The 72,089-nt window shown below is 35.3% G+C and overlaps 4 protein-coding genes across 4 annotated transcripts in view; 2 read left to right on the top strand and 2 right to left on the bottom strand.

The window, feature by feature from the left end:
- LOC144956150 (uncharacterized) overlaps positions 1-26 on the bottom strand; it is a 9,528-nt gene extending 9,502 nt beyond the window's left edge. The window contains exon 1 of the mRNA XM_078886534.1: positions 1-26. This exon is cut by the window's left edge and continues 141 nt beyond it. The gene's annotated coding sequence lies outside the window, so the exon portion shown is untranslated.
- An 11,834-nt stretch (positions 27-11,860) lies between these two features.
- LOC144956149 (thioredoxin reductase-like selenoprotein T1b) lies at positions 11,861-25,711 on the bottom strand. The gene is made up of 5 exons (XM_078886532.1): positions 25,503-25,711; positions 21,775-22,012; positions 19,529-19,616; positions 18,266-18,424; positions 11,861-17,193 (listed from the first exon to the last, which is right to left on the bottom strand). Exons 1-4 carry the CDS (start codon positions 25,664-25,666, stop codon positions 18,309-18,311), a joined length of 606 nt encoding a protein of 201 aa, XP_078742658.1. The 5' UTR covers positions 25,667-25,711; the 3' UTR covers positions 11,861-17,193; positions 18,266-18,308.
- A 2,610-nt stretch (positions 25,712-28,321) lies between these two features.
- Positions 28,322-42,513, top strand: LOC144956145 (COP9 signalosome complex subunit 6-like). Its single transcript, XM_078886528.1, has 10 exons — positions 28,322-28,643; positions 30,682-30,813; positions 31,899-31,987; positions 33,354-33,416; positions 34,714-34,761; positions 35,282-35,396; positions 35,689-35,778; positions 37,854-37,954; positions 39,122-39,190; positions 39,604-42,513. The coding sequence occupies exons 1-10, from the start codon at positions 28,487-28,489 to the stop codon at positions 39,670-39,672; spliced, it is 933 nt and encodes a 310-aa protein (XP_078742654.1). The 5' UTR covers positions 28,322-28,486; the 3' UTR covers positions 39,673-42,513.
- A 9,942-nt stretch (positions 42,514-52,455) lies between these two features.
- LOC144956147 (coiled-coil domain-containing protein 39-like) overlaps positions 52,456-72,089 on the top strand; it is a 22,770-nt gene continuing 3,136 nt past the window's right edge. Inside the window, exons 1-21 of the mRNA XM_078886530.1 lie at positions 52,456-52,738; positions 53,696-53,815; positions 55,115-55,261; positions 55,799-55,957; positions 56,704-56,796; positions 57,245-57,373; positions 57,668-57,859; positions 58,459-58,562; positions 60,172-60,409; positions 61,155-61,244; positions 62,420-62,584; positions 63,007-63,144; positions 63,748-63,864; positions 65,485-65,624; positions 65,952-66,054; positions 66,373-66,505; positions 67,315-67,421; positions 68,652-68,723; positions 69,793-69,861; positions 70,312-70,374; positions 71,809-71,925. Coding sequence (XP_078742656.1) covers positions 52,637-52,738; positions 53,696-53,815; positions 55,115-55,261; positions 55,799-55,957; positions 56,704-56,796; positions 57,245-57,373; positions 57,668-57,859; positions 58,459-58,562; positions 60,172-60,409; positions 61,155-61,244; positions 62,420-62,584; positions 63,007-63,144; positions 63,748-63,864; positions 65,485-65,624; positions 65,952-66,054; positions 66,373-66,505; positions 67,315-67,421; positions 68,652-68,723; positions 69,793-69,861; positions 70,312-70,374; positions 71,809-71,925 — 2,598 coding nt within the window. The 5' untranslated portion in view covers positions 52,456-52,636. The remainder of the gene's footprint in view (positions 52,739-53,695; positions 53,816-55,114; positions 55,262-55,798; positions 55,958-56,703; positions 56,797-57,244; positions 57,374-57,667; positions 57,860-58,458; positions 58,563-60,171; positions 60,410-61,154; positions 61,245-62,419; positions 62,585-63,006; positions 63,145-63,747; positions 63,865-65,484; positions 65,625-65,951; positions 66,055-66,372; positions 66,506-67,314; positions 67,422-68,651; positions 68,724-69,792; positions 69,862-70,311; positions 70,375-71,808; positions 71,926-72,089) is intronic.

The raw sequence follows: 72,089 nt of genomic DNA, 5'->3' as shown, positions 1-72,089 counted from the left end.
TCTATCAACATAGAATTGAAATGCCCGAATGAGAATGAGATTGACATCATGGTCCATCCAAACCCAAAGCAATGCTACAAGCATTAATTTTAACTCACTAAACCCTAGAGATTTTTGATACTTTTCAAAATTGAAAAAAAAAAAAAAAATATATATATATATATATATATGATAGTATGCAGATCACGTCACTCGGGCCTTTGTTATTGTTTTTGCCATCCGCATTTGTGAGTTGTTCTCACTAAACTGTATTAACCAGCCTATAAAAGTTCATGGTTACACAGAGTTTGTGTGTTGGTCCGTTATACTTCCGGATGGCAATGTTGTGAACTCCTTGGCCAAGCGCATTCTATCTATATATTAAAAGTGAACATTCACATATATATTTTTTTATTCAACTACCATTAGTATTAAAAAAAAATAATAACATTAGTTTTGATACTACGCCTATAATTTAATTTGTCTTAGAAAAATGTAATAAATAGGCATGGGGTAAAAGCAACCCCGGGTAAACTACGGATATTGTCAGTGTTAGGGTTGAATGAGTTACCATAGCCATCTCTCCGTATAACTCGAAATAAAGTGAGAATAGCCTATAGCCTTAAATAATGTGATCGGCCATCTCAAAGCGGTACAATGTTACGGGTATTAAAATTGTCCCAACTCTTTATCAGGAGCCTCTGTGGTGTAATGATAGCACGTCTAACCGGTAATCAGAAGGTCTGAGGTTCGATCCCCAATCGAGTTTTTTTTTTTTTTTTTTTTTTTTTTTTTGGGGGGGGGGGGGGGGGGTATTTTTCTTGCTTTGTCTGACACCTTTCATACACACTTGTTCAGATACAGTAATGTCGGAGTTTACTAGGCGCTGACTGGAAATTGTATTTTTAGCCACAGCACAGATATGAAAGTTGGGGTTGATTAATATTCTATATTTAAAAGAAAATTACGCCCTTCCGCCACTACATCATAAGATAATATCTTCGGCTTGGCATTCCACGAAGGAATATAGGTAAGCCATCAAACAAGATGTCTGATGTTAATGACAGGAATCACCCATGTTGTCCAAGCGAGCAAATAAAATGGGGGTTAATAATTTTGCCCAAGGAAAATAAAAACGAAAGTGCCTGTAGCTAGCGGGGCTCGAACCCGGGTCACAGCGCATTGCCTTAACCACTCAGCCACTTCGCCCCCCTTATATTGGAGAATTAATACATTTTAAAAAAATATTTCAAAAGACCCAAAAGTTCGTATTTTGTAACATTATAATCGTAAATTCACTTTAACCGGTCTTAGTTCATCCCAACTTAATACTGCTTTGAGACGATGGGTCACAAACGACGTGCACTTATTTGAAGGTCTGATTACCCAATACCTTATAGGCCCATTGTTGTAATGGAAATCTCAAAAAAAAAATTAATAAATAAGACGCAAAATAATGTCCATTACAACAATGTTAAACTAGGCCCATAGGTGGGTTCGGATGTCAGACCTGCATATACGTATACGTCGGTCACAAAGGTTACCCACTGCCTAAAAACGGTATCCCGTCGTGAAGGTTTGGATGATAAATATTGATTTTATAGTTTAAAAGTATGACGATAAGCAATGAATTGCAAGCTTCAATTTATTAGGCGAAGACAGCAGATACTGTAGGCGTTTCGGGTTTCCCCTTTATCAACAAAACAGGATGAATGAAACACTGCAGACGAATGAGATATTGTGATAGTGGCGTTTTGCTTTTGTTTATTCACCTTAATAACTCCACTATCACATGATCACAATATCTTATTAGTCTCTTGTTTTTCATTCATCCTGTTTTGTTGATAAAGGGGAAACCCGAAAAGTCCACAATATCTGTCTTCGTCTACTAGTTGGAAGCTTACAAGTCGATACTTATCGGTATTTTTTCCTTCGAGCTCCAAGTAGCAACATTTTCATTATTCTGTATAGTCAAAAATAAATAAATAAATAAATAAATAAAAATAAAATTCCCTTTTTTCATCCCATCAGGGAAATTTGTCTCAAGGGTCTATTCCAAGGGAAGACTGGAATAACCCAGGCGTCAGCCGCAGTGCAGCGCCGCAAATTGAGCTAGTGCGAGGTGACCCATAGATAGATAGCACAGGACCTAGTCGTCTGTGAGGTGACCTGCTCAAGACCACACAGCGCAGCGGCGGGTGATCGAACTCGGTACGAAGCAAAGACTGTACCGCTGAGCCACGCACTAGTCAGTTTTATATTATGATATAGATCTTAAGGTAGTCCTTCAGAGCCATTCGGTCCATGGAGCCGGAGTTTATCCCGGTTTCTATAGCGTTAAGCGGACAATAGCATTTGCTTGCTATCCTTTGGATAGAATGCTAATCTACTGCAAAGTACTTTCCGCCAAATCTAACAGGCGCAGCTATCCATTCACTTCTGGTTGGACAAGGGGGGTGGGGGGAGGGTTCAATAACGGCCAGGGAGTCATTTTACACCTGAGTACGGTGAGAGAATGTGAGTAAGGAGCCTTTTCCAAGGACTCAACTATGCGCCGAGCGAGGCTCGAACCCATGACCTTCCGATCCGAAAGCGAGTGCCATATCACAAGACCACATAACCGCACACATAATATGTACCGTTTTGAGATGATAGGTCACAAAACATATCTTTATTGTTGTTATTATTATTCCACTCGTTACAGAACACTGAGCAAGACAAACCCCTATCCCGTTCTATTTATCTAACCAGTTTACAACTTTGCTCTGGAAAAAAAAAATGTATTTTAAAATTTGGCCAGAATAATTGTCCTTCAAATATCGATCGAATTAAATGACTCTCATCTTGGTAAAAACGCTCAAACCTGGGGCTTCGCAAAGTCTTTCATAGTCCCATGTTTTAGAGCCAATTAAATCGATCGATATTTGAAGGACGAGTTTTCTGGCCAAATTTTTAAATAATATACGTGTCTTTCCGGAGTATGGCAGTTATTAAGCCGGTTAATGGGCTTTTCACCCGGACAATGAATGGCGATTAAGACTTGCCTGTCTGATTCCTTTACAAACTTGGCATTCCGATGTCCCCCATGTCCGCGTGGTAAATTTTATATAATATAACACAAGATGTGTTGAATTTAAAACCAGGATATTAGTGTTTGGTTAACTCACTCAACCCTAACACCGACTATATCCGTAGTATACCCGGGGTTACTTTTACCCCATGCCTATTTATTACATTTTTCTGAGACAAATTATAGGCGTAGTATCAAAGCTATTTTTTTTAGTTTTTACACGTTAATGATAGTTGAATAAAACTATCTATGCACATGCTCATTTTTAATACTTTTTTTTTTTCCAGTTTTGAAAAGTAGCAAAACTCTCTAGGATTGAGTGAGTTTAGTGTTAAGTCTCTCTGACTCTCTGTTCATTGTACCTATTCGGCTTCATGCTTGATGTGTTTCGGAAACATAGACTTCCAGTTTCCAGTCCTACCGTCATGAAGAAAGACAAAACTCAGGAGAAATAATATTGACATTAGTTAGTGACCAGAGCTGCTACCCTACCTTGACATGGAAAATATTTGTAATTTTCATGGGTTTTAACATATAAGACACTAGAACTACTAATAAAACAAAAAATTACCAATTTGAATTTGACATTGATATGTGTTAAAATATTGCCTTTTTTTCTCCCTTATATATATATATATATATATATATATATATATATATATATATATATATATATATATATATATATATATATATAGCCTCGCTGCAGCAACAAAACTTTGTATCAAGAAGTTTTATGTGTGCGGCTATGTGGTCTAGTGGTTTGACACTCGATTTCGGATCGGAAAGTCCTGGGTTCGATTCGAGCCTCGCTCGGCGCATAGTTGAGTCCTTGGAAAAGACTCTTTACTCACATTCTCTCACCGTATTCAGGTGTAAAATGAGTAACTGGCCGTTAACAGCGTTGTCTTTATCCGAAAAACATTATAATAATATAATATCTATCGCCTAACAGGCGTCATATCCAGTCCTCAGTGTTAAGTGTTGCTGTTGGCCAGGGAGCCATTGTACAGCGCTTTGAGCACGTTTAGTGGATATTGCGCTATAAAAAAGCGCAATTTTAAAAAAAATTGAATCAAAGATATGTATATAATTGTCGGTTTGGAGCCAAACATCCGTAGTTCTCCGAGCTTTTCGTAGTAGAAGGCAGGTCTATATTAGTGACCCGCCCGTCTCAAACCGCTATTATGATGACGGAGTCTGTTTTTGTTTTGTTTTTAAGGGTTTTACGGCGCTTGCAACACATTAAGGTCATATCAGCGCCAGTAAAAAGGAAGAAAATGGGATAGTAAAAGGTTCTAGAATTACAATTAAAGCACAAAAGAAAAGGTTAGACAAAGGGGAATTGGTTCAAATAGGGAACAGATGTAGATTCCAAGAGCACACAGCCAAAGTACTTAGTTTGAGATTACCCAAAAGTCTCATCCAGACACAAGCACAGGTCCCAAATAAGAGGAATACACTCAAATGTTTACCAATCATATAATATAATATGTAAACTAAACATAATACAATACATAACGGAGAGATGATTTACAAGGTATCATCTCCCAAAACTATAACTATACATTCGACTGTCTCCCTCCCAGCCAAGGAACTCCGGCAGGGATCAGGACAAAACTAAGTAATCTCATTCCAAGACAATGACAGAAAGCAATTGGAAAACGGGTATGGGGAGATAGAAGACACAGCATGTACCTCCCTGCCCACTATGGGAGGTAGGATCCCCACCCAGGTTGACGGAGTGAATCAATCTATTCTTTAAAAACAATTATTTTTTTTTAATAGAGCTTTTAGGGTCAGCTTGGCTCATCGGTACGGTTTTTGCATCGTACCCGTAAGGTATCGAGTTCGATCACCCGCCGGTGCGCTGTGTGGCCTTGGGCAAGTCACCTCGCCCTAGCTCAATTTGCGGCGCTGCACTGCGGCTGACGCCTGGGTTATTCCAGTCTTCCCCTGGAATAGACCCCAAGAGAAAAATTTCCCTATGGGATGAATGAAGGGAATATTACATTTTTTATATATTTTTTAAATATTATATAGTGCAATATCCACTAAACGTGCAAAAAGCACTTTACAAGCAAAACATAACATATAGAACAAGACATGACGCCTGTTAGGCGATATTGCATTTTTTTTCCGACAGAGACAACGCTGTTAACGTACTCAATATATACTTGAATCCGGTGAGAGAATGTAAGGAAAGGCCCTTTCCAAAGACTCAACTATGCGCCAAGCGAGGCTCGAACCTAGGACCTTCCGATTCGAAAGCGAGTGTCATACCACAAGACCACATAGCCGCACAAATAGAGTTGGGGTCGACGTATAATTATTTATAGGTCTGATAACTTAGATTGTTATGGTCTCATTGTTGTAATGGAAATAGGCTCTTAAACCAACGCAGAAATATTGTCCTTAGGATACTGCTTTCTATATTTGTATGTCAAAGAAATCTGTTATTGATAGAGCAAAGAAATCATGACGTCACGCTTGCCTCTCTTCCGGTTCAAAACTCATTGGAAGCGTGTAACCAGTCCACTGGGCAACTAATAAAAAATAATGAAAAGGTTACATGTTGAATCACCGGGTGGAATAACTATTTTAGTAGAAGGATGAAGAGGCAGATTCTTATGATTACAGGACGTGAAAGAACGAGGGTGTATGATCGTTATTGACGACCAGCATTTATTTAGACTTGAAAATAATATGCCATCACTCTGAAACCAGAAGATCAGTTATTGCTCATGGTATATAATATATATATATATATATATATATATATATATATATATATATATATATATATATATATATATATATATATATATATATATATATATATATATATGAGTGTTGGTGGGTACTTGTAGGTACGAAAGTGCTCGATAATGGTGGTTAGAGCTAATATAGAATGCAAATTTTCACTCACATTTTTGTGGCCGAGACGACTCGTCTCGGCCACAAAAATGTGAGTGAAAATTTGCATTCTATATATATATATATATATATATATATATATATATATATATATATATATATAAGGACTGAAGACGTGGGTGGAAGCCACAGAAACATGTGTTTCGGCCATATAAGTGAGTGAATCAATTTATATTATATATATATATATATATATATATATATATATATATCCAATCCTCCAGTGGACTGGTTTCACACTTCCAATGAGATTGAAACCAGTATTTTGACGTCACACTTTTGTTCCCTACTTGATCTATGTACCAAGCGATTAATTCAAAAATAAATCACCAGACCTGAGCTGAGGCATAAAGATTGCTAAAGTGGCAAAACAAAAAAAAATAATTGAGCTTTTATATAGCGCAATATCCACTAAATTTGCTCAAAGCGCTATACAAGAGGCCCCTGACCAACAGCAACACGTAACGTATAGAACGGGACATGACGTCTGTTAGGCGATATTGCGTTTTATTTTTTCTCACGACAGAGACAAAGCTGTTAACGGACAGGTACTCATTTTAAACCTGAGTGTAAGTTACGAGCCTTTTTCCAAGGACGCAACTATGCGTCAAGCTAGGCTCGTTTTTTTTTTGTTTTTTTTTTTTTTTTTGTTTTTGTTTTTAAGGGTTTTACGGCGCTTGCAACACATTAAGGTCATATCATCGCCAGTAAAAAGGAAGAAAATGGGATAGTAAAAAGTTCTAGAATTACAATAAAGCATCCAAGAAAAGGGAAGACAAAGGGGAATTGGTTCAAATAAGAGACAGGTGTAGATTCCAAAAGCACTCTATCAAAGCACTTAAGTTTGAGATCACTAAAAGTCTCATCTAGACACAAGCACAGGTCCCCGCTGAGAGGAACACACTCAAATGTTTTACAAATCATATATAATATAAAGAAAGCATAATACAGTGCATAACAGAGAGATGATTTACAATGAAAAAAATATCATCTCCCAAAACTAACTATACATTTGACTGTTTCCCTCTCAGCCAGGGCATCCAGCCAGGACCAGGTCAAAACCAAGTAATCTCATTCTAAGACAAAGACAGAAAGCATGTTGGAAAACAGATATAAGGGGATAGAAGACACAGGATGTACCCCCCTGCCCACTATGGGAGATCAGGAACCCCACCCAGCAAGCTAGGCTCGAAACCAGGACCTTCTCATCCGAAAGCGGTGCCATAGTCATACCACTAGACCACATAGCCGTACAGTGGAGTTAAACTATAACCATGCATATTTGGAGTGGAAGCGTTTAATTATTCACACACTTTGTTGTTGGTCATCGTATGCCCGCCAATACCCTACCGGAGATTAAAGCAATTTGCCCCCATGGTGTTATGTAAACACGATTAGACCACAGACTGAACGGAAACTAAAACCAAGGAACAAATTAAGAACCTGGTACAAAATGTAAATGAAAGCATTAAGAGGATACTCGATATAATATATGACTTTAAAAGAAAAACAGGAGTTGTTTTGGTTTTGTTTTGTTTTTTTGGGGTTTTTTTTTTTTGGGGTGGGGGGGTTGTTTTTTTTGTTTTGTTTTTTTCTTTTTTTTTGGCGGGGGGGGGGGGGGGGGGGGGGGTAAAGTGTAATTAGTTTGAGATCACCTTAAAGTCTCACCCATACACGAGCACAAGATCCGACAAACAGGAATACACTCAAATGTTTACAAATCAGTTGTTAAAATGTTTTTGTTTGTTTTTAAGGGTTTTACGCGCTTGCAACACATTCAGGTCATATCAGTGCCAGTAAAGAAAATATTAAAAAGTGGTATAGTAAAAACTTCTAGAATTACAATTCAAGCAACCAAGAAAAGGTAAGACAAAAGGGAATTGGTTCAAATAGGAAACAGATGTAGATTCCAAGAGCACACTGTCAGTGTACTTAGTTTGAGATCACCTAAAACTTTTAGTAAAAGCAGCGGCGTGGCATGCTTACAGTATAAAGTGGTGCCAGACGAAAATGACTTACACATGCTTCATTTGTAAATATAAAAGAAAGAAAAAAAAAACTTACATACTTGTAAAGTTAATTTGCATGGTGATGTTTCTATCTCTGCAAATCTTTTCAGTAGTTTGTTTATAGAAATCACGAACGAATATATTGATTGGAGTTTGGACACTGAGGGAAATGGCTAAAGGACACATGCAGACATTGAATGTCAATCGAACAAAGGGTCATTTCAAAACTTACAAAGCGTAAGAATGTAAACAGCCCATGGCCTATTAAAAGAGTACTGTAGTTACGTCATGAAACAACCCCATTCCACTTCGGAAATCAAACATGACACCATACAAGATCTCTCTCTCTCTCTCTCTCTCCTCTCTCTCTCTCTCTCTCTCTCTCTCTCTCTCTCTCTCTCTCTCTCTATCTATCTATCTATCTCTCTCTCTCTATCTATCTATCTATCTATCTATCTATCTATCTATCTATCTATCTATCTATCTATCTATCTATCTATCTACCTATCTCTGTGTGTGTGTGTGATGAACGCGCGCGCACACACACACACACACACACACACACACACAAAGTCAAACACGCATATTCACGCGAAGATCATGCATTTAGCATATAGCATCACTATCAAGAAATGTTTGATTTAACTCGTTCACATTCCTTCATATCAATTTTTGCAGCAATAATAATAATAATAATGATAATGATGATGATGATGATGATGATGATAATGATAATGATAATAATAATAATAATAATAATAATAATAATAATAATAATAATAATAATAATAATAATAATAATAATAATAATAATAATAATAATAATGATAATAATAATAATAATAATAATAATAATAATAATAATAATAATAATAATAATAATAATAATAATAATAATAATAATAATAATAATAATAATAATAAATTAATATATACAATAATCACGACAGAGAGAGAGAAACAAATGAACTTGTTAATAATCGTGATTTCGATAATAATAAAGATGGTCGAAGTTACCATACTATGACTATGACGTAAATGACCCAAATTAGCTATTATTCCCCAGTCCAACAGAGTTGGAGCAAAAATTTCTCGGCACCTGAGGCGGGTTTTTTCTCGTATGTGAAGATGGTAAAAATTCGAGCCATTTTCTCAGGTATTCAATGTGGCAACACTAGTGGCACACAATAGTAATAGCCTTCAATGGTGCCAGCGAAAATCCGCACCTTGCAATCGTTTGAGTGGGGAGTGGGGTAATCCAGTCACTCGCTCAGCCATGGTACACAGTCGCGGACTGTGTGAATCGGGAGAAATGCGTGGGTAGAAGGCGTTGTGACAGAAAGGGAGTCTGTTTCGCACTGTTGATAAAAGGCGATATATACCATTTCTCAGTTTTATATATTTTTTAAAATGCTGTTATCCATATTTAAAACATGGATGTGGTGCCAGGCACCATTTGAACCAATAGAGCCACGCCCCTGCCTAAAAGTCTCATCCAGATAAAAGCACGGGTCCCTACTAAGAGGAACACACTCAAATGTTTACAAATCATATAATATGTAAATCAAAGGAATACAGTACATAACAGAGAGAGAATTTACAAGGGAAAAATTATCATCTCCCAAAAATATAACTATACATTCGACTGTTTCCCTCCCAGCCAAGAACTCCGGCCAGGGTCAGGACAAAACCATATAATCTCATTCCAAGACAAAAACAGAAACAATTGGAAAATAGATACAGAGGGATAGAAGACACAGTAAGTGCCTCCCTGCCCACTATGGGAGGTCGGGAACCCCATACAGGAAAACAAGTTGGAAAATAGATATTATAGGAGGATAAAAGGCACAGCTACAGTGACCTCCCTAACAACCATGGGAGGTCAATAGACCCAGTCTAAAAGATAACAGAGAACATGAATTGACAATAGACTTTTGTTTGTTTGTTTTGTTTTTAAGCGTTTTACGGCGCTTGCAGACCCTACCAATGAAATTCCTGGCTCACAGCTTGGTAGGAAATACTGGGTGGCTGCAAATAGGCTACGCTCCAGACATGCGAAAACAGCCGCAAAAATGAACAAATGGGGCCTAAACAACTCAACAGAATGCCCCAAATGCCAAACTGACCCCAAGATGTAGATCACCTTGTGTTCCACTGTCCTGTTACCAAGCTGAATGGAGGTTATGAAACCATTCACAAATGTGAAGATGAATTCAAGGCTTGGCTCGACGCGACAGATCTGAAAGTGTGACCCCACCATACGATACTACTACTACGGCGCTTGCAACACACTTAGGTTACATCACCGACAGTAAAAAGGAAGAAAATGTGATAGTAAAAAGTTCTAGAATTACAATTAAAGCACCCAAGAGAAAGCAAGAAAGGGGAACTGGAAACAAATAGGGATCAGATGTAGATTCCAAGAACATACCATCAATGTACTTAGTTTGAGATCACCTATAAGTCAACCAGACGCAGGCACAAAATCCAACAAAGAGGAATACACTCAAATGCTTACATTATACATTCAAAATAACAAATATAATAATACATAACAGAGAGATGATTTACAAAGATAAAAATATCATCTCCCAAAACAATAACTATGTACTTGACTGTTTCCCTCCCAGCTAGGACAAAACCAAGTACATAATCTCATTTCAAGACAAAGACAGAAAACATGTTGGAAAACAGATATAAGGGGATAGAAGACACAGTATGTACCCCCCTGCCCACTATCGGAGGTCAGGAACCCCACCCAGAGCTAACAGAGAGAACCGGAGTTGACAATAGACTTTTAAAGCTAAATGTTAAGATTTTTTTAAAAAAAAAAGATTTATGCAATTTTTTGACAAAGTCAAAAACTTCATTTTGTAACAGCGTGTCAGTATAAGTAGAAAATAGATGTATGAATAAATAAATGGTTTTGTTTATAAGTTATAAGGGTTTTATGGCGCTTGCGACACATTTAGGTCATATCAGTGCCAGTAAAAAGGAAGATGGGGGACATTAAAAAGTACTAGAATTACAATTAAAGCACCCAAGAAAATTTACAACAAAGGGGAATTGGTTCAAATAGAAACAGACGTAGATTTCAAGAGCATACCATCAGTGTACTTATTTTGAGATCACTTAAATGTCTCATCCTGATAAGACCGGTCCCCACTAAGAGGAAAACACTCGAATGTTTAAAAATCATGTAAATGTTAAACTAAAAAATACAGAGGAAAACTAGAGAGATAATTTACAAAAGAAAATATATCATTTCCCAAAATCTAAACATTTGACTGTTCTGTTTCCCTCCCAGCCAGGGCATCCGTCTAGGACCAGGACAAAACCAAGAAATCTGTTTGTTTTATGTTTTTAAGGTTTTACGGCGCTTGCAACACATTAAGGTCATATCAGCGCCAGTAAAAAGGAAGAAAATGGGGTAGCATTAAAGCACCCAAGAAAAGGTAATACAAAGGGGAATTGGTTCAAATAGGAAACAGATGTAGATTCCAAGAGCACACTATCAGTCAGTGTACTTAGTTTGAGATCACCTCAGTCTCATCCAGACACAAGCACCCACAAAATCCAACAAAGGGGAAAAACACTCAAATGCTTACATTATAAATTCAAAATAAAAAATATAATAATACATAACAGTAACGGAGAGATGATTTACAGGGAAAAAAAATATCATCTCCCAAAACAATAACTATGCATTTGACTGTTTCCCTCCAGCTAGGACTTCGGCCAGGGCCAGGACAAAACGAAGTAATCTCATTCCAAGACAAAGACATATAGCATGTTGGAAAACAGATATACGGGGATAGAAGACATAGTATGTACCCCCCATAAATAAACAAAATGCAACTGAAACTATAAATTATAAAGACATTTATTCAAAGTTCTGGTTTATGAACATCTACCAACTGGAAATAAAAGAACAATAAAACAATAAATCTCAATATCGCTGTCTATACCAGATACAATTATAATTCTCGAACATCATCAACAAAATCGATTGACCAAATAACCAAAAAGTATAACAATCAAGGTGAAAGATTAAGAAGAAAACATGTTTAACACGTTTTGAACATTTTGAAAACACGAGATTTGAATGTTTATTCGTGTAATATAGTCATTTATTGGGGGGGGGGTAGAGAAAAGTTGAGGTGAAATTTAACTATTACCCGCTCCTTCCCCTCCTGAGAAGTACGCCCCCCCCCCAAAAAAAAAAAAAAAAAAGAAAGAAAGAAAATAAATTTAAGTAAAATATGTTTTTGTTTTTGTTTGTTTTTAAGGGTTTTACGGCGCTTGCAACACAATTAGGTTATATCAGCGCCAGTCAAAATATGTGACTCCTGAATGTGCAGTGATAAATAGAATTAAAATTATCTGGCATAGACAGATTCTTGACAAATCGCCAGTCAGTCATCTTTATCTACTTCATACCTTGGGTGAGTTGAATTGTTTTGTTTTTGTTTTTAAGGGTTTTACGGCGCTTGCAACTCATTTAGGTTATACACGCGCCAGTCAAATGGAAGAAAATGGGATAGTAAAAAGTTATAGAATTACAATTAAAGCACCCAAGAAAAAGTAAGACATATGGGAACTAGGAACAAATAGGGATCAGATGTAGATTCCAAGAGCATACCACTAATGTACTTAGTTTTGAGATCACCTATAAGTTTCATCCGGACACAAGCACAAAATCCAACAAAGAGGAATACACTCAAATGGTTACATTATACATTCAAAATAACAAATATAATAATACATAACAGAGAGATGATTTACAAGGAAAAAAAATATTCCCCAAAACAATAACTATGCATTTGACTGTTTCCCTCTCAGCCAGGACTCCGGCCAGGGCCGGGACAAAACCAAGTAATCTCGTTCCAAGACAAAGACAGAAAGCACGTTGGATAACCGATATAAGGGGATAGAAGACACAGTATGTACCCCCCTGCCCACTATGGGAGGTCAGGAGCCCCACCCAGGACAAAACAAAGTAATCACATTCCAAGACAATGACAGAAAGCAATTGGAAAACATGAATAGGGGTATAAAAGACACAGCAAGTACCTCCCTGCCCAATATGGGAGGTCAGGAAGATCCCAGGTGCAGTCGATATTTTTTTCTGAACCCCCTGCCCACCCAGCAGTGAATGGGTAGATGAGTCTGTTAGATTTGGCGGAAAGTACTTTGCGACAGGCTATGGCCTATCCAAATGGTGGCATGAAGCTATTGCTATTGTCTGTTTCACGCTTCAGAAACGGGGATAAACTCCGGCTCCATGGGTTGAATGGCTGGCTCTGAAGGACTACTAGTCTTGAGGGTGTAGGGTGTGAATCCAAAGGTCCTGCCGAGACACGCGAGGGGTCACATCACTGGCAAATGGAGGTGCACTCAATGAAAATGGAATTTGGTTCGTAAGAGTAACAGTGACAACTTATTGAGACATGATTGTCAAAAAAAAAAAAAAAAAGGAAATGAATAAAATCCACCCACTAATCGTCTTCGAGATAGGACTACAGTCCAGGAAAGATAATTTCAATTAGTCTTTTCGTCAGACCAGAGCAAATATAGAAGTAATGAAGATGATGTCGCTCAGCTGTTTGTTACTATTTTTAGACAGGCTGTTAGTGATTAGTTCTCACTAAACTATAATTATCAGACTATAAACGTTGAATGTTTATAGTATTATATGTTGGTAAATTAAATGTGGCTAGCGAATGTTCTGAGTATTTTATCTAAATGCATAGCATTAGCAACAATAGCCAAATAGATAAATGGAGAATATAAGAGCAATCAAGTGTGGGCAGTTTATGTCTACCCCTACATACAGGTTGTTGCTGTTTTCTTTTTGTTTTTTAAGGGTTTTACGGCGCTTGCAATACATTTAGGTCTTATCAGTGCCAGTAAAAAGGAAGAAAACGGGATAGAAAAAAGTTATAGAATTACAATGAAAGCACCCAAGAAAAGGGAAGACAAAGGAGAATTGGTTCAAATAGGAAACAGATGTAGATTCCAAGAACACACTGTCAAAGTATAGTTTGAGATTACTTAAAAGTCTCATCCAGACACAAGCACAGGTCCCCACTAAGACTAAGAGGAATACAGTTAAATGTTTACAAATCATATATGTAAAATAAAAATAATACGGTGCATAACAGAGATATGATTTACAAGAAAAACAATCATCTCCCAAAACTCTTAACGATACATTTGACTGTTTCCCTCCCAACCAGGGTAACCGGCCAGGCAAAACCAAGTAATCTCATCTCAAGACAAAGACAAAAAGCATGTTGGAAAACTGATATAGGGGGTAGAAGTAGAAGACAAAGTATTTTTTTTTTTTGTTTGTTTGTTGCTTTAGGTCTCTTCCAACACAATTGAGGTTATATGAGAGACCGCTGAAATAAAAAAACAAGCAATCTAACAAAAATAGTACAAATGTCAATCAAAATCATAACCTAAAGATATCATAAGCTAAATTATAAATAACCAAGAACAAACAGGCAGGAAATTTACAGAAAAAAAATATCCCCTGTCAAAAATACAATCACAAACCAAAGAAGCAGGATAGGCTAGTAAAGAGAAGAAGAAACGACATCACTATCGGATCGTACACCCATGCGAACATCATAGGTATATGATTCAAGGGTGATGCTCCCATCCAACCACCCGCAAGACAAAGTAAGTGCCTCCCTGCCCACTATGGGAGGTTAGGAACCCCAACCAGTTACGGAAGTTGATGACACACCTAAGACCAAGACAAGCACACATTAAGAGTCATCAAGATAAATGATGAGTAAGAAATTCTGTATTTCTGATTAGGGATGAAACATTCGGGTTCAAAGTCATTCCATACTCCAATTTACAATGTGTAAACTAAATATCTTTAAGTGAGCGACCAACCTGCCAAAAGATAACGACGGGTGCAAAACTAAAATATTAATTGAAAATATAAGTATTGTAAACTTCTAACTCCTTCAAACTTTTATATATGACACGATCATCAGACAGAGGACACATTGAATCAGTTAGAACTTGGAGGCATAGATTGATGAAAAATTATTTATTATTTAATCAAGTCATACGATCACAGAAATTGAAATTCCTGAATACAAAATTATTAATTGCAATTTTAAATAAGGAAGGAAAAAGAGAAAAAAAAAACAATCAAAAGAATAAAACTGACTTCATTTGAACAAAAGTTAATTCAAATTTAAAGATATAAACAACAATATGTATGTGGCGAGCTGGGAAAACCCTTCATGCTGTGCTTGATCAACTCTTCGATTAGATTGTCTAAAAGTTAATTTTGGTCATTCCATGCAAGCTCTTACATCCATGAATTCTATTTATTAGATGTGGACTTTGTATTGTAAGTGTGGTTTCAAATAAATTAGTTTTGAACACTCTGTAAAAAAAAAAATATATGAGATTTTAATGTCAATACATTTGCTTAGTTTAGTAAATCTTTAAAATAACTATTTTCAACATCATAAATAAAAAACTGCTTTGTTATTTTTTTTTAATATTAAAAAATTAAAACCAGTTATGTCCTATTCTTTAAAACTTTCTTCCTCCTTGTAGTTTGTAGTTTGTAGCTAACCTGTGATTTCTAATAGATTAAATGAAATATTTTCTTTTCTTTGATAACAGTTAAAACATTAAGAAACAATTATATAATAACACCAAACACCAATCTCAAATTTAGTTCCTGTCACACACACAAGTGCAGGTTTTGCAAGCTTGCCACAAATTTGCGTGCTGAAAGAATCTGGACACAGGGTTGCCAAGTCAAGAGGCAAAAATTTACTGAACTCTATGCAAATGTAATAGACCAACCCCTTTCTGAGTGCTGAATTCCAGTAAAAAGACATCATGTACTTTTTTCCGTTGAACAGATAATTGGAAAATATACGAGTGTTTATAACATACTGAATTCCGTAAATATACCAAAAATTGGCAACCCTGTGGATATAAGTGGATAAAAAAAGAACATGACAGATTTAAAACGGAATAAAAAAATCAACAAACAAAAAAAAAATTGAAATAAGAATACAATAAATAAACATAACCATTCAAACAAGTAATAAACATCTAATTAAAAATTAAATACTGTGATTCAATAGAACACGGAGGAATGAACCCGAGACATCAATCTGACATTCTCACTGATTAACAATATATTGCTTTACCATGTGGATCACCACAGATCACGAGGTACAAAATAGAACACAATAATTCTCTTCTAAAGTCTTCTAGAGAAAAACCTGTGTAAGAAATATGTCTATTAGTTTTGATCAACAGGCCATATCACATGCCCTTTTAAATGTGGTATTTAAAAGTGTCTGCCTCTTTGAGGGAGAACCTTTAAGAAATAGAAACAAACTTCCTTACACATTCCGACTTAGATATTCCTTTCATAATCAAACAACAAACATTTATTATTTTCAAGCATGTGATGATAAAAGCAATTTGTGATTTTCCATAGAAATAAGAAGTAATAGCATCCATTGTAAGTCAATAAGGCATAATCCATTCATTCAATCCCTGAGTCCCAATAGCTCAGTTGGTAGAGCACTCGCTTCACATGTAAACGGACCGAGATCAATGCTGGATGAAGTCGAGATTTTTTTCTGACCCCTCTATTCACCCAGCAGTGATTGGGTAGCTGGGTCTGTTTGATTTGGTGGAAAACACTTTGCAATAGGCTAGCACCTGATCCAAAGGGTAATGAGCAATTGCCATTGTCCGTTTCAAGCTGTAGAAATTGGGATAAACTCCAGCTCCATGGGCTTAATGGCTCTAAAGGACTACTGCAATCATCATCCCTCAAACAAACAAGATTTTACAGTGACAGTTTTTACTTTCTCTTTACATCTAATAGATCTCAATCCATACAAGCATCATATAGACACACACACACACACACATACAGACACAAAAACCGCTCATAATATTAACATGGAAAATTTACACATCCCCGTCATCGCAGCATCAGAAGAGAGAACTGGCAAAGGCTTTGGATGCTGGCAGACGATTTATGCGATGAACTCGGTCCAAAGGTCCTCTCACCTGAAGAAAGATCATCAGGCGATCACTGGCAGTCGTTGCTGCTTTACGTGGTCGCCGTCATAGAATGGATCAGGACCTCTGGAGCCTTCTCAAGCCAATCGTCTGCTTTCAGACCAAAATCTGAGGAAGAAATGGATCAAGTACTTAACTTAACATTGAACATTTTGGGCTGTAAATCTTGTTTTTTGTTTTTAAGGGTTTTACGGTGCTTGCAACACATTTAGGTTATATCAGCGCCAGTAAAAAAGAAGAAAATGGGATAGTAAAAAGTTCTAGAATTACAATTAAAGCACCCAAGAAAAAGTAAGACATAGGTGAACTGAGAACAAATAGGGATCAGATTTAGATTCCAACAGCATACCACCAATGTACTTAGTTTGAAATCACCTACAAGTCTCATCCGGACAAGCACAAAATCCAACAAAGAGGAATACACTCAAATGCTAACATTATACATTCAAAATAACAAATATAATACGTAATACAAAACAGAGAGATGATTTACAAGGAAAAAAATATCATCTCCCAAAACGATAACTATGCATTTGACTGTTTCCCTCCCAGCTAGGACTCCGGCCACAGCCAGGACAAAACCAAGTAATCTCATTCCAAGACAAAGACAGAAAGCATGTTGGAAAACAGATATAAGGGGATAGAAGGCACAGTATGTACCCCCCTGCCCACTTTGGGAGGTCAGGGGCTGTAAATCTAAACTAAGGCCAACTCCAAAAACAATATGATAAGGGAAACACTTTAAAAAGAATCAAGAGAAACAGATGAAGACGTCTTCTTGCACCTCATTCATTATAATAAACCATGGTTTTGCAAAGTGTTGCTTTTTAAGTTCCATGACGGTCAGATGACCTTAAAGCTTTCGAATAGATATCTGAAAGAGTCAACCTAATAAATTAAATGAAAAGTATAATTCCCTCACCTTCATAAAATTTGCAAAAGAAATACATACTTACAAAAGTGTTGTAAACCCATTCTTTAAAAAACGTTTTCTCCTCCAATTGTAATTACATTTTTTTAAAAACAAAAAAACAAACAAACAAATAAATAAATATAAAAGAGAAATCAATCTTAACAAGTATGAGATTAAAAAAAAAAAAAAAGAACAGGTATAAAAATTTTTTTTTTTAAATGAAATAATACCAAAATTGTAAAAAATAATTAATAAAAAAATACATACCTCCACCAGTTCTCCCCACCATTGCATTGATATACTCTTGGCACTACAAGTTTGGCTCAGGCTGTCTTTGTGAATACCTCATGTTGTTTTCTATCATCTGAATCATCTCATTCGGTGATGGAATCCTGCCAGTCTCAAGTTTAGACCAGATTGGAACATCTGCAGAGAAAGGAATCAAAATGGTTCATGGTACAGTGGAATCTGCATTAAATCAACACTCTTAAAGTAAATTGTCTACTTAAAGTCTTGGTGGTACCAAATTTTATGTTCCTTATCTACGGGTAAAGGTATTCCATTGATAATGGATAAAGTCAACCTTGCATAAAGTCGACAAATCTCTCTGGTCTGGTGATGTTGAAATTAGAATCCCATGGTATTTCTATCATATTTTTTTTTTTTACACTAAAGATATAAAAAAACGCAGTTTCAGGACATCGGGAACGGTGGATCCATTTAGGGAATTTCCCGAAATAATCGGGAAGGTTGGCCACTCTGTATTACTATTACACACATAAATTATTTAAATTAGTCTTCTTTGAGAATATAATTTTCTAACAGATGAGTGAGATGATTATTCAATTAATTTTATCTATGAAGAGCATTTCAATTTCCACCATTGATTCCCACTGCAAAGTTAATGATAAACTACATACTTTGTAGCTCTTTAAGGATATCTACTATATCATATATATATATATATATATATATATATATATATATATATATATATATATATATATATATATATATATATATATATATATATATATATATATATATATATATATATATATATATATATATATACATAGCGGCCAACTTTTCAAAGAGCTAAAACGGGACACTCTAGCACACAAAACCGTCATAACCTAAAACAGCAGTATGTTTGGACTAATATTATAATATTACCTAGACTTAAGAGCTTTTTCTGCTCCTTGTTTTCATTTTATAGTTTAAAAAAAGCATAATCCTGGAACATGCAAGGGTCATTTCCATACACATAAACAGTCAAATTATTTTGTTTCTCTGCTTGCCAAATCGGGACAGTTCTGATTTTATCAGGACAGTGGGCAGCTATATATAATAATAATAACAATAATAATAATAATAATAATAATAATAATAATAATAATAATAATAATACACATTTATATAGCGCTCATTCTCTTGTAAAACACTAGCTCTGGGCACTTTACAATATAAATATCAATTTTAAGTGAAAAAAAAAATATTATATATATATAATTATGGAGCAAGACTTACCATTAAAAGATATTTCAAAGGCACCAGTTGAAATCAGCTGACCTTCTATGGCATTAGAGATGAAAAAACACATAAGACAAGCATAGAACTGGAGGGAAGAAAGGGGAGGTAAAAAAAAATATGGACTGTAGATATTAATTTAGATTAACAGTCTTGTTAGATATTAACTATATATAAGTACATAGCTTATGAAAATGTAGAGGGGTATGTGTTTATTTTGATGATGAAATAATAATAATAATATAATAATAGTAGTAGTAGAAGTAGTAAAGATGATGATGATGATGATAATGAAATAATATCAGCCTAAAAGGCTTTTTTTTTCATGCAAATCCTAGAAAACTGAAAACTTTCATTCAGATATTGCTTCAAAAGTGCCCCACAACAATTGTCTTTTGAAGAATTATATTTTATGAATCCTACAATAGGAATATTTTTAATATCTTATAGAATAACACTCATCCCCTTCAAGGTCAGTTTAGTTATAGTTTTTAAGGGTTTTACAGGGCTTGCAACACATTAAGGTCATATCAGCGCCAGTAAAAAGGAAGGAAATGGGACAGTAAAAAGTTCTAGAATTACAATTAAAGTACCCAAGAAAAGGTAAGACAAATAGGAAACGGATGTAGATTCCAAGAGCACACTATCAAAGTACTTAGTTTGAGATCACTGATAAAGTCTCATCCAGACACAGGCACAGGTCCCCACTAAGAAGAATACACTCAAATGCTTACAAATCATATATCATATGTAAGCAAAACACAATACAGTGCGTAACAGAGAGATGATTTACAAGGAAAAACTGACCATACATTTGACTGTTTCCCTCTCAGTCAAAGTATCTGGCCAGGACCAGGTCAAAACCAGTAATCTCATTCCAAAACAAAGACAGAAAGCAAGTTGGAAAACAAATACAGGAGGATAGAAGACACAGTAAGGGCCTCCCTGTCCAGTATGGGATGTCAAGAACCTCACCCAGTCTTCAAGGTCAAGGTCAGACTTTTTAATTTTGAAAGCGCTAAAAGAACTCAAAGAATTTATTTATTCAATTGTCTTTTCATTTATTTGTAACATCATGTAATTTTTACATTCATTTTACACCGGTAGAATTACTCCCATAACCATACATGTCCTCACAAATGAGGAACCAATGTATAAATATAAAAGGTCTGGATATGAGAGGAGCCCAGACATAATATAACAGTAACAGGGTTTTTTGTTTTTTTAATCCGTTTTTTTTTCTTCCCTCTTTGCCTTTAGTAATATTTACAGGCTATAGCAATGACTGTAAAGAGACTAAAAACAGTTATAACTGTAACATATATTGTAGTCATTTGGCTGTGTGTGAATGTAGTTGTTCAAATGTGTGTGACGAATATGCTGGGAGTTCTTGGAGTTTGTAGAGTTACACATATTGCATTGTGCATATGTTGTATGTGAGTATGAATGTTAACTGTGCAAACTTTTAGGCACTCTTTGTTTCTTAGGAACATCGTTAGAAAATTATGTTTTGTTTTTAGTAAGTTACAGAAAACCTTCATCCGAGCTGGTAGCTCTAAATAGTTATTATTCACAATTGGTTTCAGTAGTCTGATGTCACGCCGCCTGGCAACGGCGGCCATCTTGGTTCTAAACAAAGAAAATCATTACTTTTTATTCTTCATGCTGGCTAGAACTTTTCATATGCCTTGTGATCAGAATGTGTAAAAGTCAAAACACGATCAAATTTATGGATTTTTTCCCCTCTGGATACGCTTTTATGCTCACCGGAGAAATATTTCATACGGCGTCTGCCATTGTTCCGATAGTTTAGAGCCAGTGTTACAAAGTTAAAATGCGTCATAAGGAAGGAAGTGACGTTACGACTGTTGAAGAGTATTACCATATCATTGATAATAAACAAGTTGAAATAATGGAGTCTGAGCCGAGTTGTTACAATAACAGGGGTGCTGAAACCCACTCAATATTTCCAAATATAATGCATTAGCCCACATTATGCTCAAGTAAGCCTACAGTAAGCTAAAGGCGACCGAGAGCTAGGCTAGGACTCTCTTTTTCTCTCTCTCTCTGTAGGCTACTTATAACTATACAACATCATCTTCAATGAAGCATGGGCCTTGCATGCAGACAGTGTGTAGCACAAAACACACACATACACATAAGGGTCATATTGAAAGTTAAGTGAGAGAGAGAAAAAGAAAGAAAAAACAGGAGTGGGTATTACTGGATTAACCTTCCTGACTAACCTTATTTTGCATTGCCCAACTGAAAACACTGGGGGTTTCCATGTTAAGACTAGGAAAGGGGTTGTAGCCCGTCATGACCAAACCAATCAAAATAAACTTGACAACTCCTATAATTTGAGCAAGAGTTTTCCGCATCATCGGAGGTGGATAATTATCACCGTCTATCGTCAATGCAGGGAATCTCTCTTTTAGTGCATGAGCATACTGCTCAAACACTTTCTGATACCCTCAGGAGTAACTGAAAAAGATTAAAAAAAGAGTGGATCAAATTAGTTTTCTACCTCAAATTCATATTAACATTCAGACCTGCCGACCCACCACATTCCAAAAGTGGAATCACAACGTCAGAAAATGGGAAACTCAGAAAAAAAAAGAAAAAAAATTTTTTTAAAGAATATTTAATCTTAATTTCTAATATTAATTTTCCTCTCAAAATTACCACCAAACACATAAGGAGGGGAATTCTGACACACTTGGAAACATGATCATGGGTGTTAGTGTTAGGAAATAGAATAGGAAAGTGAAGTGGTCGGAAGAGCAATTCATTTTCCTACTAACCTCCCTTTTTGGCAATCAACCATAATCTCTCTCTCATCCAATTCCCCTATTTTCCTTCCTTCTATCTATCTCATCTCCCTTTCAATCTCTCTTCTCCATTTTTTCTTTCCTCTTTCTCCTCTCAAGCTTTCCCCTCCATTCCCACTCATCTGCTCCTCTTTCCTCTCCATTCCCCTTCCTTACCCCCCCCCCCCTCACCCCCCCCCCCCCCCCCCCCCCCCCGTCAATCTATCTCACTTGTTTTTCCACCTCTGTCTCTCTCCACTGTTCTTCCCTCCTCCCCTTCAGTCAGTCTTTTTCTCTTGTTCTTCCTCCACCTCTTCCTCATTCTTTCTTTCCCCCACCCCTCTCTCTCTCTCTTTCTCCACTGGCTTAACTTGAAAACTATCACACATAAAGGAAGAGTTTGACATATTGTTTAGTGTATCCATAATTGATGACCTTTTTTAGCTGAGCAAAACTTGTGATATAGCAAATTATGTTTCTTTTGTCTGGCCGATTTTAATTATGTAACATTTGCGTCATATTATGTAATGTCTTATTTTGACATTTTTATCTTCCTTATTATTAACATAAATGCATCTTCCTGGATAAGACGAACATTTTGGTATACAATATGTTAATGAGAAATCCATATGGGCCATTCCATGTCAAGTGAACCAAATTTACTGAAATTGAGAACCACACCCCTTTTGATTTTCCTCAAACTGGGCTCAATTGAAGTTATTTTTATGAGACATGAAGAAAACCAAATTTTCAGATCAGAATATGGAAATTTGAATTTTTTACAATTTTTTGGAAATTTAAAAACGTGTCAAAATCAAATTTGCTCGTGGGTCCATGGTAATCCTGTGCAACTTTTAGCATAGATTACAATTATTTGAAGGAAAATGAAAATATTTATCAACTTTTGGAGTTATCTGCCCTTGAATGTGGCTCCCCGTGCTGTTTGACAAAAAAAAGATTTTTTTCATTACTTTAATGGCTCATTTTTGGTCATTGATGATTTGTATCTAACATAATATAGCAAAAATATGAGTCTGGTGGTATTACAATTTTTTGAAGAATAACACATAGCGTAATGCACTAAAATCGCAATTTTTTGTCAACTTCAAGGCTCAAACGGATAAGATGTCGGTTGGGATTTTTTTTTTTAATTTGATATATTGTGCAGATACACTATTTCTATAAGCACTTAGCTTTCCTTGTATTTCAAGGTGCTTCATGGTAAAAATCACATGCAAAGAACCTAAGTATCTCAATTCTTGTTACAAAGGGGCATAACTTAATAAATTATTTAGTGGAAACGATTTATTCTGCATAATAAGCAATCTGGAGAGAGAAAAATCAGTGTCACTGTACGGCGTACGCATCGTGAATGAAGCACGTCTGTAACATTCCTTTGACCTACGCCATCAGGCAACTCATTGTTTCGTTCATCTTTCCCCATTCCCCTTACTCCCCCCCACCCCTCCAATCTCATGGTGATGGTGGCAATGGAGGAAGTGGTGGTGGCGACGGCGGCGGATAAAAAAGGCCCTTTTCCTTTTATTCAATCAACTCGTCTGTTGTGGACCCAAGTACTCTCTAAACGTTCAAGAAATAATACTCACATTTTTCTGCTCCAACTAAAATATCCACCCCCCACCAGACTAATTATTTGTAGCAGACGACAAATTTCTCAAAACGTGACACTGTAAAATCAACAAAGGAAGTCCATGACCATGAATGCTAATTTAAGGCATTTTCTTTAAACCGTGTCCCTGTAAACAACGAACCTAAATTTCGTTTTGAAATTTTGAGTCGATTCAACGGGTCAGATTGAGCCGGTATTTTTTTAACGAACCTGAAAAATCAAAATGTTTCTTAGAAAGTTGAAAGATGCTAGTTTTTGAAACAGAGGTAGGTTTTTAAAAATATTTCTCTTTATTAACGTGAAGGCATGCTCAATTCGAATTGCATCTTTCAAAGATTTGGCACGCAGAAGTAGAGGCGCGCCTCTCAATTCAAGATTCTAATAATAATTAGTCAATTACTTTTTTTAACAGAAAGAGTCTCTTTATTAAAGTGAAGGGGGGAGACCTTCCATGTAAGTACTTTGGTAAAAAATTCAAATTGGATTGAGCTCAATGAAACCTATATCATTTAAAGTGCTTTTCAACACGACTCTAATGATACCAAAATTGTGAAAATCAGATAAGCAGAAAAAAAGTTATGTTAGTTTAAAGGCTGAAAATGGTCTTCTATTTGCCTTTGTTATTTACTGACGGACTTAGTGACCTGAAAATTGTTGCATTTCCGGTAGTAACCACCATTTGGATTTCAAAACTGGTCTAAAATGGCCGCTAAGATTTGAGTAAGGATTTTACTGGAACGAATTTCATGGATGCGGTATACAACTTTGCCCTGAATTTAATTTTATAAAAGAGTTTAGATGTTAAATAAACGTGCCAGCATGAAATTTTGATTTACCAAGTTCTAATCTTTATTATCCAAAGCTAAATTATACCCTATTTTATCCATAATCAAAAGTTATACTAAATTGTCATTGATTTTAAAATAAACTACACCAAACGATAGAGTAATTTCTTCTGAAGAAAATAAGACATCAATCATTAAAATCCATCCTAAACAAAAAATCTATGGAACTTTTTCTGAGACCCATCACTCAAAAGTCCAAAAAATCGGGTCACAGCACTAGACTAGGCCATTAATCGGCTCCCTGCTGGAGGGCCAAATGGACGTTTACCAAAGTACCTAATGTAAGCTACTAGGCCTGCATCCCAAGTATTCTTGTTCTAGTGTGGGGTTTGGGAGGGGGGGGACTTTTTTTTTAAAGTCTCCCCCCTCCCAAACCCCTACTAGAAGTTCTAGTGTAGGTGGTTTGGGAGGGAGGAGACTTTAAAAAAAAAAAAAAAAGTTTCCCCCTTCCCAAACCCCCTCCTAGAGCAGGATGAAGTAGCTTTTATGGAAGGTCTCCCGCCTTCACTTTAATAAAGAGACTCCCGTGAAGGCAAAGATAAAATTTCAAATGGGCCGCACTCGGGACGTCTATTAGTCTAATAATAATAATCAAATCATAATCACACGCCCAATCGCATCATCACGGTCTGAGTCAGTCAGTCGCCGCATCCCCACTGACCAACCAGGTTCAGAACTCTCCAACTCACCAGAACAAAAATTTTATTGTTGGTCCTGCAAAATTTGCCAGCTTCGGAGCTTTTATATCTTTTTGTGAAGAAGACTGCTCGTAAGAATGTGTGAAGTCTCTGTAAGTTAGGAATAATAGACCTACGCATAAGGCGTAGAACGGTACTCGGCCAAAGTCGGCCATCTTTAACAAATAGGATGGCTTGGCTGATTTAGGTAGGGGAAGTCAAGTTCGCAACTGAACTTTAATCATTGAAGAGCTCAATACTCGATAGAATATAGAAGGAACGAAATTGACGTCGCTCAGCTCATTGTTATTGTTTGTAACCAGCCATTTTTATGAGCGTTCTCATTAAACTATATAAATCAGACATAAACGATTAAGGTTACACATAGTTTTGAGTGTTGGTACATTTATATCCGGCTGGCGAAAGTTGTGAGTGAGAGGATTTAGACTTGACAACTTGTTTGCGTCTTCTCACAAATGGAACCTCTCGCTTCTTTTTTTTTTTTCTTATAGAGTCGGAAACCGAAAAAACATACATATTATTGTTACCTGTACCCCCCCCCCCCCCCCTTCCTCCTTCACACCCTGTGCAAACACACGAGCATGCACACACGGTGAATGATATAGGAACCAACCGGAATATATCGATATTATCAGGTTATAGTGGAGGACATCGATTTTTAAATGCGGCTGGGGGATCTAGTGCCACTAGTAGTGGTATGACAGTCATCGGGTCCATCTCGAAGGAGTTGCACATTCTGCTAAGGAAGCTGGCGGGAACAACTTGGGGTGCAAATCAAGCGCTACGGAGGACGTCCTCCTTGGCACTATACTATTCCACCGCGGAGTATTGCGTTCCAGTCTGAAGGCAGAAGAACGAACGTTGAGAATGTCGATGTAAAACTTCGCAAGTCGCATAATATAGTGTCGGGAGCGCTGGCAACAACGCCTAGATAATGGGGCCCGATAATGGCAGCAATCCACCCCCCTCACCCCCCCCCCCCGAGATCAAAAAGAGAGGGAATGGAGATACCCCTCTAAAGCGCATAATGGACGGTGCCCCTGTTTCGAGCTGAAATAAGTCCCGGCAACCCTTGTACGTAGCTTCCCTGACAGAGCTGAATAATATTATACGAGATGGAAGTCAGTTTGGACGAATTCAATCCCTTGAGGGAGCGGGGACATCGACTTCTCGAAACTGGGGGAGAAATTGCCAGGCTTTTCCACCAGCAAGAGGAGACATAGGGTGGCAGCGAGCCGACTTCGGTCAAGACGCTGCCTCATGGCACACTCCCTTTATTCGTGCGGCTTTGTGGTCTAATGGTATGACACTCGCTTTCGGGTCGGATGGTCCTGGGTTCGAGCCTCGCGCTCGGCGCATAGTTGAGTCCTTGAAAAATGCTCTTTACTCACATTCTCTCACCGTATTCAGGTGTAAAATGAGTACCTGGCCGTTAACAGCGTTGTCTTTGTCCGAAAAATTGTAATATCGCTTATCAGGCGTCATGTCCCGTCCTACATGTTAAATGTTGCTGTTGACCAGGGACACATTGTAAAGCGCTTTGAGCACGTTTAGTGGATATTGCGTTATATAAAATCTCAATTTTTTTTTTCTTTATCAGTGGGTACTTGCCACCTACCCAACATGTACCCGCTATGGTCATTAGCCCGAAACTACAGAGCATCTAGTTGAACGTTGCGTTGTGACGAAGCTTCCGGCCGGGTTCTTTACCGTACACGACTGCAGCGATGAGTTTGAAGCCTGGCTATATCATCATATCATGGATGTGTGACACCGTTAGAAGCTGCTGCCTTCGGAACAGTGGGTCCAGTGTTCAGTTTACCCTCCGATCGGTGCGAAGTTGAGTCATTGAGGCTGAGAAAACTCATTCTTAAATATAATAATTAATGTGCAATTAATTGTTTCCGTTGGAGGTGTACAAAAACGCATCATTTTTATGCACTTCCATTGGAGGTGTACAAAAACGCACCTTTTTATGCACCACCGTTGGTGGTGTAAAAAAACGCACCGTTTTTATGTACCTCGTTGGCGGTGATGGTAAATTAATGAAAATGTTGCTGCATACGTCCATGAGGTTTAAATAGTTATAGATTGTAGTTTAGCACGCTGCTTAGTGATTACCGAAGTACGTTTATACAATGATAATAAATTAAAGAATAATAACAATAATTTTAAAAAAATCAAAGGTAAAAAGAAACATGGCACACAGATACTGATCTCAAATAAATAAATAATTTTACAAAATTAAAATCGATTTTTTTTCTTTAACATGATAAAAAGTTTTTGAAAATCAACAACAACAAAAAAAAAAGAAGAGGAAACAAATAAAATAAAGTAAACTTTTTAAAAAAATATCCACAACGGAATCGAACCAAATCTAAAACAGCATGTATCGTTCTGCATATTAAGTGCTGCGGTTGGCTTTGAGCCAGTGACTTCTTACTATCAGTAGACAATGCTTTGAGCCCAATATGGACATTGCACCACCACCACCACTACCACCACCACCATCATCATCATTATCATCATCACCACCACCACCACCACCACCACCACCACCACCATCATCATCAGTTGCTTTAACTTCATTGTCGCCATCTAACTCTGGATAGATCATCATGACATAGTAGTGTGACATCATTAGAAGCCGCTGCCATCTAACTGTAGATTCGCCATTCATATCGATAACGAGTGTTATTTGTTTCTTATCAAAAACAGCCAAAATTTATTCAATTTCTTCTCGGGGGTAAACATGATCTTACCGTGCTTTGGAGTTTGCATTACAGAGAGATTCGGTTGACCGTTACTTTGTCCTCCGTTTTCCGACGAAGGGAAAGGGGCAAGGGGAGACTACTGCTAATAATTAGTTATGAAAGAAAAATTGGTTGTTAGCTGAAAAGTTATTAGGCTTGTCAAGAAACGTCCAAATAAAATAAAGAGAAGAGTAATCTTGTTTTATTTTGCGTTGTACAGAAATGGCGACACAAATGGAAGTGGATACACCAGTTTCGAATGTTATGGCATCAACTGGAACCACGGGAAGCGTTACAGTGGCTCTTCATCCGTTGGTAATCATGAATGTTTCAGAACATTGGACCAGGATCAAGGCACAGGAAGGCAAACCAACACAAGGTAATAACAATAAAAGGACGAAGGAACGGGAATAAGACTTGTTAGAACAGGGAAGGGGGATACTTTTTTTCCAACATCAGATATGAGTGCGCTTTTCAATACTCTAAAATATATCTAATTCTATACACAATGAAGCTAAGTTTCCACTCAAAAAAATGTATCAATGCATGATAATGAAAATAAAAATAATGAAAGTGTAGAGTGCAAGATTCAACGGCTCAACTTGTGTAGAGAAGTCCTTGTAGCTATAGAGACGAGTGGGTTAAACCACCCTTCCGTTTCTTCTACGTTGCTACGCGGGTTGGAATCGGACACTAATAATTTAAATTTTATTACTCGTTTCTATTATTTTATTTCCTATTTATTAATTGTTTGTCTGGGAGGCATTCCACACATTCTTCGAGCTAAGGGAAACCACCCAAGTATTCCTTTAACTAACAAAAAAAAAAAATAAAACCTAGTACATTAAATATAACACCGAAAGAGGAAAAATAAAAACCCTAGGACCTTTACTACGACCTATAACTAACCCAAGTAGAAGGAAAACCCTTGGACCCTGAGCCAAGCTAACCCTTAGAGAGAAAAAAGACCCTAGGATTGCTCTGCACTACTTTTCAATTTAATGTTTCAAATACCATGACGGCGGAGATCCAAAACAATGAAATGTATATTAGGAAATTTAAAACTTTTCCCAACCAATCAAGGTTTGTTCTACAGCTTTTAAAATGCTACTTAAATGGACAAATTGAATAAATGTGCATCTGAAAAAGATCCACAGTTAAAATAACAATGTGAAGCAACCTCGAGGAATATGTGGAAAGTCTCCTATTTGTTCTGTTTTTGAGCTGATTTCAAAATAATTAAGTATCAGATGAATACATAGACATTTAAAAAAAATGGTTCCCAAGGTTTCCAAGTCTAGATATATTTGTTGGAATATCAAACCATTAAAAAAGAAAAAAATTGAGCTTATATAACGCAATATCCACTAAACTAAACATGCTCAAAGCGCTTTACAAGGGGTCTATGGCCAACAGCAACATTTAACATATTTAGGACAGGACATGACCCCTGTTACTGTTAAGCAATATTACAATTTTTTTTAACAGAGACAACGTTGTTACATCTGAATCTGAGTATGGTGAGAGAATGTGAGTAAAGAGCTTTCTCCAAGGATTCAACTATGTGCTGATCCAAAAGTGGGTGTCACACCACAAGATCCCATAGCCGCACATTATGTAACTATAATCAGAAGTCACACAACTTAAGGGCCTCTCTCATGGATTAATAATTCATTGGTCCATGTCCATCATGTAGTTTGAACTTAGCTACTGTGACTGAAAAGTTTGATTGCCATGCAAGTTTCTTGACTTGGTTAATAATCTGAATATGAGTGGGCTAAAAAACAAAGATTAGTGCCAGTGGAGGATGTTATGCTGCTGTTGATGAAGTTTCATACCCTTCCTTCAGGACTACCTTTTCAATGGATTTCATATAAATTTTATGTGGTGGAGTCGAAACCAATCATTCCATCAATAGGAAACTTGGGCCTAAAAAGAAGAGCTTCATACTCTTTGCTGTTTGGAATATTTTTCCAAAATAGATTTATTTGTCTATGAGTAAGAACAACTAGACATACAACGAAATTCATGCATTCAAAGAAAAAGCCACCCAATAACACTACTAAAACACCAATCTACAAACTCAAACATCTTCAAATATCCATTTGCACCCCGCACTATCAAAGACTGGAATGGTCTTCCCGAATCATGTGTGACACAGCAGATTTAGAAACCTTCAAACGAAGATTATCAAAATTCTTCAGCCTAAACACCAGCAATGGCTGTAACATTCAACAACTCTCTCCGCCCTTGAATACAATTACTCAGAACTGAGTCGACTTCCGAGTAACATTCAGATTCAGAAAGCTAAAAATGTTTAATTTTGCCTTCCAAGAAATGCTATATTATTATTTTAATTTAAATATTATTAGCTTTACTATTTTGACACCAAACAATTTATTTTTATTTCATTTCAGTTTTAGGTGCCCTTATTGGTCAACAGAGTGGTCGTAAAATTGAAGTGATGAACTCAATTGAACTTTTGTTTGATGTGGTTAATAGCGACATTGTCATTGACATGGACTATTACGCTTTGAAAGAACTGCAATGTAAGTGTTTCTTACCTTTCAGCCTGTCTTTTCCTCATTTGGAATATCATTTATGTTTTTAGTACTCTAAAGTATGATTTTAAAGTAGAATAGAATATTGTAAGATGCGATCGATTCTGTGTAATTAATATATGGCGACCACCTTCATCCAGACTCACACCGGGGACCTACAAGTCCAAATGCAAGTGTCATACCACAAGACCACAAAGCTGCACGATAATAAATCTATATATAAAGCCAATGAATGTTAAGCATGATATTTTTTTTAAAAGTTGCATATGATCAAAATATGATTTTAAAAAGTTCATGATAACATTTCTTTTGAATGGTTTAAGCTGGTTGGTAAGACTGGTCACAAGCACAGGCTTTAATTGGCTACATCAGACCTGCCAAGCCTATTAATTTTATCAGAAAATTTGTGATATTTAATTGTTCTCATTTCCCAAAATGTTTACTATTTTCCCAATTGTTGATAGTAGTTTATAATTCCAGAAAAACAATCATCATCATCATTATTATCACCACCACCATCATCATCATGATCATAGTCATCATAATTATCATCATCATCACCAGCATCTGCATCACCAGCATAATCATTATTATCTTTTAAATCTCAGATTTGCCCAATAATTTTTGCGAATTTGTTTCTGAAAGTTGGCAAGTCTACCACATATAAAATAAAAACTTGAGCTTTTATAAAGCACAATATCCACTAAAAATGCTCAAAGCGCTTTACAGAGGGTCCCTGACCAACAGTAACATGTAGAACGAGTCATGACGTGCGTTAGGCGAAAGTACAATTTTTTCCAACAGAGACAATGTTGTTAACAGTCAGGCACTCATTTTACACCTGAGTAAGGTTAGAGAATGTGAGTTAAGAGCCTTTTCCAAGGACTCAACTATGCGCCGAGCGAGGTTTGAACCTAGGACATTCGGATCCGAAAGCGAGTCTCACACATGTCCACATAGCTGCACATATGTAACAAAAACACTTAGACAATTTCATGCATTTTATTATAGAGCCTTTCAAGAGCATTTAATTATAATCCACCACCCCCCACCCCCTTTGAAAAAAACTCCAGACAAACAAGTTTTCAGTGAAATGGAATTCCTGGGCTGGTACTCGACAGGAGATGGACCTACTGAATCTGATATCAAAATTCATAAACAGGTAGTTCCTACTTAATGATAATATTAGTGATGTATATTTAGTGTAGCGCTTTCTATGTAATTGCATCTCAAAGCGCTTTACAATAAAAATACAGTTCATTGAATAGTAATGAAATTATAAAACACAACATAATTAGCTTGACACAAATTACATCATTATGAAATAAGACCTATGAGTAAAAGTATTTTATGAATAGTATTGTTTTAAGATGCGCTTTGAGTGTTTTCATTGTTTGCTTTTCTCTGATCTGCTCGGGCAAAAAAAAAATTGAAAGAGCGATCACCTAAAGTTTTGGAATTATTCTTTGGTAGATTAACAATGTGGTGTCGCTAGACCTTCTTAAGAGGCAAAGATTTGACTTCTTTTTAATCAGGTCCGAAGGATAGTGGGGGTCAAGGCCATTTAAGCATTTAAAAACAGTGGTCGAAATTTTTTATTCAATCCGTGCTTTGACGGGAAGCCAGTGCAAAGTTGCCAAAAGGGGAGTAGCATGGTCAGTTTTACTTCTCATCAATACAATTCTAGCAGCTGAATTTTGCACATTTTTGTTAATTTGAATTATATTAGGTTTCTAGAAGCAGTGAGTTGTAAAAAAGTAATGAACTTAAGTCTATATAACTCAATAGCTTAAAAGGAAAAAGAAAAAAAAGAAAGATGGCCATCATTCCTCCTGACCAGATGTGCTGATATTTAGCAACTTTTTTTTTTTTTCTCCCTTTCTATCTGGATTTAACGTTACGTATTATTGTTTCACCCATTTTTTGTTATTGGCTGAGGTAGAGTTTTGAGCCCAAACCATTCAGTGTTAAGAGTATTGTTCTTTTTTGAAGCTGATGTAATCATTTTTGTTCATTACTTATATTTGTTTATTTGTTTTCTCTGTCATAATAAATAATAAAAATATTCATGTCAGCTTGAATAGATTTGAAAAAATATTTCAACCAGCTACACTAACTCTCGTTCATAACTGATACCAATTTTTGAAACACCTAGTTATCTAGAAAAAAACTGGTCAGTTTTATTGAATCACACCTCTCTTTAAAACTGTTAAAATTTACCTGCCAAATTATAGTTTTGTTACTTGGTTCAAGTAACATAAAAAGTAGTCTTGTTTTTTAATATTGTCAAATGGATTATTTTGTCAAGATAATGACAATACTCTTGTCTTGTTTGTAATACTCTTTTCATTGATCATCTTGTGTGAGAAAGAGAATATCTTTTGAAATAAGTGCATATTGTAAGATATATTATGTTTCAAGGATGTCGGCACAAATAAGATATCATTTATAGAATCCCTTTTGAATGCAAAAAAATAATTAATCATTGTTTACGCAGAGGAGTTGAAAATATTTTGTTGTGATTTCAGTTTTTTACCATCAATGAAAGTCCTGTCTTCCTCCAACTAAATCCCCAAGCAAGAACTTCAGATGTAAGTACTTTTCGTTTGTGCGGCTATGTGGTCTTGTGGTATGACACTCGTTTTTGGATCAGAAGGTCCTGGGTTCGAGCCTCGCTATGCACTAGTTGATTTCTTGGAAAAGGCTCTTTACTCACATTCTCTCACTGTACTCAGGTGTAAAATGAGTACCTGGCCGTCAACAGTGTTGTCTCTGTCGAAAAAAATTGTAATATCGCCTAACAGGCATCATGTATCGTACCTGTTACATGTTGCTGTTGGTCAGGGACCCCTTGTAAAGCGCTTTAAGCATGTTTAGTGGATATTGCGCTTTATAAAATCTCAAGGTTTTTTTTCGTTTGATTAAAGTAATATAAGTTGGGTTAACCCTCCTACTTGTGCCATCAGTGAATGTCAACCTCTTGAAGACCTGAGATGCCCATTCCTCCCACCAAATCCAACATCAATAACACACTTGATAGTCACCTGGAACAACTACAAAAGATGTCTAACTTCTACGCCAACCGTCATTGCACGAGACCGAAGAGCTAGAGCTCAGGTGGTCGCTGGTTCGGATAAGTAAGTAAGTAAGTAAGTAAGTGCCATCAGTTAGTGTGTTGAATGTCATAAAATTGTTTTTGCAATGTGTACCTTTTGATTATTGACTGGTAACATACCATACCAAAGAAATGGCAGCCTGGTAGAATTGTTTGGCACAGACCAAGAATTTTCTCTCAAATTAAAGTAAGGAATCACTCAACTTACAGCATTCAGCACACTAACCAATGGGCTCATCTGTGGGTTTTTCCGTTCTCTTAGACTAAGCTAATCATTCATCAATTAATTGGTAGTTATTCAAAAGCGGGTTGATTTGTCAATAGTTAGCCCTTAAATCCCTTGAAGTTGTTGAGAAATGGGGTAGGTCGCTTTATGAAAACCGTGCATTATTAAAATTATTTATATATATATTGTGCAGCTATATCGAAAGGTCCAGGGTTCAAGCCCTACTTTGAGTCCTTGGAAAAGCTTACTCATATTCAGTCATATTACCCAGATGTAAAATGAGTACCTGATAGTGAACAGCATTCCTGTCGGAAAAAAAATGTATGTAATATCGCCTAACAGGCAACATGTCTCATCCTGAATGTTAAGTGTTGCTGTTGGCGAGGGACCTCTTGTAAAGTGCTTTTAGCATATTTAGTGGAAATATTGCGCTTCATAAATACTCGAGGTTTTTGTTGTTGTTTTGTATGTGTTTGTAAAAAAAAAAAGTATTTGCAATGTGGATATTTTTAATTCTCATAAAATGCTATATTTTTATATTTTTCAGCTTCCATTGTCCCTCTTTGAATCTGTTATTGATGTTGTTAAAGGAGAGGTAAGCCTTGTACCTGTTCTATCCTTTTGTGTATTTGCAATATGCTTTTCTAATAAAATGAATGAATAGATTTCATAATAGCTTTTTTAAAAAAAGGATGTGATTATTTTGTGAATCAGAAATTGACTGTTACATAAAATAAAATTGCTCTTTGGATGACAAGTTAGACCAAATCCCGGTTTTTCTCTTCCAAACTTGCACTTCTCAACCCAAATTTGAGAATTTTGGAAAAAAAACAAACAAAATTTTAACCAATAGATCCGTTTCAAAAGTTAAACACACTTAAACAGGTTTTAGCATTGTTAGTAATTTGTATAAAATAAAAATAAAGGCTTTGAACTTATATTCACACATGAAATTTTTAAAAATTGTTTTTTGTTGTTTTTTTGTTTTGAAATTAGATATTTTGCAGTGGAAATATTCATTTGTTTTTTGTTACTTTTGGCAAATCCTAAGGATGTTATTATCTCAATCATTTTATTATTTCTTTTACCTCTCATTTCTCCGTATATTCTTTCAGGCTACTGTGCTGTTTGTAGAAATTCCATACACTCTGGCTACAGAAGAGGCGGAAAGGATAGGAGTGGATCACGTAGCAAGGGTGTCCACAACTGATGCAGGGGACAGCTCTACAGGTAAGCACTAGGAATAGTCATTGATTCAAATGTTGCTGCTTGAAGCTGGAAGAAATTACTTACTTACTTATCCTCTTTTTTTATGCCCTTTGAGCATGTTTAGCGGATATTGAAACTATATGAATTCTCTACTCACATCATTTCTTGTTATTTGCACAATTTATTAGCATATAAGGTTGTTTTAGATAAACAAATGTGTTTGAATTATTGAGACGTTTTTATCCATGAAATCATGTTTACATGAATGAGTTATATAGTAATACTAATTCCTATTTTCCATTGGTATCATCAGCGGAACACCTTCTTGCACAACACAGCTCTATCAAAATGCTTCACAGCAGAATCAAAGTAATTCTCGCCTACATCCAAGCATCACAGAAAGGTAAGGAGCAAGCCTTCAGTCATGTTCTCTTTTTTTATGAGTGTATGTGTTATTTGTTTGATTTAAGATTGTTTCGTGGGATGACAGTTCCGCAAGTATTTGAATGAAATTAATATCACTATTGTTTTTAGACCATCAGTTGGGCGATTAGATCTCATTAAAGTCCCTGTTATAGACCACAAACGTTAAAGGTTCATGGTCTCTCACCGTTGTCTATGTCGGAAAATAAATTGTAATATCGCCTAACAGGTGTCGGGTCTCACCCTACAAGTTAAGTGTTGCGATGGGCATGATCTATATTACCTTTCCATGTGCTCGAGGTCATTGGTCACATTGCAAAGTGATACATTCACGTCTCTCGTATCGAGAATGGAAAACACTCACTAAAGATGAAAAATGATAAGCAAAAAATGAATAAAACAGCTTTAAAAAAAAGAATGAAATACCAAGCATGAAACGTTTTGGGCTCAAAACCCTTTTTCAGCCAACAGCAAAAAAACATCAATAAAAACATAAATATACAATACTAAAAAACCAGATCGACGACTAACTATTTTTGATGTCCTCTCTGTGGAAGAAAAATCTTGAAATGTAAACCAAAAGACGTGTTCGCAAGGTAACTAGTCCACGGCTTCTAGCAGCTTAGTATCACTTTGACTAAAGATGAAATCTTCTGATGGCAAGGTTTTATGACACATGTGAGATTGCATTATCCGACAAGATGTGCCAACTACTTTTTTAAAATTGTTTTTTTTATCAGCTGAAGAAGGCTTTTGAGCCTGAAACATTCTGTGTTTGGTATTTTGTTCTTTTCAAACTGTTATATCTTTTTTTGTTCAATACTTTTCAAAGTGTCACCTGCTTTAAGCATCACATGCATACCCAATGTGATGAATATAAGCGCCAAATTGCCCCAACTATATTTGCTAACTTCTGTGACATAAAAGATCTGGCAAGCACTCAAGAGAGTCTAAGACGGATTAAGTCCCTAATCCAGGAGAGCTGCCAACCTACCGCAAAAAATGCGGAATTGTACGCATTTTCAGCGATTGTACGCTTGTACGCATTTCCCCCAAGATTGTACCCATTTTCAGTGTTTCATATTATTACTAGCCTATTGAGAAACCTTGGTGACCAAGTGGATATTCATATATTTTTTGACCAATTATGATCTTCATGCTGGGAGGTAGAATTCTGAAAGGTTTGGATTATAGTCTTGGGAACATCATTGTTGCTGAAATTGATCTTGTGCGGTGTGCCTTTATGTAAGAATACCTTCCTCTTACTTTCACAATGGTTATTTTCCGTCGATTTCAGGATTGTACCCATTTTTATGAAATCTCCCCCATTTTGAGGTCCCATTGTACACATTCTCATCAGATGGGGTTGACAGCTCTGATCTAGGGAGTTTAAATATTTGGGATACAAAAATATTTAACACACATTGCTGACATTATTCTGAGTATCCCAGATTTATCTGTAAAGGCTCTTTGAGCATATTTAATGGATAATGCACTATTTAAAAACGCAATTTTTGGGAGGCCTTCCGAAAGCTCCTACATCCCCAGTATTCTTGTTCTAGTAGGGGGTTTGGGAGAGGGGAAACTTTTTTTATAATGTTCTAGTAGGGGGTTTGGGAGGGGGGAGACTTAAAAAAAAAAAAAACGTCCCCCCCCCCTTCCCAAACCCCCTACTAGAACATTATAAAAAACAAGAATACTGGGGATGTAGGAGCTTTCGGAAGGCCTCCCCAATTTTTATTATACAGACCTGCCTGCCACTACGAAAATTTCATAGAACTACGGATTTTGGCTCCAAACCAACAATTATATAAAAGATCTTTGATTTAATCAAACTTATTGAATACAAAGTTTTGTTGTTGCCGTAGCTAGTCTGTAAGGGAGTTAAAAGCAATATTTTAAAATGTTAATGAGGAATTGGTAATTTTTACTGGTAGTTCTAGTGTCTAATATGTTAAAACCCCTGAAAACAATACATTTTTTCAAGTCCAATATTATATAGTTTTTCTCTCATGCTTGATAAGTCCTTTCCGTTACTGCCTCTTCTTTATCCAGGTGAAGTACCCAAGAATCACGACATTCTTCGCGAAGCCAACAGTCTGTGTCATTCCCTTCCGGTACTCAACTCCAAAAAATTTAGCGAAGATTATTACACGGTTGGTATTCATTCAATCAAGTTGCTAAAAATGTGACCCACTTTCTCAAAACGGTATTATGTCAAGAGTGATATTGATGCTGAAAATTGAGTTGAAATGGACAAGAGCAATAACTTGCTATTATCCTTTGGATAGGACACTAGTCGGTTGCAAAGTACCTTCCACCAAGTCTAAAAGACTCAGCTCGCCAGTCATTGCTGAGTGGACAGGGGGGGGGTCATAAAAAATCTTGACTGTAGCCGGGATCGATCTCGATCCCCTTTACATGTGAAACGATTGCTCTACCAACTGAGTCATCGGCGAGTTTCTTGATAAGCAAGAAGTAATATTTATTCTCCTCCAAATCGAACAGAAAGCAACTCCAAGGTTTTATATGTTTCTATTCATTCAATGTCCAGTACCTAGTTCATCCCGACATAGTACCGTTTTGAGACAGTGGGTCACAATCAATTATCAATAAATGAAGTGAGTAGGAAAGTGCCAGAAGACAAAAGAGAATAAAAATTTCACTGCAATAGGGGTCTCGAACCCACGACCTTACTGGTATGACAACTCTGCCTGGCGGGGGAGAGCGTAGCGCTACTGTCAGAGTTATCCACCACTTCTTTATTATAGAAGGGGATAAGCCAATTTTTTTTTCATTTTGTATTGCGAAGTTCTACGTTGATGTCTATCCTAAATCAGTATACTGCATAGCACCAATTTTAATATGTGCAATATTTTGCCTTTAGGGGAAAAAATATATTTTGCACCTATTGGTGAAAAATGCTTAGTGTAAATGTGCGGCTATGTGGTATAGTGGTAGGACACTCGCTTTCGGATCGGAAGGTCCTGGGTTCGAGCCTCGCTTGGCGCATAGTTGAGTTCTTGAAAAATAAAGGCTCTTTACTCACATTCTCTCACCATACTCAGGTGTAAAATGAGTAACTGGCCGTTAACAGCTTTGTCTCTGTCAGAAAAGAAAAATGTAATATCGCATACTAACAGGCGTTATGTGTTGTTCTACTTGTTATGTGTTGCTGTTGGTCAGGGACCCTTTGTAAAGCGCTTTGAGCATATTTAGTGGATATTGCACTATATAAGAGCTCGATTTAAAATATTTTTTTTTTAATGGGTTAAAATGGGTTATGATAAATACATCTTTTTAAAAATGTTTTGTCATTTCAGCAAAGCAATGATGTGTGTTTAATGGCCTATTTGGGATCTATGACTAAAGGCAGCAACACCATGAATCAGGTGGGTGAAAGATTTTTAACATGCGCTTTTAACTTATTGAACAAAATTGATAGTAACAGCATCCAAAAAAAAAAAAGAAACAGAAAATAAGGTTGCCAGTTTTCCGTATATTTACGGAATTCAGTATATTATAATCCCTCAGTATATTTTCCAATTACTTAAAAGATACAAAACAAAGTAAACAATGTTTCAGCCTTTGGCCTTCTTCAGGTAAACAAGACATCAGGTAAACATCGTTTACTTTGTTTTGTATCTTTTATAAGAGTCATTTATACTCCATTTATTTTACTATACATTTTATCAACTTGTTTAGGCACCTCTAAATTTTGGTATTACTACACTTAACCCTTTGATATTTAATTTTTGATTTTAATAGTAATTTTAAAAGTTATTGTTTCGTTTCTCCATTTCAGTTTCTCAACAAATTCAATGTGCTCTACGAGAAGGGTATGGGACGAAGAATGAGGGGTTTATTTTTCTAAAGTATGTATATGGATGGTCAGCTTTGATGATGGATCAATCCAAGATTATTAGTTTGCGTGTCATTTGATTTCCTGTAATCACATTGACATTTATTTGAGTGTGTGAAAATGTGTTACATTGTGACAGTATCTGACCGAACTCCACAGATATATATATTTTTTTTTTTTTTGGATAGATGTAATTTCTTTGAGATCACCGCTGACAATGTTAAAAATAATCATAACTGAAACTTTTAGATATAAATCTTACCTATTTTTTAAAAACTAGTGTATAGCTGAATCTTTCACAAAATATCTGTATAAAATAATCTGATCAGTCAAGAATTCAAGTTTATTCTGAATTATTGTAAATAAATGCAAGAGTATTTTATAAATGATAGATCATTTGAATCACATGCAAACATGCTCTACTGATCATTTAGACATCAGAATATTTTTTTTTCTTGTCATCCCGTTCTCTCAACAGTGTTCACTCTAAGAAACTAGGGAGCAGGCACTGGTGTAAGATAAAGATCTGAACGTATGAAAGGTGCCAAACAAAGCAAGAAAGAAAAATACAAGAAGGAAAATAAACATCCCCAAAAAATCAGTCTACCTCGACTGGGGATCAAACCTCAGACCTTCTGATTCCCCATCAGATGTGCTACCATTACCATTCCCGTAGTGTAATGGAATCACGTCTGACCGGGAATCAGAAGGTCTGAGGTTCGATTCCCAGTCGAGGTAGACTGTATTTTTTGGGATGTTTTTTTTTCTTATTGTATTTTTCTTTCTTGCTGTGTCTGGCACGTTTCATAATATACACTTGTTCAGATCTTTATCCTAGCATTCACTAGGCTGTTCCTATCCTATAGCAGGTTTATTGATTGACAGTTATCGGATTTATAAAATGAGCAAGCAATCACTACTGTTGATTTTACGGATAAGTGCGGAGATAAACTGTAGCTTTATGGATCCTATGACTCTTATCTAAAGCGATGGTCCCCAACCCCTCGTACCAGTCATGGCTTGTGGATTAGTTTGAAATAGGCAATGCAAGACATGTGGTTCGGTTAACACTGGGCACTTCAGCTGCTTACGGCTGCAAGCCATTTCTGTTCTGTCCTTAAGCATATCTACTCGTCCACATTTCTTATTTTTCTTTGGCCCTTTTGCCTGAAGAGTGTTACGACCACTGATAGACTTACTTAAAATAATCAACAAACTGCCACATTCCTATTCCAAGATAAGGCGTTTGTTAGTTTAAGCTAAAAATAAAACAAACAAAAAACAACTGCAAATGCTGTAACAAATTCTAAAACTAATTCTTGAAGGATTTATTACAACTATCATAGCACATGATACATATCCTTCTGTGAACTCACTCAATCCTAGACTTTTGTTACTTATCAAAATTGGAAAGACATGAGTGTGCATAAATAGTTTTATTCAAGTACCATTAGCATGTAAAAACTAAAAAACATTAGCTTTGATACTACGCCTATAATTTGTCTCAGAAAAAACGTAATAAATAGGCATTGGGTAAAAGTAACCAGGTAAATTACGGATATAGTCGGTGTTAGGGTTGAGTGAGTTAAAATAATCAACAAACTTCCACCTTCCTATTCCAAGATAAGGCGTTAGTTAGTGTAAGCTAAAAGAAAACCCCAAAAAACTGCAAATGCGGTAACAAGTTTTAAAACTAATTCTTGAAGGATTTATTACAACTATCATAGCACATGATACACATATCCATCTGTTTTGGGTAGTTTTCTCAATATAATATGCTGGGTGGGGTTCCTGACCTCCCATAGTGGGCAGGGAGGTACTTATTGTGTCTTCTATCCCCTTATATCTGTTTTCCAACTTGCTTTCTGTCTTTGTCTTGGAATGAGATTGCTTGGTTTTGTCCTGGCCCTGGTCGGGGTCCTGGCTGGGAGGGAAACAGTCGAATGCATAGTTATTGTTTTGGGAGATGATATTTTTTCCCTTGTAAATCATCTCTCTGTTATGTATTATTATATTTGTTCTAATTTATAATGTAAGCATTTGAGTGTATTCCTCTTAGTGGGGGCCGTGCTTGTGTCCGGATGAGACTTATTGGTGATCTCAAACTAAGAACATTGATAGTATGATGGAATCTACATCTGATCACTATTTGTTCCCAGTACCCCTTTGTCTTACTTTTTCTTGGATGCTTTAATTGTAATTCTAGAACTTTTTACTGTTCCATTTTCTTCCTTTTTACTGGCGCTGATATAACCTAAATGTGTTGCAAACGCCGTAAAACCCTGAAAAACAAACAAACATCAATATAATATAGAAGTGTCATGTTAACCTTTTGTGGTCTTTAAATGGATATAATATAAGTGTTTAGCAGTCCTCGTAGTCCTTTATGTGCATTGCGTTGTGGTACACTTACTATACAATTTTTTGGTCAAGACACTTTTTTTCTCATATATATCAAGAGGTTGAGATGACATCCCATATGTTTCAAGCCTGCCAAGATGGTAGCTGCCTTCATCTTTTCATAAATGGAAGAACAAATCTTCTAACCAACCCCCCCCCCCCCCCCCCCCGTAAATCTGAATCATGTTTCGTCAGCTAACGACAGTGTATCTCAAGTTTTCAGTTTATCAATACTTTTGGCTAAATGTCACAGAGAATTCAATGAGATGTATCTGGGGTATGTCCTTTGTTTTGTATTTTTTAAAATTATTGTATATTGTGTCTCAATGTTCTCTTTTGTTTGTATTGAAATTATCATGGATTTAATATTAATAAATGTCATTGATCTCTTTATATGTCAAAAGGGAAATGAAGCCATTTTGTGTAAATAAAATGTATTTGTAAAATTTAAAACTTGTCTTTTTTTGTTTGGTATTTTTTTATTTTTTGTTGTTGTTGAAAATAAGAAACTTATTTCGTTTTTGTTAAAAATTAGGATTTTGGTTAAAATACTTCATTTGCCTCAGTTCTGGTCAGGCATTTATTTGTCTTTCTGAAAGGGAACCAGTCAGATGTGCAGTGGAATCCCTGATAAAGCCAACACTGCCGGACCACAAAAGATTGGTTGACTTTAAGCAGGGCTGAGTTTATCCATTATCAATGGAACACATTCTGATAAAGAACAGACAATTTGTGACCTAGGTTCGAGCTACTGCGCATAGTTGAGTTCTTGGAAAATGCTTTTTTACTCACATTCTCTCATCGTGCTCAAGATGTAAAACGAGTACATCTGTCTGTAGTGTTTCATTCATCCTGTTTTGTTAATAAAGGGGAAACCCGAAACGTCCAATTTATCTGTTTTCGTATATTAAATTGAAGCTTACATTCAATTTCACATTGTTATTATTACTTCGAGCTTCAAGCAGCAACATTTACATATATTATTATGAAACGGACAATACCAATTGTTTGATACCCTTTGGAAAGGACGCTTGTCTGTCTCGAAGTATTCTCGAACCAGATTTAACAGATCCAGCTGCCTAATCACTGCTAGCTGGGTGGGGATCCTGACCTCCCATAGCGGGAAGGGAGGTACATACTGTGTCTTCTATCCCCATATATCTATTTTCCAACACGCTTTCTGTCTTTGTCTTGGAATGAGATTACTTGGTTTTTTTTCCTGGCCCTGGTCAGAGTCCTGGCTGGGAGGGAAATAGTCAAATGCATAGTTATTGTTTTGGGAGATGATCTTTTTTTCCTTGTAAATCATCTCTCTGTTATGCATTGTATTATGTTTAGTTTGCATATTATATTATATAATTTGTAAACATTTGAGTGTATTCCTCTTAGTTGGGCCTGTGCTTGTGTCTGGATGAGACATTTAGTTGATACCAAACTATGTACTTTGACGGTGTGCTCTTGGAATCTACATCTGTTCCCTTTTTAAACCTATTCCCCTTTGTCTCACCTTTTCTTTTGTGCTTTAATTGTAATTCTATAAATTTTTACTATCCCATTTTCTTCCTTTTTACTGGCGCTTATATGACCTTAATGTGTTGCAAGCGCCGTAAAACACTTAAAAACAAACAAACAAACAATCACTGCTAGCTTGACAGGGAGAGGGGTCAGAAAAAAATCTGGACTTCACCCGAGATCGACCTCAGTTCCTTTGTGTATTATAATAATAAAAATAATAAAAATAATAATAATGATAATAATAATAATAATGATAATATAACAATAATAATGATACTACTAATCAGTGGCGTGGGGCCATTGGATCGAATGGTGCCAGGCACCGCACCAATCTTTTTAAAAACCATTAACAGCATAATTTAATTAAAAATAAAACAGAGATTTTAACTCCACTGTCTTTCGCCAACTCGCCAACAACATACTGCCTTTTTAGTCTCCACTCTATTCAAGATTCCGAGTCACGCACTGCGCCGACTCGTGTGTTGGTGACATCACTGCGCGAAGTAGTGAGAGAGTCAACACCGTGGTGCAAAGCAATCCAAGCTCCAATTAATGCTATATAATCAGTGACTTCTTATATAGGAGGACGAGTCGCCGACGAAATTTTACGTTCTACGGGGCCGGACTACGGGGCCGGACAACCATCGGGACAAATATATACAGTGCAATATGTTATCTTTGGTTGTATTTATCTATCAATTTGTATGTCTATATGTCTCTATATATCTATCTATCTATGTATTTATCTATCTATGTATCTATCCATCTATCCATCTATCTATCCATCCATCCATCCATCCATCCATCCCATCCCATCCCATCCCATCCCATCCCATCCATCCATCCATCCATCCATCCATCCATCTATCTATTTATGTCTCTATATTTTTTTCATTATTATTTTCTCTTTATCTTCAACTCCCACTTCTCCACCTCCCTCTCCGCCTCTTCCTCCTTATTCTTCTTTTCATCCATCTTTAGATGTTACCGATTCCCGGAATTGATAAATGAGAGAGAGAGAGAGAGAGAGAGAGAGAGAGAGAAAGAGAGAGAGAGAGAGAGAGAGAGAGAGAGAGAGAGAGAGAGAGAAGGAAACACACACATACACATACACAGAGGGAGAGAGAGAGATAAGGAGAGAGATAATGAAACACACAGAGAGAGATAGAGAGAGAGAGAGAGAGAAAGATAGAAAGAGAGCGCGAGAGATAGGGGTGGTTTTAGTCCCAGGGCCTGATCGTTGTTGGGACTAGGTATATCGGTACTACATCTCTCTCTCTCTCTCCTCTCTCTCTCTCTCTCTCTCTCGCTCTCTCTCTCTCTCTCTCTCTCTTCTCTCTCCTCCCTCTCTCTCTCTCTCTCTCTCTCTCTCTCTCTATCAACGCTTTTCTATCTCCTATCTATCTATCTATCTATCTATCTATCTATCTATCTATCTATCTATCTATCTATCTATCTAATCTATGTCTATGAATCTATATTTCTCTTTATGTTTCACCTTTTCATCAATTCACCCATCTTTTCCTTCATAATACATCCATCCATCTACCTACCGACAAAATCATCGATCTACCTTCATATCTATGTTTAAATTTATTATGTATCTATCTATCCATCCACACAATTCATTTGTTTTCTTATTCCTCTCTTTATTGTTCTCATCCACAACAATATCTTCATTACTCTCTCTCTCTCTCTCTTTCTCTCTCTCTCTCTCTCTCTCTCTCTCTCTCTTCTCTTTGATAGTATTTCGTACGGTATTCCTCTTCTCATATCTCTCTCTCCTCTCCCTCCTCTCTTCTCCTCGTCTCTCTTCCTCTTTGATAGTATTACGTATTCTCCGATCATATCAAATCAAATATCCTCCTCTCTCTCTCTCTCTCTCTCTCTCTCTCTCCTCTCCTCTCTCTCTCCTCTCTCTGTGTTTCTCTCTCTTTAATAGTATTTCGAACGTGTATTCTCCGTCATATCAAATCAAATAATCCCTCTCTCTCTCTCTCTCTCTCTCTCTCTCTTCTCTCTCTCCTTCTCTCTCTCTCTCTCACTCACTCTCGACTTCCTCTCCATGCTTTTCCCCGTCTATTTTTCTCACAATAAAATGGGAGAGACAGACACACACACACACACACACACACACACACAACACAAGAGAGAGAGAGAGAGAGAGAGAGAGAGAGAGAGAGAGAGAGGAGAGAGAGAGAGAGAGGGAACCAACATAGACTGCGGACAGAGAGATAGGTAGAGAACAAAAACTAAGTCTGACAAATGCCATTATTGACGTTCAGTTTCCAAACACCAGCTATTTAGTATATTGACCATTAATTACTCATGATAAGTCAATAAAAACCCAGTCATCCGCATATTCAAGTCAAGAGGAGATGAGAGGTTTGGGAGAAGAGGAGGGCAAGATAGACAAAGCCAATAAATAGTGCACGCTACATTTGATCCGTCATTGCCTAATTTATGATTGTCATTGCGTCAATTAGTGAATGTGAGTGTGTGTGTGTGTGTGTGTGTGAGAGAGAGAGAGAGAGTGAGAGAGAGAGGTTGGGGGGGGGGGGGGGGGGGGGGAGATTAATTTTTTAATTACCTAAACAAATCACAATGAATGTAGACTCCACCTCACTAGTTCAATTCGTATTGAGAATGTATGATGTTGCGTTGGGAAGAGAGGTGGAAAGGCGGGGGGTTGGGGGTGTTATGTGTGTGTGTGTGTGTGTGTGTAGGGGGGGTGTTGTATGGGGGAGGGGGTGTTTTCTGTTCAAAAGTGTGTGTTACAAGGTTCATGTACACAAAAGTTTCGGATTTTATTTGGTCAAGACTCACCATTTCTGTAGTTAGTGTAATCCGTGTTCCATCAAAAATAATGAATTAATTTTACTTGAATCGTTCTATTTTCTATGACTCTCACTATGACATTGATTAGTTCTGACTCAGGGAGGTTATAGTAATATTATTATTATGTTTTGGTTATGCGACATGTATTTCTATATATATTTTTATTTGATCCTGTAATTTTAACTCACTAGAACATGTAACATGTTAGGAATCAAAGTCGAAACATATTGATGTGATAATGACTACCATAAGCACAGTTGCACATCGTGTAATCCACTGAAATCTATCAATTATAACAATTCCATTTAAAAACGAATGATACACAAGCGCTTGCTTTGGAAGTTTACAAACTAAAGAGGCAAACATGCAGATTGTTTTATACTTAAACTTCTGTTCTCACAAACAGGGATGCCAGATGGCCAGAGTTCTTCAAAGCCAATTTAGACTGCAAAAGTGACCAAATAGAACCCCACGTGGCCAAACACTTCAATTACTTTGACCTCCTTAAAAGACATCGATTTTGATTTTTTTTATGGACTAACCTAGGAAAAGACTTGTTTTTATTTTTTAAAAAGAAAGTTTTAATTTATAATATATACGCGATTCTCTGTGTGTCAATTTTGCTTATACATGTGGCCATCTGGCAGCACTACCCACACACCAACTATGACTTAACTTCTTGACACTTCTTCCTAGCAAATTAGCAGTATTCTACTAGTTGCCTTTCCTTTTCAAGCTGCAACTTGTGGATATGGGTGAAATTTGACCGTTTTTGTGTGGGAAAAATTATCTTCGTAGTAAATAGCAGTATCTTAACCGTATCCATTATTTAAAGACAGCATAGTCGGGAGAACGGTCGTCTTACTGGTGAGCTGGTCAGTTAAGGAATTTCTTTGATGACGTAAAAGTGACATCACTTCCCCACCCGATGGGGAAACGGTTGGGGGAAAGACGAGAAAGGAATGCCTTTGATTGTCACCGACATCTGCATATCATTACAGCCTGACGACAGGGGTACTGTTATATAGAGAAAAAAACCGAAAGGCCCCGTAGAATGTATCGAGCTTTGGCTGTGAGCAGACCAGTACTATCGGTAGACAATGTATATAATCCATTAGTATCGCGACAGCTGATTGAGCGAGAAACTAGGTCGAATTATACTATTTTCAAATAGCGGAAAACCCCTCGACTTGTGCCAGGATCTGAGAGCTCCACCGTTGGACTGGGGGGATGCGCCAAATTAGGTTCAAAGTTCAAAAACGTTTATTTTAGGCAATTGCCAATGTAGGGTAACTTCGGCCATCCAGAATATTACATTAACTGTCAAAAACACTGATCATTGTCATGTTTATTTGTAAGCAGCAAAGAAAAACATCATAAAACTTTAAAATATGACATATCAAACCCCCCACCTCTTTTTCACGATTATTGAATAAAGTAATTCTTTGCAACGAAGCATTGTGGACGAATTTACCAACATTTTTCTTGCTTGTAGTGCCGAGTTGATGGTTACGTGTGTATGAGTGTTTATTTGTGTGTGTTTGTGCGTGTGTATTTGTGTCAGTCAGAGAAAGAAAGCGAAGACTGTCAACAGTTATACTTTGGTGTGTTTTTAGATTTTTAAGTACTTAAGTGGAGTGATTTTTTCTTTGTGATGCTTTAAGATCTGAATCTACCTTTTATTTGTGCAATCATTAATCGTATTCCACTGATTTCCATTATTTGAGCTATACTTTGAAGTTTTGTTTTGTTAAACAATGAATTGCAATGAATCAAGTTGACTCTTTACTTCACCGACCGTTTGGGAGATTGACACTAGATGACAAATTAGAAATAAAAAGACTAGTTCCTCACCAACCAACTGATTTTGAATTAACACAGGTGTGGAAATCTCGAAAACGCTCTTTTTCAGTGACATGGTATGACAGGCATGAATGGCTCACAGTTAGTTTAGTCTTTTGTTTTTATTGTCTACTTTTTACAGATACAACAAACACTGACAAATCATGGACATCTATAGGCTATAGTGACCTTAACCACTTCCATCGTATTTCTTAACCTCCTGAACGTTGTTTTAGCACCCTTAAAAGAGTGAAATTTTGTTGTTGCGAAATTCAATGAAACAGGAGCGGTTAAATTCATTAATGATTCTGTCAATTCACAAAGCTGAAATAGATGCCATTCCAGATTTCAATAAACACATTATAAAAAGATTTGCAGAGATGAAACATCGCAGTGCAGATTTTTTTTACAAGTACTAAAAGTAAGTAATTTCTGTCATAGGTTTTTTTTATTCTCTTTTGATTTACATTTATCACATATTGATTGCATTATCTACCAAATCCAATCCTTTAAATGGTGGACAAAGAATAATTACAAAGACCTTTTCATACGGGACTTGTATCTCAGTGTTGTGGCTTGTTGTTTTCATGAATTATTTGTTTTTGTGAGTTTTGTCCACTCGTAGAAACCATCGACCCTCCCCCACCTTTCCATAAAAGAGAGTTTTTAATATGTCGTGCTCTCTCCTCTTAACCGTGTTCACTGTATTAGAATTTTTTTTCTAATTATGGCACCACCATATGCCGTCAATACGCCACGCCGCTGCTACTAATAATAAAAATAAAATAATAATAATAATGATGATGATGATGGTAATAATAATAATAATAATAATAATAATAATAATAATAATAATAATAATAATAATAATAATAATAATAATAATAACAATAACAATAATAATACTTAATTGAATCCCAAAAAGGAATTTTTTTGTACAGACACAGTAACACAGTAAGATAAATAGATAATGGAAATATGATGTATATATAAATAAGGAGCGGTTTCACACCCAGTGCCGCGCTTTATATATGAATAATTTCAACACTGTAAAATAGTTAAAATTGTCACTTTAAATTGAAAATTGAAAAGATTGCAAAACAAATAACTTAACAAATTAATATTTACATTATTTGGAAGTAAGGAAGTGAAAATAATGATATAACATTGAATGATTATTGTATGGAGCACGTTCTCTACCATTTGACTTTGAGCTATGGGAACTCTCTCGACCTTGTTGCTTATGACAGATAGATCTAAATCTTATTTTCCAGCTTTGTGGTCTTCTGTTTTGACTCTCGCCTTTGAACTATGTAAATGTTGCGCGGCTATGTGGTCTTGTGGTATGACACTCGCTTTCGGATCAGAAGGTCCTGAGTTCGAGCCTCGATCGGCGCATAGTTGAGTCCTTGGAAAAGGCTCTTTACTCACATTCTCTCACCGTACTCAGGTGTAAAATGAGTACCTGGCTGTTAACAGCGTTGTCTCTGTCCGAAAAAATATAATATTGCCTAACAGTCAGGCGTCATGTTCCGTCCTACATGTTTAGTGTTGCTGTTGGCCAGGGACCCTTTATAAAGCGCTTTGAGCACGTTTAGTAGTGATTGCGCTATATAAAAGCTCACTATATTTTTTTAAAATGTTGCTGCTCTTAACGCCGCCACTACCACATTATCTCCTTCGTCTGTAGTGTTTCATCCATCCTGTTTTGTTGATAAAGGGGAAACCCGAAACGTACATTTTGTTTTCCTATATTAAATTGAAGCTTACATTCAATTTCACATTGTTATTTATGTCTTTGAACTAGACAATCCAGGATTCGAATTCAAGCACAAAGTTGAGTCCTTGGAAAAAGCTATTTACTCAAATTCTTTCATCATTCTCTGGTGTAAAATGAGTCACAGGTCGTTAATAACGTTGTGTCTGTCTGAAAGAAAATTGAAATAATAACGCCAAACAGGCGTCATGTCTCCTATGTTAAGTCATGGGGGCAGTGTTGCTCAGCGGTACGGTCTTTGCTTCGTACCCAAAAGGTACTGAGTTCGACTACCCGCCTGGGTTGTGTGGCCTTGAGCAAGTCACCTCGCCCTAGCTCACTTGGAATAGACCCTAGAGACAAATTTCCTCTTGGGAAGGAATAAAGGAAATCTCATTATATATATATATATATATATATATATATATATATATATATATATATATATATATATATATATATATATATGTGTGTGTGTGTGTGTGTGTGTGTGTGTGTGTGTATATATATATATTGTTGGCTAGGGACTAACGACCCATGTAAAGAGCTTTAGTCATGAATATGAATGACTTCGGATGTTGAGTGCGTGTTTTTAAAAAAGTGTTATTGATGACACTAAAATGAGCTAAAAGTAAAAGTGTTTTATTTATCGAGCTCGAAAATACATACCAGAGACTCAAGAGTGCAGCAGGCACCAAACTTTTAATCTAGTGATCCTATGTATTTGGGTAAAATACTCACAACATCCACCAGCCTGATATAACGTATCCAATGGGCATGATCTATATTAACTTTCCATGTGCTCGAGGTCATTGATCACATTGCTAAATTATGCGCTCAAAGTGACCCACATAGTGAAAAGTTTTCACAGATGTTGAAATATCTAACATCGCGATTGGTCATTTTGTTAAGTTTGACACAGGGGTATGTTTACAACTTTCATAAACAAAGCAACGTGTTTACATGTGTTAATATATATCCAATTGTTGAATAGCAACAAATCATGTGATTGATGACCTGGTTGGACGAAAACATGAATATAGATCGCTCCAATTCACAAAACTATATGTAACCTTATAGTTTAAAAAAAAATCATCTAAAACAATGATAAAGAGCTGAGTGACGTCAATTTCGTTCCCTCTATAGACTGTCGGTCAAAAACTAACAGGCGGATTTTTTAGGAAAATGTGTTTTATTTATTTTCTTCATTTTTTCAGTGGGGGCTTGTGGTATGACACTCGCATTCGGATGGGAAGGTCCTGGGTTCGAGTTTCGCTTGGCGCGTTGTTTAGTCCTTGGAAAAGGCTCTTTACTCACATTCTGTCACCGTACACAGGTATAAAATAAGTACCTGGTCGTTAACAGCGTAGTCTGTCTGAAAAAATTGTAATATCGCGTACCGTAATAGGCGTCGTGTCTCGTTCTACATGTGATGTGTTGCGCTATGTAGGGGACAGCGTGGCTCAGCGGTACGGTCTTTGCTTCGTACCCAAAAGGTACCGAATTCGATCACCCGCCGCTGCACTGTGCGACCTTGAGCAAGTCACCTCGCCCTAGCTCAATTTTGCCTGGGTTATTCCAGTCTTCCCTTGGAACAAACCCTAGAGACAAATTTCCTCTTGGGGTGAATAAAGGAATTTTATTTTATTTATTTAAAAGCTCGAGTTTATTGGGGTTTTTTTTTTTTTCTTATTTTTTTTTTCACTTGAATGAAATTTAACCCTGATGTCGACAATAAATCAAACTGTAACCCGTTGCCTCCAAAAAGGTATTGTGAGGGAATCGACACGCGGGACCGGCTTATTTGCAAGCCAAATCGTTACGGGTTCATTCATTGTGTAGTAACGGAAATTATGCAACGCATGTAGGTAAAATACTCACAACACCCACCAACCGTATGTATTGTACCAACATACAAAACTGTGTGAAACCTATATTATAGTCTGATTGATAGACATTTTTGAGAAGTAATCACTAAAATGGCTGTCTAAAAACAATAACAAAGAGTTGAGTAATGTCAATTTCGTTCCATCTATAGTCTCAAACCGACGCAAAATATTCTCATCAACAACTGTGTTAAATAAAGCCAAGGCCCTCTATATAGTAGCTATATAGAAGGCCTTGATCAAGTCCATAATTACGATCGTATAATATAGACTTGCACTATTGTCGGGATGGTTGATTTATATTTTAAAAAACATGAGACTGACTCGGGTAAAGTTTTCATTATAATTGAGGGGGGGGGGGGATTCAAATTTCTGCTCATTTTAATTACGAAATACTTTTTTGGCACCCCCCGTACACACCCACCCACACCAGAGAGAGAGAGAGAGAGAGAGAGAGAGAGAGAGAGAGAGAGAGAGAGAGAGAGAGAGAGAGAGAGAGAGAGAGAGAGAGAGAGAGAGAAGGGAAGGGTTTCAGAGAGCGAGAAGAGAGTTAAGAGTGATTTCCCTTGCCACCATATTTACATACGGGTCACTTGTATCCAACGCGATATCAAACAATCGTTTACATTCCATGGCGGCAGCTCAAGCTGCTAGGATTTTGGGGTGGATGTGTGAAAAGCTGCACATCTTTTAGTTTGACTTTACTTTTGACTAGCCTGTATCACAACTAAAAGACAAAATGGCGAATCGGGTAAACAACAATGTTTTGGCTGAAATCGAGTGGGACGAAGGGTTATCTATGCCTGTCGCAAATGCAGAAAACAAGGATCTGGAAAATGAGGTAAGAAATAGAAAGCAGAGAAATATTAATAATTTTAAAATACCTTTTCAGTTCTGTTTATTCATTGCGAAAATAATGCATTATTTAATTCAAAATGTGAAGTAGTTTTCTTCTCGGAAATTGGGTAAGATGTGAACTTCATAGAAACAAATATGTGTTTTTCTGAGTTGGGTTCTACTGTAAACTCTGTTGAGTTGGTGAGTCATCGACTGATGTAGACTGCCAAATTTAAATCGTCTATTTATTGTAACCTTAATTTGTGCCAGTTATAAATGCTGAATATTTTTAATGATCAAATAGTGACTGAATACTGACATGTCTTTGCATAGATAAATGGATTGTTTACAAAACAGCAAATTATTTCTTTGTGGTGAAACGCAAAAGGACAAGCACAAAATGTAAACAAGATATAGACGTCTAGGCTGTTACAATATTAGACGTCTATATCAAGAATAAATTCATAATAATTTCAATTAAAGAATCAAAAAGAAAGATAGAGGGTTTCATCACATGGACAAGACAGCCGGAGCAACCAGTCGATATTTCTGTTTAATAAAACATTAATCCAAAAATTATTTAATGAATCAAAAGCTACATTAAACTTAAACATTTGATTAATCAGCGTTGGATATAAGAAAAGCAAAACTCGTTTGAATCTTTTGAGTCTTTTGAATCTTTTTATACTGAGTGGACTTCTTCCATGTAATATCCGCTTTCATTCATAAAAAGTGTGATCTCGATTGTAAGCATGAGCTGTGGAAAGTAGACTTGGATGTATGTAGTGAATCTATGCAATTCAGGCAAACTCATTTGAGTCTTACAATTCTGATTTTAAAATAAATAATTGGTAATACATATGTGAAAATTTTGAACATGGATTGTAACATGATGTGTTTTCCTTTCATTGTTGTAATTTCTGCTGAATATTTTCTTTTATGATTCTATGTATGATTACAGGTCCAGTTCAAACAGAGCAAGATTGTTTCCCACAACAATGAAGTTGAGGAAACAAATGAAAGAATTCGTGCGATGGCCGAACACTTGAAAAATGTACGACAAGAACTTCAGCACACTCAGGTAATTCTCAGTCTAAAATTTGTTTCTCATTTCAAGTTAATGTGTGGCTATATGGTCTTGTGGTATGACACTCGCTTTCAGATCGGAAGGTCCTGGGTTCGAGCCTCGCGCTCGGCGCATAGTTGAGTCCTTGGAAAAGGCTCTTTACTCACATTCTCTCACCGTACTCAGGTGTAAATTGAGTACCTGGCCGTTAACAGCGTTGTCTTTGTCTGAAAAATTGTAATATTGCCTAACAAGTGGCATGTCCCGTCCTACATGTTAAATGTTGCTGTTGACCAGGGACCTCTTGTAAAGCGCTGTGAGCACATTAAGTGGATATTGCGCTATATAAAGCTCAATTAGATTTCCACCTTGTTCGTATTAGTATTAATGAACACCTTCAACTGCCCCATCAGTATGTTTGCTATGGTCTGGTTAACTCTGAATATATTTTGAATTTGGACAGAGTTTATGTAGCAAGTGTCCAGGAACAAGTGAAAATCCTGATGTAATTTAATACACAAACATAACATATTAAGGCTTTAACGAATATGAATGTTATGCTTTTTAAAGACTATAGAACAATAATAAAGCTTTCTTCAAATCATTAAAAAAAGTATTCATATGAAACCATCTTTGTTTATTGTTAAGACAAGTAAATGGAAATAGTGTTCATATAGTTAACTGTTGCTTCAGTAAATAAATCGTGTGTGTGTGGGGGGGGGGGGGGGGGGGGGGGGGGGTCTGTGTGCGGTTGAGTAAGCTTTATGCTAGTGAACTATATAAAGGTCTCGGAGGCCTTGGCAAACCCAACATATATTATTTACATATAATTATTTTATTATTATATTATTATTATATTATTATTATTATATTATTTATTTTATTATTATTTATTATTATATTATTATTATTATTAATTATTATTATAATTATTATTATTATTATTATTATTATTATTATTATTATTATTATTATTATTATTATATTATAATTATTATTATTATTTATTATTATTATTATATTATTATTATTATTATATTATTATTATATTATTATATATTATTATTATTATTATTATTATTATTATTATTATTGTCAACCTTTAGTTGATAACAAATCCGCTTTTAATATTTTTTTCCAGTTTGTAATTGAAAGCATTTCATTTGTCATTGAAGAATGCTCGTTTCCATGTTTCTTGATTTTATGATTTTATTAATGATAATGAAGTAATGCATTTATTTCATGACAAAGATTTATGAAATATGGTCGTGAATTATAGAACTATTCAACAGACATATATGTATTTCTTTACAGGGTCTCGTTGGTGCCCGTACTAAGGAGTCGGATACTGAAGATCATCTCCTTAAAATTGCCCAGCGTGAAGAGGGGAGACTAAAGCAGGAGATTGGAAGGCTGAAGAGGGAGATGGATGAGTTGAAAGAAAAGAGAAATACATTTGAGGTATAAATTTGAACCCTTTGAGGGAAATGGGTATTTCTTTTCCTTCAATTTCTTCTTTTTTTTCTTTTTCTTCTTCTTCTTCTTCTTCTTCTTCTTCTTCTTCTTCTTCTTCTTCTTCTTCTTCTTCTTCTTCTTCTTCTTCTTCTTCTTCTTCTTCTTCTTCTTCTTCTTCTTCTTCTTCTTCTTCTTCTTCTTCTTCTTCTTCTTCTTTTTTATAACAAACATTAAAAGAAATTCTCATGGTGCTACTTTCAAATAAAAATGGTTCAAAAAGATTTTCAAAATGCTGAAAGGATGCATGTATGGAACTTATATCAGCGATGATCCCTAACCTGAACATTTTGTTTGGGGGGTGGGAGTATTTTTCACAAAGCTAATAAAGCAAATATGTATAGTGTTTGTCATGGGTCTTATTTATTCGGTTGCCTTTAGTACATGGCTAGCAGCCAAATTTTTTGGATCTCTTTTTGCAATTTTCACATTTTAACATTGATTGCTTTGTTACTTGAACATAAACAGTTTTTTTCTTGTCATCAGAATACCATCTTCAAGCAAACCCAAAAACTAGAGGAGATGAAATCCCAAATGAATTGGGACCAGCAGGCTTTGGAGGCGTGGCTAGAGGAATCTGCCAGAAAGGATGAAGATTCCATGACAATTCAGAAGTATACCCGGCAAGATGAGAGCAAAATCAAGGTATACATATTAGTCTATATCAATACTATATCTATGGTTCATCTTCTTTTACTTCTCTTCAACATCCAACACCCTCCTTTTGATGACAGTTTGTTGAACGTTGTCATCATTGTTTTAAGCTGTTCTCTTGTTGATTCTAATACTATTTCATCTGGCAGAGCAGTCCAGTCCCATGTGGATTTTAGAAAAACATTTTTGCCTGTGTGATGTGCATTTTTAATTGAATGTCATATATTATGTGAAAATAACCTTTGCAATTGCTATGTCTGAGTTTTGGTGGTTGAGGCATGGAGAAACTTGATATTTTGAGGTTTCAACGATGGTACTTGTCAAAAGTCGATAGTCTCGTCTCTGGTTTGGGTTCGAACAAACTTACACCACTTAATTTTTTCGCATTTGCTGTGGTGAATGATTGAATGCTTTTTTTCCCCACTCATTTTTTCATCTTGGCCTTTCATATCATTTCAACATAGAATTTAGGCATTTTATTTTTTAACTTTACAGTTTGGTCATTTTACTTTATAATTTGGTATAGATAAATAGCATTTTATTCTTGGTACCTAGATTATGAGTCAATCATTTCTTTAAAGACTGCCTTTTGGCAAACATTATAACTTATGTCACTTAATTTTGTATGGTAGCTTTATATTCTGTTCATAGTGTAGTTTAAATTAAAGTATCTCATCATTTTTTCCACGCTCTTACAATCTCCCATATTTAGTTTAAATATTTCATTTCAATTTCAGGAACTGTGTTTACGCATGGAGAAACTTATGAGTGAGGCATTAGATAAAAAGCATCTATTGGACAACGAAGTCACCTCAACATTGACATCTCAGGTATGTGAATTATAGATAGAAATTTTGAAGTTGATGATTTTTGTCTTTTTAGATAAAGTTATTGAAAGTTTCATACACAAGCCAGTGCTGTTTTTGATTGACAGTCTTATTTTTCGAAAGAATTTTCAACGCCATAATTACAGACCTTACTTAATTAATTAAACCTTACTCTAGCTGACCATTGATATTCTCATGTTAGGCAAAATATCTGCAGGATAAGCTCTCATGTCTCCTCTACGATTGACGTGATCAGGAGACTGAGGTGAGGTAAAGTAATATTTGTTCAACAGACTCATTTTGAATAAATTAACCTAATTGCCCAGAGTTTATTTATTTATTAATTCTTTTTAGTATTGTTTTTCTTTTGAAAAATATATTTCTATTAGCCAAACATATTTATGTCAACATGATAAAACTGATCTCATAATTTGATTATTTCTCAAACTAGATTGAGTTAGACAAGATTGCTGAGGATTTCCGCAAGGCACATGAAGAAAGAGAACAACTTCTGTCCCAGTGGGAATCGACCATTGAACAAATGCAAAGGAGAGATAGAGAAATGGATATTCTAGCAGCTGTAAGATTATTTTCTGTCTGTTCCTAATCATTTGATTTTGTTTGTAGTCTTTTGATCTTTTAGCCGTTCTATTAATTTTGATTTTTAATATAGTGGATGAATGAAAGAATCGTATATTAGCATTGATGGTGAAATTCCTCTTTACGATTACTGAAGATTGTGGGATGAAGATATTTTTACTCAAGTATATTATACATCATGACAATAATATTGATATGATATATCATATCCTTATCAATAATTTCATTTTAAAATATCTGTTTCCATATTCTTTGTTTTCATTCTCTGTAATAGAAATTAGCAAGAGCCAAACAAGAAGTTCGTAGACACAACGGGATCATCCAAGAAAAGAGACAGTTTTTGGACAACGAGACGGAGAATAATGCTGAGCAGGAAAAGAAAATTTCTATTGCAGAGAGAACCAGTGCTCGTATCCGTACAGACTTACAGGAGCAGGAGCTTCAGAAGACTCAATTTGAAGATGAGGTTAGTTAAAAATGAAAATATGTGTTTTTGTAAAGGGAATTTTGTTTCGTTTGTTTGCTATTGATCTTCTGTAAGACAATACCCCTTTATTAACTCTCTCCTTGCCAGCTATTTTCAGAATTTTACACCCACCAACACAAGGTAGATTGTTTTTACTCTAACAGAAACGCAAAACGTACATATACATAATATTGTTCAGCAAAATGTGCTCTATAACACAGTGTCAAGTTTTTATAGCCACAAGAAAACATTTACTTTAAATTTTGTGATGTTCAAAAGAATGAGAAAATTATTGGTTGTGATTGTGATGATTTTCCTATGATTGGTAAGGAGAAGATTAAACCTAAACATGACGAAAGTGTGAAGCTCTTGCATAAAGCAATGGTGAGACCCATTTTTCTTGTAATTTCAAGTAAGTTACGAGGACTTTTGGTTTTTAATCAGCAAAATAATATTGCTTGTACCATGATACAATATTTGACAATTAGATGTACTCATTTATATAATGCAATTCTCTTTTTTTTTTTTTTTTTTTTAGCCATGCTCCTCTATGATGACGAAAAATATTAATAAATATTTTCCTGTGACTTTTATTCCAGTTGAATACATTGAAACGCACTGTTGACAGGACAGCTGTTGATCTAGAATCCACCAGAGCTGCTGTCACTCAGTTGAAGAAGAATATTGCGGACAAGTCAAAAAAGTATGGAGTCACTTTGAATGCATAATGTTGAATTAAAACTATTTTTTAAAAAAGATCTTTGATAGATTTTCACATTAGTTTAATTTGGAATAAATTTTTTAAAAAAGAAAAAAAGTTTGTTAATTTGACGTTGAGAAATATACTGTGAAGCCATCCATTTATAGGCTTGTCAATCAGAATAAAATACGTGCCTCCTCCACTCGCCCTTCCCCCAATCTCTCAGTCCTGTAGTGGGGTAAACTAGATGTGAAAAAAAAATAGAATTTAATCTCAAAATGATCAGATTTTCTGTATTCTGAGAAATTTTTAAAATTTTGTTTTTCTTTCTTCTTTTCTTTTATGATAAGAGATTATGTCTTACCAATGAAAGCATATCATTTTAATGCACATTCTCAATATACATTTAAATATACCGTGAAGCCATCCATTCATAGGCTTGTCAATCAGAATAAAATACGTGCCTTCTCCACTCACCCTTTCCCCTATCTCTCAGTCCTGTAGTGGGGTAAACTAGATGTGAAAAAAAACATAGAATTTAATTTTAAAATGATCAGATTTTCTGTATTCTGAGAGGTTTGTTAAATTTTGTTTTTCTTTCTTCTTTTCTTTTATGATAAGAGATTATGTCTTACCAATGAAAGCATATCATTTTAATTACGACATTTCATTTCTAATATACACTTTAAATTCTAATTTTAACATCTAATTTAAACTCCTCACTTTCCACTTTTTCAGGATTTTTCTGAAATGTCATACCACTCAACGCAAAAATAGATTCTTGAACTTAAATGCAAAAAAAAAACGTAAATCATATTAATTGATATAAATTTAACAAAGAAATATTCAATTGTTGATATGTACAAGATAAATTGAGTCATAATTTTTAATGTTTTAAGTGATTTAACAAATGTGCGAATTTTCTGTAAGTTAACAAGCATTGCCTTTTCAATACGGTTTATGTGCATTCAAAATGAATTTAGAAAATGCAATCTGTCAATAATAGTCATTCATTTAAGTGGTTACGTGGCATTCTAAATATGGGCTTTGACGTATAGTAGTAGTAGTGGTAGTAGTAGTAGTAGTAGTAGTAGTAGTAGTAGTAGTAGTAGTGTAGTAGTAGTAGTGTAGAAGTAGTAGTAGAAGTAGTAGTAGTAGTAGTAATAGTAGTAGTAGTAGTAGAAGTAGTATAGTAGTAGTAGTGTAGTAGTAGTAGTAGAAGTAGTAGTAGATAGTAGTAGTAGTAGTAGTAGTAGTATAGTAGTAGTAGTAGTAGTAGTAGTAGTAGTAGTAGTAGTAGTAGATAGTAGTATAGTAGTAGTAGTAGTAGTAGTAGTAGTAGTAAGTAGTAGTAGTAGTAGTAGTAGTAGTAGTAGTAGTAGTAGTAGTAGTAGTAGTAGTAGTAGTAGTAATAGTAGTAGTATTAGTGGTAGTAGCAGCAGTAGTAGTAGTAGTGGTAGTAGCAGCTGCAGCAGCAGTAGTAGTAGTAGATATTGCGCTATATAAAAGCTCAATTTTTTATATTTTTTTTAGTAGAAGAATATTATTAGTTTTCTTGCTGAATACATCATTTAATTGATTTTTGTTTTCAATTTTTTTCTCTCTTTTTCAGACTTCAGGATGCCAAAAACCTACGAGAAGCTTTGATTGAGAAGTTGAAGGTGTCTATCGAATCAACAATGAGTGCTGAGGCCAAGACCATGAGGCTGGAACAAATTCTGAATGATGAGGAGAGGCACCAAGAGGACATGTTGCGTGAAATGAAATTGCTAGGTGATATGCTCTACAGGAAAGAGCAGGAGAAAAATGAAGCCAAAACAGATGAAAAGATGACAGAAGCAAATATAAACGTATGTATTTAATTATTTGTTGTTGTTTTTTTTTCAATTAGATTTCTTGGAATGATTAAATGACTTTGAATTGTTGTAAGATGTGCTAATTGTGTTGTATTTTTTAAAACATGCTTGTCATTATATACAGTTAAATTAATTTTTACATTGAAAATAAAACAAAAGTAAATTGATATCATTCTTTAAGGATTTTTAAAATTCTTAGGTTAAAGATTTTTTTTCTCGATCCAGTGAATGTGACGTGTACACATATGCAGGTCTGACATATTTTGCGTCATTTTTTAAGAGATCCGTTAAAACAATGAGCCCATAAGGGTTATCAGACCTGCAGATAAGTATGTGTCGAGTGAAGGTGTTTTATGGATAAATCAAGTAATGATTTGTTTGTTTATGTATTTGTGTACTTTGATTAATACCTGCATGTCAATGTAAAGTGCTTAGTGCCTGTTTAGATGGGGTAAAGCGCTAAAATAAGTGCTATTATAATAATAAATAATAATAATATAATAATAATAATAATAATAATAATAATAATAATAATAATAATATAATTAATTATTATTATTATTATTATTATTATTATTATTATTTTATTATTATTATCATTACTACTACTACTAACTACTACTACTACTACTACTACTACTACTACTACTACTACTACTACTACTACTACTACTACTACTACTATTATTTCATTCTAATCATTGAGATGATAAGACTTTTCTTCTGTTTTCATCTACAGGGTTCCCACAACGCCATAAAAAATCTGAACAGTAAAATTACCAAACTGGACACGGATGCTCTGAAACAACAGGAGATTCTCTATAGTCAGGTAAGGTGTAAGTGTAAGGCCATATTTGAATTACTTGCTTCACTTGTAAGACTTAATTTCACATTTCATGGTGATTTTATTTTAAACACGTTTTATTTTTTACGATTACTTTATTTCTTTATTTATTTTCGATGTTTACAATTGTTGAAATTTAATAATTTTTATTTTAAACAGAGATTGCAGAAAGAATATTTTTCATGCTAGTAAATAAATTTTTATTGTTTAAAAATATGTTTATTGAGCATGCATTTGATTCAAGTTTTCAGATTTAAAAATTTTATTCTAGTGTTTTTTTTCATGGAAATGGTATTACTATTTTTATTTTAAAAGAGAGAAGGCTTAATTGAAATCAAATAATATAAGTGCTTTATATTTATCATATTAGTGATACTTTGACACTACTCTCAGTGCCTATATATAACGTTTCATATGATAAGATAGGTAAGCCATGCTATAAAATCAGGGAGAAAAATGCAGGAAAAGAATGATTTTGAAAATTCAATCCGCTTTGACTGAAGATTAAATCACCGCTATATCCGGTTTACCAAAAAGTTTTTATCATTGGATTTAATTGTGTGATACTCACTTTAACTTTTATGTTACGTCCAAAAAAAGTTAGGGGAGCAGGCACTTAATGCTGATAGTAACAGAAAACGAAGTGAGTCGAAAAGTGCCAGAAGACAATAGAGAATAAAAGAATTCATAATTTTTAGGAGATAAAAATTGTAGTCTGTATAGTTAACTTTAAAAATCAACAATTTACCGTCACAAGATTAAACAACACCCCAAAATCCTTAAAATTATATAGTCTGGCATCAACCTTTATTTTCAATAGTTTTACATGACCAAGAGATGCTCATGAAGTTCTGAAATTGGAGCCAAAATTTCGTAATTCTTCGAATTTTTCGTAATAGTAGGCAGGTCTGAAGTAGTCCTTCACTTCCATAAGGCCCATAAAGCGGGGGTTTATTCCAGTTTCTAGAGAGTGAAATTGACAATAGCAATTGCTTGCTACCCTTTGGATATGAGCTTGTTTATTACAAAGTACTTTCTGTCAGATCTAAATGAAAAAGGTTAAATCAATGTTAATTTTATTTAAGTAGACTCTTGTGTGTAATTGCCTCTATATTTATTTATTTATTTATTTATATATTTATTTATTTATTTCCTGGCAGGACTTTACTCTTCAACAATTAGAACGTCGATGCGTCAGGATGCAGGGAGAATCCAATACAGCTGAGAAGGAAATATTGGAGGCGAAAGTGAGAGAGCTGCAAGACGATTTGGACAAGAAGAATGAAACACACACTTTATTGACCGTGCAGTTGAAACGTGTACAGGTAGGTTACATTTTGTTACCTGATCGACTATGAATGGCATTTGCATTTTTAAAATTTTCTTGCTTTTAAAAAAAATGTTTTTTTGGTGTGTGGATATATTTGTTTCACATTCATTCAGTTCTTTATTAAGATTTAAGCATCCAGTCATTCATTTATTCATTCCATCATTCAATTCAATCTCTTCATTCACATATTCATTCATTCGTTTGTTAATTTATTAATTCAATACATTGATTGTTTAGCCCATTGGATTTGTTTTATAAGGGATAGTGAAGTTATCCTTTTATTTCTCTCCTCTTCTATTCTTTCCCAATACTGTCACATATTTTGTGCCTTTTGATGAATTTCTTGATTGATTAAATTTATTTAACCACAATGCACTTTCCCCACCCCACTCCTTCCACCCATCTACTCAATTCCAGGAAGATTTACGTCACGTGAACAGAGAATTAGACAACAGCAAAGATGAGAAAGAAGACTTGACAATCAAGATTGACGAGTTGAATCTTTATAATGACAACTCCGAGGCAGAGCTAAAAAAACTGATCAAAAACAAACAGGTAGATCAATAATTTGGCAATAGATGATTTAATTATCAAGAATTAGATAATATATTATTCTTTTTAAAGTTTAAAAAAATATCTATTTTTTAAATGTTGCTCACTTACTGACTTATTCATTCTCATGAGAGAAGCTGATTTTCAGAAGGACATGCAAGATGCAGAGTATGAATTTGAGGCTAGTTTTTTTTAATGGATAAATCTGATATAATAACAATGGCGATCAATGAGTCAGAAATATATTTAAAAAGGAAAAATAAATATTGCTCTCTTTTGTTGGAAATAATTAGTTATTATATGGGCATTTATATTTAATGTATTTCAATTCTGCTTTGATTATAATCATCATCATCATCATCATCATCATTGCCTTTTTCACCCTGGGTCAGGGTATAGGCCACAGACAAACAGTTTCCATCCTTCTCTAACCCGAGCTAACTTTTTTATCTCATTCCAGGTCTTACCACTTCTCTGTATATCAGCTTCTTTAATTCTTCTCCATTTGATTATAATATTCAAAGTTAATTATTTTACCCTCATTACAGTTTAGGATGATATACATACACATCCATGATTTCTAATATAATGTTTCTTTGCCCATAGTCATACATGGTGGAAGAGAATCTCCTCAAGCTTGAAATTAAGAAACTTCGAGACCTGCTCAACTCCAGGGCTGATGATGTTCTCAGTCTGGAGAAACGCAAGTTACAATTGGACACGGTAAGACTGGTTCCTTTTTGTGTTTTACATATTTAAATATGTCATATTCTTGCTTTCTTGATGATCATGAGTCACAGATTGTAAAGTATATTTAAACGAGAGAGAATTAAAGATAAATCTTTGATAATTAGCGCTAATGTCATTTTTTTAAAAAGAGTATCAATAGGAATTCCTCTTTAAATAAGATAATATTCTTAATCAACAACTTAATATTTTCATATTTAAAGAGGAATTCCCATTGATACTTAATTTTTAAAATGTAGTGACCATTTTTTCCCCTTCAAAACGTAATGACCACTTTTTCCCCTTTAAAAAAACAAAATTTATATTGTTCACCTATTTTGTTTAGGTTTTTTTGTTTGTTGTTGTTGTTGTTGTTGTTGCTGCTGTATCAAACGATATTAGACTCCTATTTTAATGCTTGATGAAGAAATTGGCCTCAAGGAGATATGACAAAGGGAATAAAAACGTTACTTGTGATTTACTCACCTCCACGCTACCTCAAGAATAAAAATCTGAAAAGGTGTGTATGAAACAGTGCCAGACAAAGTAGAAAAAAAATAGAAGAGAAAAAGACCATCCCGAAGAATCAGTCGAGGCAGACTTGCTTTTTGTGATGGTCTTTTCTTGTATTTTTCTCTATGCTTTGTCTGGTACTGTTTCATACACACCTTTTCAGATTATTATCATACACCAGTGCCTGCTCCCTAATTTGTTACCTATCAAGATTAGTATTATTTGAGTCATCATGAAAAAAAACAAAACAGCAAAGAAAAAACGGCGTTTTATTGTACACATTGCTTTGTACAACATGTTTTGTCATTTGTCAATTATTAGCATATGATTTGATTATTACTTTATCATATCTAATATTGGATAGAAGTAACAAGAGTTGTTTGATAAATTTTGTTGTAATAAAGATAAAGTGAATAATGATACTAGGATCTCTTTAGGACCAGTCTGCCCAATGGTGTTAAATCCTCACCAACTCTGGATGTATTCAAGAAAAATTTGAAAACACATCTTTTTAGAATAGTATTTGATTTTAGTTTTGGAGTGTAAACATTTGTGATGTGTATTTTATTTCATTTTACATTTGCTGTGTAATGTGCGCCCAAAGCCCTCTATTCAGCGAGAATTAGAAGTGTTTAGCATTATTATGATTATTATCATTATTATTATTATTATTATTATTATTATTATTATTATTATTATTATTATTATTATTATTTTATTATTATTATTATTATTATTATTATTATTATTATTATTATTATTATTATTATTATTTATTATATTATTATTATTATTATTATTATTATTATTATTATTATTATTATTATTATTATTATTATTATTATTATATTATTATATTATTATATATTATTATTATTATTATTATTATTATTATTATTATTATTATTATTATTATAATATGTTATTGTTATTGTTATTATTATTATTATTATTATTATTATTATTATTATTATTATTATTATTATTATTTTATTATTATTATTATTATCCAGAAATAGCAATTCACGAGAAGTGCTTTAGAATGATATGATATTTAAATGCCATTGCTGAATTCCAAGATTGTTTTGCTATCCCATTCTGCAGGCGATGAAAGAAAGACACCAGGAAATCAAAATCCACAAAGAAATGCTGACAGCCCAAGTAAAGGCAACAGATGAAGAAAGACAACAGATTAGCTCTGAGTTACACGAGAGGATTTCAAAGATCGACAAGTTGAAGAAGAGGTAAGTACCCCAATGCCTCCCTAATTATAACCAAAGAAAGGAATCTTTTTTTTTTATTTGTTGTAGACAAATGGAATGACGTTTTTTTTTTGGTTGTTTAAAACATGTCCTCTTTCATTATATCAAAATGAAAGCTTATTTATTTGCCATAAATTAACTTGAGCTTTTATATAGTGCAATATCCACTAAACGTTCTCAAAGCACTTTATAAAAGCAACTCTTAACATACATTTATTTGTTGTGCACTTGTTCATTGTCCCTTTTGAATTGGGAAGAAAGACTGAAATTGCTAAAAACTCGTAATTTGAAATTTCTAAACACTTACAGATACGAAATCCTAATGGTGTCCATGGCCCCGCCAGAAGGAGAGGAGGAGAAATCGCAGGCATACTACGTCATCAAAGCTGCCCAAGAAAAAGAGGAACTTCAGGTTTGCTACTTTGGCTATTTATTTTAGTTTGTAATAGTCTCTGGACAGACATTCTGGGTTATTAAAAGGTTGATGGTATTAGTTTGATAAAAAGATGTTTCTTTCAGGATCAGGGTGATCAAATCATTCTTTGGATTGAAAAATGATTTTTGGACATATTTAAATAAGGATAGCTTTTTTATGAATATATATGACTTTTGTGCAATGGGACTCATTTTCAAAATTGTCCAAAATATCCATTAAGTGTGCTTTAAAATAATATCATTCTTATTTGATGTATATGCTTGATTTGGTTGTTTGTTTATTTATTTATTTTAGAGAGAAGGAGATGACCTGGATGCCAAAATTCGCAAAGCTGAAAAAGAAATCCGTGCCTTGGAGAATACGCTGAAATTGATGAATGGGAGAAACGAACAGTACAGGAAAAGTTTTAATAAAATAACTGATTCAAGTGAGTTCTTTGTCTTAACACGACACCATAGGAAGATACCAGTTGCTTGAATTTTGCAGAGTTTGGATTTGTCAGATTGTTTTATTTATGCCTTTTGGTATTCCTGGTTACAAAAAAAAAAAACCCTATCACAGTAATAAATGCATTCTTTGTCTGATTTTTAACCTGATGATGTTCATTTGTTATGCTGACTTCATTGCAACACAAGGCCATTATCACATTTTATCTCATTTGTCTCTAGTGTTTCTTTCATCCTGTTTTGTTGATAAAGGGGAAACCCGAAACGTCCAGGTTTTCATTTATTAAATTGAAGCTTACGTTCAATTTCATTTTGTTATTTATTTGTCCATCATGGTAACTCCATGGGAAATGGATGGAGCCGAAAAAGCTAAGTCAGTAAATTAGATTTAAAAAAAAAAATCAAACTGTAAAATGGATCACGTCAATCTCGAGATATGAAAAGTTATTTTTTTTCCTTTTCTTTTTTAAAAAAATGAATAATTAGGTAAAACAAAAAAGTATATTTAATAATTTACTTTTTAACCAGAGTATTAATTTTTCTTCTTTTTTAACCTTTTTGAAATTTCATGGGTTGTATTTAAAAAAAAAGAAAACTTGAATGATTACTTATGGATAAAAAGAATTATTCTAATTATATTATTGAAAATTTCATCGTGACAAATTAGGGAGCAGGCACTGTTGTAAAATAAAGATCTGAATTTGAATACAATCTTCTTGTATTTTTTTTCTTGTTTTGTCCGGCACTGTTTCATACACTCTTTTTCATATCTAATTTTTACTTGTAATAGGTGATGAAATGGATGAAAAGAGACAACTGGATGAGCAAATGAGAGCAGTGATGGACAAATTCAAGTACAAGAGGAGGCAGATCAGGGAACTTCAAGATGATCTCCATGTATGTAATGCAGTTGTAGACTGACTAAACTCTTTCAATGCTGAAGCTATATTCGCATTTCCGTCTCAAAATGGCTGACACATGATTGGGGCAGCATGAGAATGACAAGCTAAGACAAAGCGACATTCATATTCGGTGCAAAATCTCAATTAAAATATCCCCCTAGGGCCAATTGAATGTTCTGATCAAAGAAATGATAGATACCACTGGTTCAATTTATATTAATTATGTAGAAAGTAGGATTGGATTACATTATTGTTTTTGCCTCCCGCACTGTACGGCCATTGGCCAGTTCAACAGATTCTGCTCTGATCGCAGTGTGGTCAATGGTGCTGAAAGAGTTAACTCATTCCAAAAAAAAAGGAAAACATTTGAGATTTTATTTAGTGTAAGATCCATTTAATCTACATAAAGCACTATACAATGGATCTTAATTCAACATCAACGTTTAGTATTTAGGAAGACAAATGATGCCATGGAGGCACTTATACTTATACAGCGCAGTATCCAGTAAACAGTTTCAAATCTCTTAACAAAGGTCGCCAGCCAACAGCAACACTTAACATGTAGGAGGAGACATGACGCATGCGAGTGCAAGGCAATAATACAATTTTACTGTTAATGGCCAGATACTCTTTTTACACTTGAATACGGCAAGAGAATGTGAGTAAAGAGCCTTTGACAAAGACTCAGCTGTGCACCCCCCAGACCTGGACTTTCCAGTCCAATCCCAAATTAAATGTCATACCATTAGAATACTTAGCCGCCCAAATACAATTGTTTTGTTGTTTGTTTGTTTTTACAGAGACAACACTATCACTATCCAGGCTCTCATTTATCAGCTTCATCTTCTTTTTTTCTCTCTTCTACTTATTCACCAAAAAGGTCCTAATAGCTCAGTTGGTAGAGCACTCGCTTCACAAGCAGAGGAACTGAGTATGATTCTGAGTGAAGTCAAGATTTTTTCGGACACCTGTGATTGGGCAGTTGGGTCTGTTAGATCTGGTGGAAAGTAATTTGCGATAAACTAATGTCATTTCCAAGGATTGCAAGCCATAGAAATTGTCTGAATCACGCTACAGTAACCAGGATAAATTCTGGCTTTATGGGCCCATTGGCTCTGACGGACTACTTATACTAATATTATGGAATATTTTTATTAAAATGCAGTACCTCATTCGTTGATTAATGTTAACCGATTGGTTATTATGTTTATTTACTTTTTCTTAGACAATGAGTTCCACTCTTGATAATCTGTCGAGAGATGAAGATGCCTATGTGGGGATGATCGAGGAAAAGAAGGTAAAATACACATTCATTCTTTTTTTCTCTTGTCTTTAAGTTATGCTAATTATGCTATAAACATGTTCAATAGTTGAGTAAAAAGAGAAGAAAAATTGAAAACTTGTTGACAGGAGAAGTCATGCCTTTCATTACTACTACTTTTGGTGACCATTGGTCTCATAATAGGGGCAGCTTGGCTTAGCGGTTCTGGTCTTTTCTTCGTACTTGAAAAGTACTGAGTTCGATCACCCGCCACTGCGCTGTGTGGCCTTGAGCAAGTCACCTCGCCCCAGCTCAATTTGCGGTGCTGCACTGCGGTTGACGCCTGGGTTATTCCAGTCTTCCATTGGAATAGACCCTAGGGACAAATTTCCCCTATGGGATGAATAAAGGGAATTTTTTTTTTTAAATTTATTTTATGTTATTATGTCGGCTGAGATAAACCTAATTTTTGAATTTATTATTATGGATTATTTTGAATTTTGAGCTTAATTTCCCCCCCCAATTTTTTATTTAAATATATTCTGTCATATTGAGGAAAGCACATTTGTTTCCTTATACTTCAAAAAACATAAAATTTCTTTATTCTGATCATTTACTTCATCCACTTCATTATTTGATAGTACTAAAATTTTATGATCTAATGACCCGAGTACTTGGTACAGACGTGCACCAATTTGCAGGTCGGATAATCCAAAATGTTATGGGGCTCATTGTTGTAATGGAAATACTCTCAAACCAAAGCAAAATGTTGTCTATTACGACAATGTTAAATAAGACCCCATAATTACATCCGGCTATCAGAACTGCTAATACGTGCACCTGGACCAGTACTCATTTTACCCAAATATATACAGAGATCAAAACCCAATCTCTTTTGATGAAATATTTTAAAACAGCATACATCTTTTTTTTTTTCATAACACAATAACAACGAATTCATAGGACCTTTTTCAATGGAGTTTTGGATGGTGGAAAAAATTGCTGTTTTTTTCTTTCCAATAAGTCCTTATGTTTTGGTTTTTATTGTTTGATTTTATGCGGTTTCTTTTTTCATTTCAATAATACTTAAATTTTCAACCCACAGAATAAACTTTTGCAACTTAACAAAGAAATTGATGACCAGAGAGGCAAGCTTGAGAGGGTACAGAAACAGGTAATGTCCGATTAAAGTCAATAATTTATTTTAAATGTCTTTGAATGAGGGTGTTGAAACAGCCCATTTTATATAAAAGTTATAGCTGATCAGTAATGCTGGATTTAAAAAAAAAGAAACAAAAAAAAAAACCCCACCTATTTTGAAAAACGAGATTATGATGATCAGGATTTCAAAGAAGAGAAAATGATAAAGGATTCATTGAAAAACACATAATAGTTTGTTGGGGATTTTTTTTCTCCTCTCGTTATCATATATTGGTGCATTTCTTCACTAAATTCACATTTTCCATAATAACCTTTTAAAAATGAACGATAAGCTAAGGGGGACAACTCATAGAATTCGATTTTGTGACATGTGCCCTTTTTTTCCTTTGTGGTCTTCAGATACTCTCTCTCTCTTTCTGTAAAACTGTATTATTATTATATTTGATCATTCAACCCCCCCCAGAACGTACGATATTCTCGTGACCTGAGGTCTGCAAGAAAGATCAAGGAAGAACTACCAGAAGAGGTACGCCACTTTTATTTATTAACGGAAAAAGTAACTTCAACTTGGAGGGAAAGTGGCTAAGTGGTTATGGCGTTGCACTTTGATCTGAAAGGTCCCAAGTTCGAGCCCCACTTCTGACACTTTCATTTTTTTTCCTTGGGCAAGATTATTAACCCACCAATTTGCTCACTTTGAACAACATGGGTGATTCTTGTTGATATCAGACATCTTGTTTGATAGATTATCTTTATTCCTTCATGGAATAGATAGGATCTAACGCGGAAGAGCATAATCTAAAAAGAAAATTTGTTTTTGTAATTGATTCCCATTAAGGGCAGATTACTTACTTACTTAATCCTCTTCGGGCCTTGAGGCACATAGGCCATCCACCAGACATCTCCATTTTTTGCGATCGGCTGCTTTTGCAGTGGCTGTATTCCAGGACAGGCCTGCTACCTTTACGCTTTTAAAAATACTGCCAGTTATTACCAAATGAGCTGGTTAAAGGACTGTACTTCAGTGTTTCATTAATCCAAGACACCACCCCACTATCAAGGCAATGCCCAACATCTGTCGGATACGAGACTCAATTTATTTATTTTTTTAAGATTAAGAAATAGGATATTTCATAGCAAAATTATTTAGCCTTTACCGTGACTGACATGTGAAAGTAGCCTACACCTTTAAAAATTTTGGTGTGTCGTCATTGAAAATAATCGGCTCACAGCTTAAGACACAACCAGCAACATTATTTTTAATTGGGAAAAATTACATCTCAAAAAAGAGTATCTATGTTGTTGTTTGTTTTTGTTTTTTATAGTTTTACGGCGCTTGCAACACATTAAGATCATGTCAGCGCCAGTAAAAAGGAAGAAAATGGGATAGTAAAAAGTTCTAGAATTACAATAAAGCACCCAAAGAAAAGGGAAGACAAAGGGGAATTGGTTCAAATAAGAAACAGGTGTAGATTCCAAAAGCACTCTATCAAAGTACTTAGTTTGAGATCACTTAAAGTCTCATCCAGACACAAGCACAGGTCCCTGCTAAGAGGAACACACGCGAATGTTTTACAAATCATATATAATATAAAGAAAGCATAATACAGTGCATAACAGAGAGAAGATTTACAAAGAAAAAAATATCATCTCCCAAAACAATATTTATGCATTCGACTGTTTCCCTCCCAGCCAGGACTCCGACCAGGGCCAGGAAAAATCCAAGTAATCTCATTCCAAGACAAAGACAGAAAGCATGTTGGAAAACAGATATAAGGGGATAGAAGACACAGTATGTACCTCCCTGCCCGCTATGGGAAGTCAGGATCCCCACCCAGAAAGAGTATCTATGTTTGTTTCCTAAAATGGAACCATCAAAAAATTAAGATTTTTTATTCTGTTTTTAAATGCATTTTTCAGTGGCTATTTTACGAACACATTTTCTCCTTCTTTTTAACAGAAAGACTTTGAGGTTCGCCAGATGAGAGAATTCAACAAGAACACGCTGAAGATGCTAAGCGAGGCCAGTATGCACTACCCTGACATGTCTGACGTCATGTCTATGTATTTGTCTCAGGTGATTGGTTGTTTCTTGTTTTGTTTTTTAAAGAGTTCTATTCTATTCTATGTTGCTTTTTGCAACACTTTTAGGTCCGTCAGTTCACATGTACTTGTTTCTATGTTTTAAAATCTTTATTTTTTCTTCTTCTGTGCTCCTTGTAAAGCGTTTTGACATTTAGT

This window comes from Berghia stephanieae, chromosome 10 (assembly GCF_034508935.2).
Source record: "Berghia stephanieae isolate SIO BIC M18660-M18661 chromosome 10, UCSD_Bste_1.3, whole genome shotgun sequence".
NCBI lineage: Eukaryota > Metazoa > Mollusca > Gastropoda > Nudibranchia > Aeolidiidae > Berghia > Berghia stephanieae.
Note: the sequence above shows the minus strand (reverse complement) of the source record. Positions and strands in the feature narration are given on the sequence as shown.

What these genes read in the sequence shown, in the direction of transcription:
- LOC144956145 (XM_078886528.1), top strand. Translation starts at nt 28,487, where the DNA reads ATGGCGACACAAATGGAAGTGGATACACCAGTTTCGAATGTTATGGCA. An exon ending in ATATCAAAATTCATAAACAG is followed by an intron (nt 31,988 to 33,353) that starts GTAGTTCCTACT and finishes TTGTGATTTCAG; the next exon opens with TTTTTTACCATCAATGAAAG. An exon ending in TGCAGGGGACAGCTCTACAG is followed by an intron (nt 35,397 to 35,688) that starts GTAAGCACTAGG and finishes TGGTATCATCAG; the next exon opens with CGGAACACCTTCTTGCACAA.